This window comes from Rhinolophus sinicus, chromosome 14, assembly GCF_057876585.1.
Source record: "Rhinolophus sinicus isolate RSI-liver-muscle chromosome 14, RSI-T2T, whole genome shotgun sequence".
Lineage (NCBI taxonomy): Eukaryota > Metazoa > Chordata > Mammalia > Chiroptera > Rhinolophidae > Rhinolophus > Rhinolophus sinicus.
In genome coordinates this window covers 20,773,249-20,844,762 of record NC_142514.1, presented here as the reverse complement: position 1 = coordinate 20,844,762, position 71,514 = coordinate 20,773,249, and the positions used below count along the sequence as shown (strand labels likewise).

At 48.3% G+C, this 71,514-nt stretch overlaps 1 long non-coding RNA gene and 1 pseudogene across 2 annotated transcripts; both read left to right on the top strand.

Annotated features, from left to right (window-relative positions):
• The first annotated feature begins 30,666 nt into the window (after window positions 1-30,666).
• Window positions 30,667-32,069, top strand: LOC148755602 (CBY1-interacting BAR domain-containing protein 1-like; annotated as a pseudogene).
• Window positions 32,070-36,958: 4,889 nt separating this feature from the next.
• On the top strand, window positions 36,959-62,418 carry LOC148755601 (uncharacterized). Of its 2 annotated transcripts, none has more exons than XR_016018469.1 (5): window positions 36,959-37,142; window positions 52,438-52,506; window positions 59,279-59,447; window positions 60,533-60,573; window positions 61,279-62,418. It is a non-coding gene; the product is annotated as an uncharacterized LOC148755601 (long non-coding RNA). The 2 variants fall into 2 exon arrangements; XR_016018468.1 differs by lacking the exon at window positions 36,959-37,142 and adding an exon at window positions 47,924-48,319.
• Window positions 62,419-71,514: the final 9,096 nt, after the last annotated feature.

Here is a 71,514-nt window from a genome sequence, read left to right as displayed (position 1 = left end):
TTTTAGACCAAGAAAGAGCAAATCATTTTTAAAGGTTACCTTACCCTTAAAAATATTCCGGGTGAGCATCTTTCAAGCGCATGGTGAATGTGTGAATGTTAATGTTTTGTCACTTATATAATCCAGCCATCTTGTCTTTTCCCACTGTTTCGAAGACCCTGGCAAACAAGTTACCCCCTTACTGCGTCATTGGCGATTTGTCTTTGCAGCCTGAAGATTTGTCGTTTTTAACCCCCTTTGAGAGAGTGAACACAGCTACGGGGCCTCAGAGAGATGGGGGCAGGCGGCCAAGAGATCCCACCTCACATTTCTTGGTTCCTTCCATATACTCATCGTCATAGTTACCATCTCCTGAGGGCCTACTGTGTGCCAGGCACTGTGCTGAATACTTTTTAAAAATTCCTCATCTCTAACCATCATACTCTCACTCCGATTCCGTCCACCATGACCCACAGCCTCGATTATTCTGCCCGACCGTCTTCTCCCTGATTCCACTCTTGTCCCCTATGTATGGTCTGTTCTCCGCTGAGCACCAGGAAATAACCTTTAAAAATGCTGGTGTACTAGACTTCTCGGGGTATACCTTTCTTTGTAAGGTATATAACTATCTACTCACTGTGTTGTACACCTGAAACAAATATAATACTATGTCAACTGTAATTGAAAAACAAACAAAAAAATATTTTAAAAGTGCCAGTACAATCACTTCCCTGTTCACACCCTCCATGGCTCCCGTGTTTCTCAGGGTAGAGCCAGAGTCCTTCACCAGCCCCCAGGACCCCCGTGACTTCCCCTCCTCTAGCCCACCCCCCACTCTGCCCCAGCCACCTTGCCCTCCTCACTGACGCTCCAGCGCGCTGTGCACACTCACCTCTGCACTTGGGGTTCCTGTGGCTGGGGGTGTTCTTCCCAGGTCCACTCCTGGCTCACAGCCTTATGTCCATCCAGGCTGTGCTCACATGAGTGAGGCCCTTCCTGACCACCCATATAAAATTGTACTCCAACCTCTTGACACTTCTCCCCCTCCCCTTTCCTAATTATTCCCTTAGCACTTACCACTATGCACCATCTTCTGTATATTTTATTTATTTACTTTGCTGATTGTCTGTCTCCCCAGCGATAATGTAGGCTCTATGAAGAAAAAGGTGTTGGACAGTTTTGCTCACCGCTGAATCCCCAGCTCCCAGCACATAAATATTTATTGTAGGAATGAATAGAAGAATCTCGTTTAGTGTGTGCGGGGCCAGGGCATTCAGACAAGAAATAAGCAACAAATAAAAATATAAGTTCAGAACCATGTGGAAGAGAGTGACTAGGGGCTGCTTTAGGCTGAGGTCCAGGAGAGCCTCTTGGAGGAGGTGTCGTTTGAGCTGAGACCAGGATTTGACAGACCGGGCAACAGGCCCAGGGAAGGGACGACTTGCCCAGGGCTGTACAGGTGGTGAGTTGGGGAGCAGGTGTTGAGGCCATAGGGAAGGTGTGCCCAGGCTCCTGGGGTGCTCTCCCGGACACCTGAAATCCACAGAGTCCTGGGTCCTTTAGTGCGTGTGCTGACCTTGCGTCACAGCCTTTTGCCCACAGTGTTGTGGTCACTACTCCACATGTTCCCCTTCCCCACGGGGCTGAAAACTACTGGAATCTCAAGTAGGGCCTCAGGCATCCTTGTATCCCCAGGGCCACCCACAGCGCCAGCACACAGTGGGACCTCTGCAAGTGGGTTTTGAATAAATCTCAGGTGGGGCAAGAGAGGGCCTGTTGCAGAATGTAAGCTTCACGGACCATCAAGCTATGAGCATCCTGGAGAAAACGGAGTTCACTTTATTCCAGTAGAGGAATGGAGCCCCAGGGTAGGGAGGGTACGGGTGTGTCTGAGGTCCTAGATGAGCGAGTGTCAGCATTCAGACTGGAACTCCAGTCTCCTGTTCCTGGTCCTTCCCATACCACTGCCCTGCGAAAGGAACACCCCGGAAGCCTGGTCCCTGACACAGGAATCCAGGTGACTTGCAGAGTTAAGGCCTCCTGCACCTCTCGGGAGGGCGTCTGGGGAAGCACCGGCTGCAAATGAAATAAAAATGAAGCTCTGCCTGTGAAGTCCCCAAACCTTTACAAATGGAAAATGCCATGCCCTGGAGTCAATGGTGACTCGTGTCTCCTGAGGGTCAGAGCTGGAGGAGCCTTAGAGAGGATCGGGCCCAGGCAATTTACTGTAGAGGCGGGGAAACCAAGGCCAGAAAGGCTGAGTGACTGGCTGGAGGCTGTGGGGACAGCCCAGCCCAGATTGTCAAGGTGAGATGCTCTGAAGGGCCAAAACCACCGTGCATCCTCCTGCTGCCCTCTGAGCTCCTTACGTTAGTCCCTTCCATCATCTTGCAGCTGTTCTTTCAAAGCTCCTTGCTCTCGGGGGAATTTACTTTTTTCTGGAAAGATTCTCAACAAGACAGAGTGTACGTGGAACAGAGAGTGGAAGTGTCTTGATTCAGTGTGGAGTGTTGGTCCCCCTGTGTGATAAATCCAGAGGCTGTAATGGAGAGGCGCTCACGTCTGAATTTGTCACTGTCACAGTGAACATTGGGATTAGGTTGGGGAAGGGCTGGGACAGGGTTGGGCTAAGTTGAAAGTGAAGGTTCGATTACCATCAAGAATTCTCTGACCCTCTTGTCCTGTCCTGAATGCTGTGTGTGAATGACCCCATCTGACGTATCCTTGCAACTATGAAAGTATTACGAGGAGGTAGGTCATTACCCTCATTTGAAAGATGAGGTAATGGAGACTTAGTGAGGTGACATCCCTAGTTGGCAGCCACGCTGGTTGTCAAATCTAGCTATGTCTAATGACAAAGTCTATTTCTTAGGCTCAGGAGTCCAAGGTTGGTTTGGTTGAAACAGATTAGGGTCAGCTCAAGGGTAAAGTCAGGATCAGCCTCACGGAGAGGGGTGAGGCTAATCTTAGGTCAGTATTCTACGCTGGGGTTAGTGTAGGACAGAGGTAAGCGCTGAGTCAATGGACAGAGCAAACTGGAGGTTAAGATCAAGGTGACCTCTCATGAAGATGCTTCTTAGAGCAGGGCGAATACTCCTCCAGCGGCTCTAGAGGCAGAAACAGAAATGACCCTCCCCACAAATAAAACATTCTGAAGGCTGGTGGCGTATCTTAAGAATCTCTGTGAATTTTGCAGTCAACTCCATAACATAGTTGTATTCGTTTTAGTAAAAACATTGCCCTCCAAATCTTGAAGTAATTCTCACACCCTGGGAAGATGGTCAATGCCTGGCTCCCCACCACACTGAAAAGCAGAGATGTAGGAATGCACGACGGTTTGGTTGCAGTCTGGAGTTATAGTAGAGTGACCGATTGTCCTGGCTTGCCCGGGGATGAGGGACTTTTTGGGATGTGGGACCTGCTGTGCTGGAACCAAGAAAGTCTCCGACAAAGCAGACTCAGTTAGTAGTTACAGTTAGAGTAAAGGTGACTCTAGAGTTAGCAAAACAGGCTCCTTAAGAGAGGGTAGAAAATAGTGGCGAAGAATGTGAGTTTTGTTGTAAGCAAGACCCAGGTATTTTGTTCATCTCTCCCGCCAATTATTCCCAAGTCTCTTTGAGTCTTATGTTCTTCATCTTTATGGTAGAGCCAACAATGGTGTCTCTTTTCTGTGATTGTCACGAAAGTTACATGGCAAATGGTCAGCAGGCAGCATCATTGCTATTTGTACCCATCTTCAGGGTTCTCAGCTCAGTTTACATAACCAAAATGTTTCCCTACCACCTACAGACATGGCTATTGGCTGGAGGTCAAGAGTCAATCCCATTTCTGGTCCCAGCTCTGCCAGCAACACTCTCTGGGCCTCCATTTACCCATCTGGAAAATTAAGGGGATAGATGGCACAGTTGCCAAAGCCCTTCTAGCTGGAATATTCTCTGAGTCTTGGGGCTGTTTTTTTGACTTGGAGGTCTTCTCACTGTTTCACAGGGTCCCTTATTAATAAGCTTTTTAGGACATCTCTAATTAGTTTGGCATTGATGGGCACAGCTGCATTGATTAGTCATCTATCAAACTGCTGCTGTATAGGGCAGAAGGTGTAAAATGCTTGCAAAGCAAAAACACTGTATGTCATCAGTACATCCATAAGGCTGTTGGGGAACTTTTCCCCAAACAGGGTCAAGAGCTATTGTCTGCCTCTTGTGCATCACAACCATAAGATTTAGGGGTGCTGGTGCTCACGGAGAGAAAGTATTTTGCTCAAGGTCACGCAGCACACTCAAGGCTTGAGTTTCTAATCCAGTGACCTTTTTATCGAAACAAGTCACTACTTAATTCAATGCTCTTAGGACTTGTTTACTTGCAAAATGTAGAAACAAAATGTACTGTTGAACGGAAATGGCCTCTGAGGTTCCTTTCCATTGCGTTGGTCTCTGGAGTTGGGTAAGAGGGCTTCGTGGCTGCTGTCCAAGGTTCTGAAGGAGACAAAAGGCCACCCCTGCCACAGTGTATATGACCCCAAGGGGAAGAGGAGGCACTTTCTTTACCCCAGAAATCACTTCTTCTTCTGATTCACTTTCCCAGACCACCATATCCCTCCTCCCTATAGCCTTGAGGACCTCAGATGGCAGGTGCCTTTGCAAACAGGACCAAAGTACCACGATGCACTGGGGTTCTCAAACGGTGGTAAGGAAGCCTCATGGAATGTGTTTTCTTGGCTGTAGCTGCCCTGGGTTGGGGTTGTCTAGCATCAGAGATACCAAGCCAAGCTCTCTCATCTGCCTGAACATCCTTATGTGAGCTCTGGTCTCAGAAGGCAGTTGGCCTCTCAAATTGGTGGAGGGAACTGGATGTGACCTGCCCTCAGTAGGTGCTGGATAAGTGAGGAAGAGGTAACACCCGGGGGTCATGGTCAGGCTATCATCCAAGATCCTAGATGGGTTATAGACACTGTGACGGGCAGCCTGGAAGATGGGAGATTTGGGTCAGGAAGGGCAGAGAGCGTCCAACAGATCAGACTCACAGTTTGGAATGAGATTAAGTCAGAGAACAGAGCAGCAGCAGGGAAGATAGGTTTGAAGATGAAGGTAAAATACTAGTTGTGCTTGATGGTATCAAATCCTCCGCTTTTTAAATCCATTCTACATAGTCACTGAGCACTATGTCAGCCAGTTATACATGTGGTTTCATTGAATTATTTTGGCAGCCTAAGAAAGAAAATGTCATCACCATTTTAAATTTAGGTATGGAACATCAGAGGTTAAGGGACTTGCCAAAGCCTCTCAGCTGGCAAAGCCTCTTAAACTTGAGACTGGAAATCAGCTGTCTCTGCCTGTGACGTCTACACTCATTAACCACACCGTTCTCTCACCTACCAGCATGATAGAAACAGGGCCGGCCCTGCCACCAGAGTGGATTCTGGTCATTGAGCGAGTGGGGGTGGGCATAGAAGTGCACAGAGTCCCTCGTGCTGTCAGACCCTGGCCAGGGCCTGGCAGCCCATTCCCGTAAGGCAGGGTAGTGTGTGCTGACAGCAGCTCGAAGGGGCTGCAGGGGCAGAGATGTGGTGTCGCTGCTGGTCAAGCCAGCAAAGCAAATTGGCCTCAGGTCATCCTTGGTTTCGGGCCAGGACTCATGAACACTGGCTCACCCACTAGAAGTGTCTGGGACACTGACAGCACGTGATTCCTTGAATAAATAAGAGCCATTTGTTGAGCCTCTGGCTGCTCAATTCCAGGCATCCCCTCCACCCTAAATCATATGCTGGTATTAGTTTTTTATTTCCTCAGAGCTGGTAGAAAGGGAAAAACAGGTGGACAGAGGACATATCAGAGAGCCAGGCGGGGAACTTCTTCCTGTTTATTCCCATACAAAAAAAATAACCAGTTGAACTCAAATTAATTTGAGGCTCACAAAAATAAAAATGAGCCAGTTAGATTCATTTTCTTAGTTTGGGACTAATCTATTCATCAGCTTAGCTCACGGGGAGAAAATATACTTCTTGAATAGTTTTCAAACTGAAAATAAATGCCTCATTAAGTTAAACATATTAACCTGAGAGCAGTGTTGATGTCAGACAGACTAATGAATGTCATTGTAGAGAATGTGCAGTAGTCCTCTGAGGGAACCGAGCAGCCATTAGGAATTCTCCGCAAATGTGCTCAGCTATCGTACAAGGGATGGAGTCATCAGGGAGAGAAGGAGATGGGGGACAGAGGACAAAGGGAGACAGCGAGACAGGCAATGCTCCTGAAGCCTTGACTGTGCCTATGACTGACGTTGCCTGATTAATTCAGGCATTTTTGGCCACTTAAGAAAGGGCATATGAGTAAGAGAGGATCTTTGCGTCATCGTATTCCCTGTTGCTTCCAAGACCATAGAAGCTGGTTTTAGCCTTTAGACAAGAGGCAGGGCTGCAGGGGTTGGGACCAGGCATTTAGTCCCAGGTTCAGCCAACCTTTATTGAACCAACAACATGCTTTTACATATGTCATGGAACGTACATACATATGGAACATACCTATAGAACAGCGTACGTATGGAAGTTGTATGGACCTATCAGTCGGGTATTTTTGTCCAGTATCGAACACAAGGGAACTGAGAAGCATTAACAGATGCATGCAAGGTCACACAGTTTTAAGTGAGCCAACTGAGATTTGAATCTGGGTCGGTGTGACTTGGGGTGGAGAGACCCCTTCATAGCCCACACTGACCCCGTCTCGGGTGGGATGTCATCAAAGTCCCTCCCACTCTCACCCTCTAAGACTCTGTAGAACCATAGCTACAGCTGGGTGGTGAAGAGTCTCGATGTGACCACGCAAGAAGCAACAGTGTAGAGGACGTCGTGTGCACCTAGAAGCCGCCTGCCTGACTTCGGTACAGACCCTGGCTCAGGAACTTACCAGCCATGAGCCCTGGGCCAAGCTACTTTCTGAATCAGTCTCCTTAGCAACTAAACAGAAACGGATAATTCCCACCCCACAGGCTTGTTGTGGGGCATAAAGGAGCTAATAAAGAAAGGCCCCTGACATGCAGTAGGTGCTCAGGAAGCATTGTCCCTTCTACTCTGCATGGGGCTCCCGGTCCATCTAGTTGGGATATGGTCCTTGGCCAAGGGCCCCAGGGGGTGACCTGTGGAGGAGCACAGCTGCCCTCCTGACCTCTAGCCCTAAACCTCACGGGCCCCAGACATCCCCCAAGGGCCCACCATGACCCAGGTGCCGTGGGGGAACATAGGACAACATGCCCTCTGATACCTGGGTGTTCACAGCCTAGTGGGGAAGATGGGAAAATGGCACCAAAGAACACAGGCCCAAAGGTAGGGCAGGGAAGAGATGGAAGCATCTGGATATAAAGGTAGAACCACTGGAAATGGCACAGGAGAGAAGTGGCAGCTTGAGGAGGTGCCTTCTGTGTGTGCACTGGGCAAGTGAGCCTTCCCCTGGGCACTCTGGACAGCTAAGGCCTGGCCTAAGGTTAAGTAAGAGAAGAGGACGTGCATAATTACAATCTCCAACACCCCAACCTCTCTTGGTACCCACATACTCTGTCTTCTGCAAATTTATTAATGAGGGAGTAAACATTTGTTAGGCATGTGTCAAGACCCACATACGCTCCTTTACATTTATGATTCATTTGATTTTGGACCCCCCACCCCAAAACCCTGAGAATTGGTGATTATTATCTGCATGTGTCCAAGGAGGGATGGAGACTCACCGGTGCCGAGTAACCGGACTAGGGTCATATCACTCACAAGTGGCAGAGCCACGGCTCACCCCTGGGCATCTGGCTCTAATGGCCAAAGTTTCCCCACTCTCCATGGTGCCTCTTACATCAGTAGGTCTGCTGGGCAGTGTTTGTTCTCTCCGTGGGCCTCCTCTTCCTCCCTGGATTGGCTCCTAGTCAGGATGGGACCTGTGGGAGATCTATGAGGACTTGCTGAGCTCCTCCTGTCTTGCCAGCAGACGCTCCCTCCCCAACCCCCACCCCCACCCTCCACCACGTGTCAGCACTGTCCTGAGGACCTTGGCAAGGCCTGTGAGCGCCTCTTGTGATTCAGAGCTGATGTTCTCACCATGCAGGGCAGGCCAGCTCTTCATTTACAGGTGTCAGGTCCCATCTCTGCGATCACTTGCTCTCTCATAAGGTGCCCTCTGAGCATTGAGGTTGCAACTTAATTTCAGGCTGGCATACCTCATGCAAACCCAATGAAATGCGATTTCTTTCCAATGTTATTATTTCTGCAACTATTTCTTTAGTACCAGTATACCCTGCATGTCTAGAATGGCAAGGACCATGTACCCTGTACATATAGTGAACATACAATAAATATTTGTTGAATGACTGAATGAAGGAATGATTGAAGGCAAACACGGATTCTAGCAACTGAGTGACTATGTCTCTAGACATGGAAGAAATTCCTGTGATTTTTCAGGAGTAAAGATGGTGGTTGAGTGAGAATTTGGAAGAGACAAGGTACTGGACGTAACATTGAAAGATGGCTGAGTACAGTTGCTTTGAAATCAGAAAGTTATGGTGTATCAGTTAGCTATTGCTGCATATAACAAGCTATCTCAACACTTAATGGCTGAAAATAAGCATTTATTCAGTGTGGAAGTCTGTAGGTCTGCTGGGAAGTACTGCTGCTGGGGGCTGGGCTGGTCTTGGATGGGATTATTAATATCTCAGGGCATCTGCTGCGTTGGCTGGAGGCTGAGTGGTCTAGGATGGCCTCAGCTGGAGTGGCTTATCTCTGCTCTTCATGTTCACTCATCCTCCAGTGATGAGACAGTTTCTGCATAGTAAAGGCAGGTTACACAACAGAGAGTGGAAGTACACAAGGCCTCTTGCGTCTAGGCTGAGGAATGGCACCAAGTTTCTTTTGCAGCATTGTATTGGCCAAAGCAAGTTATGAGGCCAGCTCAGATTAAGAAAAGGGGAAGCAGACTTTACCTCTTGATGGGAAGAATTGCAAAGTCACGTAGCAAAGGGCCTGGACACAGGGGGTATGCTAATAGGAGTCAGAGGGGGGCACAGCAGGAGAGTGAAGTGCTTCAGCTTTGGCAACAGACAAACCTGTCTTTGATTTGCAACTTGGGTGCGTGAGTGCAAATGACTGGGACTCTGGGAGCCCCAGTTTCCTCACCTGTAAAATGGGGATAACATTACCTATGGCATTGGGTTATTGAGAGGTTTAAACGCTATAATACATGCTAAGCGTGTAAGGCCAGGCACATAGGAGCTCCCAGTGGCTGAGAGCTGAGGGCAATACTACAGTCCATGCTGTATTTTTTTGTTTTTACTTTTATGGAGGGCATTCTGGCATCCGATGAGGCCCTGGGCCTTTGTCCATTCCTGGAATTCAGGATCTTGGGAAATAATATCTCTATGAATAATTAGAATTAGGAGACTGTCTCCCCTGACCACACCGGCCCCCCAACCCGTAGCCCTCACTCGACCTCTAGAAACGGTCTCTGCTGGTTCAGACTCTCCACCTGGCCTCCTTTGCCTGACAGACTGTGGCACTCAGGGGGCATTTCAGGTATCCTTACTTCCCACCGCCCCGCACTTATAAGGACGCCCAATGCCCAAGCCAGGGAGGGGGGCAGCTGTGGGAGCCAGAGGGTTTGACGAACAGAGGCCTCTTTGGGAGGGACCTGAGAGGGGCTCCTCTGTCCACCACATGAGGCTGATTTGCTCTCTGATGAGTCTCCCTTAATCATAATGGACCCAGAAATGAAGTTTAATTTCAGCTGGAGGAAAAATAATTAAGACTCATAAAGCCTTGTTGTAAGTGGTGCTCTAGGGCTTCCAGCAGAGTGGCCCAGTCAGAGCTTTTATCATTTTCTTGGTCTTAGTCAAAGGCCCGCTCTTTGACTAAGCAAAGAGGTTGGCATGTGAGCCAACCAGAGATTGGTCACTTAGCATTTGTTAATGGCTTCAACTTAAACAGACTCTAGATCTCCCCATGAGAAGTGTGCTTTGGAGACATGAGATAACCATCAAAGAGCCTTAAGAAGAGAAAGCAATGCGCTTGAAACATACCTGCAAGGGAAATGAAAAGCTTTTCTGCTGGGAGGGCTAGGGGCCGGGGGTTTGGGGCAGAGAACATGTATGGTTGTTCGCTAGGGGATGGAAGAGAAGAAATCAACATTTATTGACCAGACTTTTATAGAAACATTTCGTAAGGGACTCCATTTCTCCCCCACCATTGCTCATGAGGTTGTGTCTCCATTAGGGTTGTTTGCTTGCATTCTGTATCCATTTATTAGCAGCAATAACTTTTCTTTGGGTCATCCCTTTCTCTACTTTCAGTCCATGGGTGAGGCAGCACCCACAGCTCAGAGGTGGGCCACATGACCTAGGTTTAAACCAATCCATTCAGACCATTCCTCTGTCTACAGTGATTGGTTCAGGGATGAGCCAACTAGAGCCATTGTTTTATAATGAGGCTTTTACTAGGGCTTCTCAGAAATAGACTCTTGCTCTTCCCACTGAACTTGAACATGGAAGTTCATAGTCTAGAACTGTTGCTACTATGTCACTGTAGCCTAAGAAAGAAGGCAACATATATGGAGGAGAAATAGAGAGTATTTTGGTCTCCACGACATCGTTGGAGGCCCCCCTCAAGTTATTCCTGACTTAACTCTACCCCTTTAAGTTCCCATTACACCAATTGTTGAATTAATTCTCTTTTTGCTTGAGCCAGAAAGTGAGACTAACTGGTTCACAAACCCACGCAAAGAAGTTCAAGTAGAAACAGGATTTAGGATAAGACTACAGGGATGCCTCAGGTCTCAACCCACCAGGCATCTTGGGACTTGAAAGTCACCTGGCAGAGACTCGCTCTGACTCTCCATGCCTCGCTCTTCCTTTTTCCCTGAGTCTGCAGGATGACTCCTATTTCCCTTCGCCCATCTTCATTTCCTCTGCAGACTGGATTCTTTGCTCACTCATGACCTGGCATGGTCACACCTAAGTGATAGCCTCTACCCCTGGGCTGATGTGATTGGTTTTAAAAACTATTTAACTTTGTCCCCATGTTCCAAAATGAAATTCCCGGGAAAGGATCTGATTTATCCAGCCTGGTTGAAATGTCCACTCCAGGTCTGTTAAACCAGGGATTTAGGAAGACCTTTACCAGACTTGTGTGCTGACAAGGAGAGATGTGCCAGGAAAAAAATAACTGGCATTTCTGCACAGATGGGAGTTAAACAGTCTCTGTTTTGCGGATAGGGAAACAGACTCAGAGAGGTAGAGTGACCTGCTCAGCCTCATAGCTGGCAAGTTGTAGATTCGGGATTCATGTCTTATGCTGCTGGACCCTGAACTCCATGGTCTTTCCACAGCTGCCTTCCCAGAGCTCTTCTGTGGCTTGCTGCCTGCTCACTTCTGCCAGGATGACCAGAGCAGGAAGCAAGAAAGCTGACTTGCCAAGAAGAGAGGTGACCACAGGGGCCCGTGAGGGGGCAGGCCCGTATTCACCCCACGCAGCCCCTGCACATTTGCAGTTTCCCATTTGGAGCAGGCAGGCCCTGGTTTCCCTTCCAGAGACAGGTCTGGGCCGTCAGTCCTCAATTATTTAACACAATTAAGAATTTCATTAAAATTTCATGGCAGTCGTTGTATTTTACCCAAACAGCTGATGGCCTTGCATGTTTGCCTGAGTGCAGCAGTCCCACCGTGGAGATCTTCCTCTGAAGCTTTTCAACCTCCACACATCAGTTTGGATAACAAGCCCTCTTGGGGTTGCCACGAAGTCCAAAGTGGGCCAGATTTGGGGGCCTGTCGGCTAAACAAGACCCTCTCGGGAGCAGGGCTAAGTGTCTGCCAGCCTTGTGGCGCCAGCCTAGGAGACGATCTCTGACATTTACTTAGCATTGAGTCAGGAAGGACTCAGGAAGGGGGTCGTAGTGCAGGCTGTACCCAAGTCATGCCCAGCAAGAGCATGACTGTACCCCAAGTCAGGGCCTGGGCCTGGAGCCTGCTGACATCCTCCATGCGCTTTTTGGTGGGACCTAGAGATGGGGCGAGGGTGTTCTGCCTGTGTTTACTGGTAGACCAGTTGCCACAGTTCTGCCAGCTCCAGGGGGAGGGATACAGGACCCACCTCTCAACAGGAGGAGTGTCAGGGAATGTGCAGGCGTGTTTTAAAACTGCCATGGACCACATCTATCATTCTCACGCAGAGTTCTCATGCGAAAAACTCATGTAGAGTTCTGAGTGTCTTCCTGTTTCTTGCCATTTCTACCAAGGATAGAGAACGAAATAATACTTGCTCTTTGGTGTCTTGAAGGAGATAAGAGAGCTATGAGTAGATGTGAACCCTGAGCTCCATTTCTAGCCCATGGTCAGGACCCCTGCTTTGGGAAGAGTTGTCCAAACTGGCTGGTAGAGGCTCACTTGAAGATAGCTGCCCAGGTACCTGCCCCGCCCTCCCAGACCCCAAAATCTGTGATGTGAGCGATTCTGGGATTCAGGCCAATCAGATAGATGGCAACTCCCCACTGCAGACTGAGGGCGGGGACTGGGGGGGAGGGGGAGGGCGGATAGCAATTGCATATTTTGGGCACTGCTTTTCCTAGGGAATAGAGGGACAGAGAAACTCTTTGGGCCAGCTTCTGTCTCTTGGTCTCCTGAATTTCTGTCTTATAATAAAAAATGATCAAAGTTTATCTGATCCTGAGAGGATGAAATATTTGTAATCTGCGCAATTCCTAAATAAACCCCTAAATATAATAGTGGGTATCCTGGAGGGGTGGGATGGGAGACATAGGAGGGAGTGGCTTTGTATGTCACTGTCTACTTTATTTAATATTTAACTACTTAATATTAATACCGGCGGTGCCAAAAAAATGTATACAAGTGGACACTTTGGTCAACGTTGCTCAAGCAGTAGTTCACCATCATCAGAAGTGTCTGGACGCTGATGGGAACCACTTTCAACACCTCTTGTCATTGCAGAAGTCAGACGTGATTTGTATTCATCTTTTGTTATCGGTATATATTGAGTATTACAATTTTAATAGTTTTTTTTCCTTTCTTCAAATGTATGTACACTTTTTTGGCACCCTCTGTATTTATATATTAATATTTTGTATTCAATATTAATATTAACGCATATGCATATGCAGACATATGTAAATTCACAGGACCCTGAGTGAGGGATATTTACTGTACAAAGGAATTCTACACTTCTGCACTTTACAAAAGGATTTGCCAAAGGCTTCCTTGAAGTGCTGGCTCTCCAGGGAGCAACAGGAAAGGCTTTGGATTTTCAAACAGTTTCTTTTCATCCTCCGATGCAACCTTAAAAAAGTGTGTTCAATTTCTGTTTCAATTTCTGTTTGATTCCACCAGTATTTTCCCAAGATCTTATTAAGTGCTGGGCCCTGTGCCGGGCACGGTGGGGGAAGAAAGATGAATAAGATCCATGTTCAAAGGGAGACGGACTCTGTAAATGCTTTCACAGAGGCGGCTTAGAGAATAATGTGCTTGGGAAGATGTTGTCAGGGGCAACTCTGCCAGACCCTCAGCATTGTTCATAGATCCAATTAACAGCCGAGGCTAGAGAGGTGCCCCTCGTGTCTCAGGCTGAGGCCAGGAAGGTCTGCGGGAGGAGGAGGGAGGAACGTCAGCTCCTCTCCTCCCTTCTCCCATCATCATCCGTGTTCCCATCATTAGAGAAAGCCTGCCACCAGTCTCAACCAAGTCCACCCTGAGGAGGCAGGTGAGGAGTGACAGCGCCTTGAGAGATTTGTGGTCCCCCAGCGAGCAGGCACATTCTTTGTGATGGATCTCATCTCCAGAGTCATCCATGTGGGAAGGTTGTGGATCCCTGGGGCAGGAGGCAGTTACTTCCTTTATTTTCTTTTTTTCCTTTTGGAGAATGAGTTGGAAGCAGTGAGCCTCAAGTGCAGCCAAGATGGGTGGAGGTGAGGACGTCAGGAGCAGTCCAATATGGAGTGAAACATGCTTTATTATTTGTATACCTTCTTTGGAGAAATGTTTATTCAACTCCTTTGCCCATGTTTATATCAAATTATTTGGTCTGTGTTGTTGAGTTGTAGGAGTTCTTTATATATCTAGATATTAATCCCTTATCAGATATATGATTTGCAAATATTTTCTCTGATTCTGTAGGTTACCTTTTCACTTTCGTTTGTTCCCTTTGAGATGCAGAAATTTTAAAGTTTGATGTATGTAGTCCCATTTGTTGAGTTTTGCTTTTGTTTCATATGCTTTTTGTATCATATTCAAGAAATCATTGCCAAATAAAATGTTATGAAGCTTTTCTTCTAGGAGTTTTATGGTTAGGTCTTTAATCCATTTTGAGTTAATTTTTATATATGATGTAAGATAAAGGTTTATTTTCACTCTTTTGCATGTGGCTATCCAGTTATCCCATCACCATTTATTGAGAGACTATCCTTTCCCCATTGTGTAGTCTTGGCACCCTTGTCAAAGATCATTTGACCATATAAGTGAAGGTTTATTTTTGGACGCTCTATTCTGTTCCATTGATGTATATGTCTGTCTTTATGCCAATACCATTCGGTTTTGATTATTGTATTTTGTAATACATTTTGAAATCAGGAAATGTGAGTCCTCAAACTTTGTTATTTTCATGATTGTTTTGGCTATCGGGGGTCCCTCGAGATTCCATATGACATTTAGGATGGGTTTTTCTATTTCTGTAAAAAATGTCATTGGGGTTTTGATAGGACATTAAACCTGTAGATTGTTTTGGGTAGTATGGAGAGTTTAACAATATTAAGTATTCTAATTCATAATAAATGGATGCCTGTCCATTTATTTGTGTCTTCTTTAATTTCCTTCAGCAATGTTTTATAGTTTTCAGTGTACAAGTCTTTTACTTCCTTAGTTAAATTTATTCCTAAGTACTTTATTCTTTTTGATGCTATTGTAGATGGGATTTTCTTAAATTCCTTTTCAGACTGTTCATTGTTAGTATATAGGACCATAACTGATTTTCTGCATGTTGATTTTGTATCATGCAACTTTGATTATTTTGCTACTTCGAACTTTTTTGTTTTGGTAGCATCTCTAGGATTTTTTTACATATAAGATTACGTTATCTGTGAACAGAGATAATTTTACTCCTTTTCCAATTTGGAAGTGAGGCACAGAGAGGGGGAGCGACTTGTCCAAGAACACAGAGTCAAGAAGTGGTCTCCCTAGATTTCCAGCTCAGACAGAGGAATCCACACACCTTTGCAGGAGAGTGGGAGAACAAATGCATGAAAGGAAGTTCTTGAACATTGTTCCACACAGCCCCTTGTCTATGTCCACAGTGGGGGAGACATGGCCAAGCAGTAGCACCTGTTTCTTTTATTCATTCATTCATTCATTCATTCATTCATTCATTCATTCATTCATAAGCCTATACTGAGTGCCTGTTACACGTCTGGCTCTTGGTGAGGCACTGGTGGGCCTGAGGTGAAGAAGACAAGAATTCTGTCTTCACAGAGCTCAGAGTCAAGCAAGGAAAACAGAACACTGGAGAAGTCATCATAGTAAAATGTAAAGATTTTCATGAAAGGGGTTATGGCAGGAGCTCTGAGAACATACACAGGGGGACTGAATTGGATCATAAAAGGCTGACCTCGGGAAATCTCTTCTCCCATCAAGAGGTAGAGTCTCTTCTCCACCCCTTGACTTCCTTTGGTCAATAGAATGCCGTGGAAACAGTGATGTGCCAGAGCCCACGTGCCCTCGTGCACGGTTTCCCTCTCTCAGAACCTTGCCTCCACTCTGAGAACAAGCCTGGGCTAGCCTGCGGGAGGCTGACAGAACTTGGTGCCCAGTTGTCCCAGCCTGCAGCCTGCCACCCCCAAGCCAACCTGCAGAAGGAGGCTGAGCCGCTACCAGCAAGTTTGGACAGCTCTTCCTGAAGCAGGAGTTCTCACCACGGGATAGAAGTGGGGCCCAGGGTCCACATCGACTCCCAGCTCTCTTACCTCCTTCAAGACACTGATCTGAGAAGGCTTCCCAGAGGGACTGACCCCTGAACTGCATGTTGAAGGAGAAGTTAGGAGGTGACCCTGAAGTAGAGGAGGCAGACCTGCTGCTTGGACAGGGGCAGCAGGAGCAGGGGCGGTGTGGTGCGGTAGCATCTGCCTTACTGCCCTCCCTCCCTGGTTTCTGGCGCAGGTCAGTGGTGCCGCTGAGCGTGTGGAAGCTGTGAATTGGCCCTGGTCACCAGCCAGCTCCGAGGTGGTGAAGGTGGCAGTGCCGAGGTGGGAGCCACGGGTGGCCTTTGATCTGAGGGGATGGCATAAAGACAGCCGAGTCCAGCAGTGAGGTTGAGCCGGGCATTCCAGAGCCCCTCTAGGACTGAGGACAGACAGCATTGGCCAATGGCCCTTACTGATCCCTGGGGAAGGAGCTCCTGGGACAGAATTCTTTCTGGACAGTAATGAGGAAGAATGACAGCCTGCTGCTCCCTGAACCCGTCATGGAAAAGAACCGCCGCTGCCCTCCCTGTCACCAGACCCTGTCTCCCTTTCCCCTCCCTCCCTGCAGACAGCAAGAGATGGATGGCTTACATGCCTAGTTCCCATCTGCTGTAGTGAGGGGGATGAGCCGGAAAATGATGCAAACCCAGAGGCACCTTCAGAGCCAGGTCATCAATCATCCACCAGCCCTCGCCCTGTACCCACTGCTTGTTCCACCAGCACAGGCCTGGTGGCCAAGAGAAATTCAGTGAGCATCTCCCATGCGTCCCCCCACCCTCCCCGCTGCAGAGTCAGGCCCTCCCCAGCTCCTGCCTAGACAATGCCCAGTTCTCCCCATTCCCCCCCACTGCCTCCAAGTGTGTTTCTAAAGTGCAGGCTGATGCTGTCAACCTCTGCTACATTTGATGGCTCTTCATTTCCTATTGGAGAAAGCCACTTCGCCTCACGGGTCTGGCTGCCATATTCAGGCCTGTGACAGCAGGAGGGTGGGGCAATACAGTGGTTAAGAGCCAAACTCTGGAGCCAAATCCCAATCTGGTCTCTGTCACCAGTACTAGCTGTGACCCTGGGCATGTTACTCATCCTCTCCAGGCCTTCATTTCCTTGTCTATTAACTGTAAACAATAATATCCACCTCATGGGATTGTTGTGAGGAGAAATGAGGTAATACATGTATCTTGGTTCGTGCTGACTCTTGTGCATGTTGTTTTTTTCTAGCCATCATATTTTCCTTTGGTCAAGCCTCCTCCCATTCTTGCCTGTCCTTGGACTGACCACTCAAATGAGCCCATGCATTTCCTTTTAAACTCAGCCAGGGTGAGCTGGCTTTTCTGTCACTTGCAACCAAAGATCCCTGACACACACAGGTCATGTCTGCCTCTGTAGCCATGCTCATTCCGTCCTGCTCTCTGAATTTTCTGCCCAGCCCCCTGACTGGCCCCTCAACATGCCCTGTTCCTAACTCTGTGCTTTGTTCCTGTCATTGTCTCTGTCTGGAATGGCCCCTCCCAAATCTTTGTTCTGCCCAAGTGCCGCGTGTCCTTCAGTGCCCCCGTAAGCTCACTGACCTTGAAGCTTAGATCAGGGTTTCTCAGACTCAGCACTATTAACATTTTGGGCTGTTAATGGGAGGTGGACTGTTCTTTATATTGTAAGATACTTGGCAGTATCCCTGGCCTCTAACCCTTAGATGCCAATAGCACCCCTGAGTCATGACAATTGAAAATACCTCCGGGAATTGCTAATTGTCCCTTGGGTGGGGAGGGGGGAATTCATCCCCTCCCCTCCCCCGGCTGAAAACCACTGCTATAGGGGAAAAATTAGACTTTGGCTTAGAGATGGCAGTTTTTGTCCCTGCTACGCCCTTACTTGCTGTGTGACCACAGACTTGCTCCTGAACTGCTCTGACCCTCTGCTTGTGCATCACGCACATGCAGATGGTAATATCAACCTCACAGGGCTCTGCAGTGGATTCCATTGGCCATTCATGAGAGGAGGCCTGGTGCACCCTAAGCGCTCAGTAAATATTGGGGGCTGTAATTGGCTCACAAAAGCCAGTGAGATTTCCCCAGGTCCATGCGTGCCCTTCACCTCCAGGAGGGCACGCATGGACCTGGGGAAATCTCACCCAGCAGCCTCGTCTAGAAAAGAGAAATAGAAAATATTCTGATTTCAAAGTTTAAATGTCAGAGGCTTGGGACGATGTATGAAAATAAACATTCTGCACAGAAGGGAAGAAAGAAAGATAGGAGAGAAAAGAGGGGGTAGACATGGAGGTCCAATGTTTAAAAATTGGGATATCACACATAAAAATCAGATTTCCTTTTGCCCTGAATAATCAGGAGATCTGACCACACTGGGTGTGGCCTGGACAGTCTCTGGAGCTGAGCAGCTTCTGCCCCCAGATGGCCTCACTTAGGTTCTCTGCTTAGACTTGGTCCCCACCACTCCTGATGGCCCCTTAGCTCTAAGGCTGAGAGCCAGAATCATGTTTGCCCTGCTGTGTTCCTGTCACCTGAACACGTCACCCCCAAACTCAGGAGGGTTCCAGGTAGTGACCCCCAGCCTACAAGATCAGCCCCAATATCCTATGACTGTCTCAGCTCAAAAGTCACCTCCTCCGAGAGGCCTTCCTTGACCACCTGAGACAAAATAGTCCCTACCTACCCACTTCATGCTTTATTCCTTTGCTCCACCGGGAAATGGCAGCAGTGGATGAGCTGGCTGGCCCTGGGCTGGCTTCACAGTGGCTGATGGAGGACTGTTCCCGCACTTGGATCGGAGAGGGATTCAGTCCCAGTCAAAGGCTGGATAGCGGCACAGAGCGCAGGATGCTGCTTCCTGCCTCTCCACAAGCTGGCAGGCAGTCCTTCACTTGTCCATTAAACACAACCCAGGATGCGTCCAGCACACAATAGGTCCTTACTATCACCTCATCATCATGGCAGCTGAAGAAGAGGGGTCAGCGGGCCTGGTTCTGGCTCTTTCTGATGGTCTGCCTGCCTGTGTGTCTGTCTGTCTCTTCCTTTTCCTTGTCGCTCTCCATAGGGAAGGTCAGGCACAGTGCTAACCGTTTCTGCGTGTTACCTCTTTTAAGCCTCCCCAGAATCCTGTCAGCAGGCTCTCAGATTAACCTCTTTTCCCAGGGAGGGACTGAAGCTTCAGGAAGCTCAGAGACTCCTGTCAGATGAAGGGGCCAGGAGGTGGCAGCTCTGGGATCTGAAACCAGGTCGCCCAATTCCCAAGGCCTTGTGATCCCAACACAACATGGTCCCTCATGTGACCTGGGACAAGGCACAGATAAAAGATAGTAAGAAAAAAAGTGGAGCGAAGGAAAAAGGTGGAGGGGAAGTGAGAGAAAAAGGAGGAGAGAAAAAGATGTCTTGTCTCCAAATTGTGGTGAGACCTTGAGAAAACCACGTCTCTTTGAGCCTAGTTTCCCCTCTGAAAAATGGGGGGAAGGAGGTGTGAACTAGATGGTTCTAAGCAGTAGGCTCTAGACCACTCCCTGTCCCAGGAAACCACACCTTCTCCGTTGTCCACAGGCAACTCAAGTGGAGGCCGTCTGCCTCCCAGTCCAACACAGCAGGAGCAGCAGTAACAGCACAGAATGTCCCTAAGTTCCTTCCTCAAGGCCCTGTGACAGGCATGTGGCTCTCCTCTGAGCATTCTTGGGAGGGCAGAGGGCCTGCCCCACCCAGGAGCTTTGGACCAGCTGAGCAGCACGTGGGCGGGGACATGCCTTCAAAGCCCCAGGGATGTTAATGCTGTGAACCTCTGAGGCCCCCTTGCAGTCTTGGCTGGTCCCTGGGTCCCTGGTTTCAGGCTCCTTGAAGTCCTTCCTCAGCGTCCTGTTTCCCAGAGGCCCCCAACCTGGCCCTATGTGACCGGGCTACCAGGCCCCTAGGGCTCTACTTCTGTCCCCTTCTCTGGATTCCCCGGTGACAGGGGGAATCCCCAGGTCCCTGTGCAACCTGGGAGCAAAAAGACCTCCTTGCTCCCAGCCAGGCCCCCCACTCCTCTGCAGCTGAGACTGACACTTGTCCCCTCCCTGGGATCTGGGTCCGGGGTGGGGTGGTGGCCCAGCCCTGGCTTCTGCCCTCAGAGGCCTCAGCGGACATCTGGGCGTTGGGAGCCAGCAGATGATGGTCCAGCTGTAAATCAGAGAGAGGCTTTGATTACACCCTGGGGACACAGGCTCCAGCAGGATGGGGGTGTGTGTGTGTCACAGAACTGGGAGGACTGACTGCCCCCGCATCACTCATCCATGGTTCAGTTACCTCCTGATGATGCTGGAAGGCTGCTCACCAGCTGGAACTCTGGAGGGGCCAGGGAAGCAAAGAGGAAACCACCGTCAGATACATGCCAGACCCCAGACACCAGGGGCTTTGCATGAGATATTCCATTTAATTGTTTCATTAGGACAGTTCTCTTTGGGCAAGCCATTGCCCTCCTCTGGTCCTCAGTTTCTCCTTCTGTGAAATGGGGTGGTAACAACACCCCCATCCCTGGGACTGTGAGGAAGCTGTGAGAAGTATTTGTTGGGGCAGGGGGTGGGGAGCGTCAGTCCAGAGCAGTTGGTGGTCTCACTCCACCCACCCCATCCCCATGACATTTGCTGCCACTTCCTGGGATACAGCTGAGCCATCACAGGTCTAAGCTTTTCAGCAGCATTTTATTTTTTTGTCCTTACCATGGTCTCTTTGAAATGCAAAACTTCTTGCTCCCCCGGCCGGTTAAAGCTCATCAGAGGCCCCTCTGCTCCTAAAGCAAAGACCCAACCTTAAGCTTGGCTTTCAAGGCCCTGTGAGTCCAGCTCCTGCCCTGCCCCTCCAGCCCCAGGCACATGACTCAGGTGTGGAAACGATGTGCTCAAGGCCACCCAGCCAGGAGATGGCAGAGCTAGATTCAAACCCAGGCCTGTTGAGATCAGTCCCAGACCCACTGCCTCCAGAGCTGGTGGTACATGCCCACCAGTGGGCCTTGTCACAGCTGGCAAAGACGCTTCTTCCCCGTGTCCGTGTTTCATGGTCATGGCAATAAAATCCTGCCCAGCCCAGAGCACTCATGGACCTGCGGCCCCTTGCCTCTCACCCCAGCCCCTGGCTCAGGCTGTGGCTCACCCAGTTTGCTTCCCCCCAACTTCTCCAGATCCTTCCACATAGAAAGGAGCTGTGGGAGTCTCTGATGGGTGGCACCATATTTGATGAAGACACAAGAGCCTTTGAGGGGATGAGTGACTCATAACGACAGTGGTTTAGTCCTGCCTTAGGCCCAGTGCCTCGGGTTCCTCATTAAAGAGTTACTAGGGTTGGTTTTGAAGGAGCCAAGGACAGCATAGTTGATGTGTCTGCCCTTCGTGCGGTCTTTAGAAGCAGCTAGATGTGGGCACAAAGAGACCAGTTAAAAGGCCTCTGCTATGATTCAGGTGCAGAGAGCAGGGCAGCCATGGTGGAGATGGCAGGAAGTCAGTGGATCCGAGTGTGGGGGGGGGTACTGAGAGGACTTGGGGCCAGTGAAGGGCCTGGCATTGATTGCAGTCCCAGAGCACAGGTGCTGTGGAAAAGCTGACTATGCTGGCCAAGCGCTCTGCAGGCCACCAGCAGGAAAGACAGACATGTTCTGGAAGGGCATTCTGCAAGGGATTAGTGTCATGGTGTGAGCAGCCCTTTACAGGCCTGGGGGCCACAAGTGACAGTGGTGGTGGTGTGAATGGAGGTGATAAAAACACCTGTGTGGGGTTTATAATGAGTCAGGCATTGTCTTTAGTGCTTTACATGGACATATGTTATAATCCTCACAACAGCTCCGAGAGATAAGTGCTATTTTCACCCCATTTTGCAGATGAGGCCCAGAGTGGTTTATTAACTTGCCCAAGGTCACACAGCAAGTTAATAGCAAAGCTGGGGCTTGAATTCAGGCAATAGTTCCTGAGTCCCTGCTCTTAACCATTATTTTGGGAAATAACTATAAAGTTAGTGCCGTCAGGGAGCTTCAAGGCCATAAAGTAAAACCCACAGGCAAACTGGATGAGAGATCATTTCCGGGGAGTAGGCATCAAAGAAGGCTTCCTTGAGGAGGCAGCATTTTAATGAAGTCCTAAAAGGTTGGGAATTTTTGATTAGTCTAAAGGGTAACCTATCAGACAGGGTTGTTATTTCACATAACACAAACGTACTCTGGTCAATTTAGCAGAAACGTTGTCAGGAACATTCTTTCCAAATTGTGGGCTGGAATGTCTCTCATTGGAGGAAACTGGTCACATGATTGCATCTAACCTGCGAAGGAGATTGGGAAAGAAAGCCTCTGGCATGTTTAGGTTCTAGCTCTCAAAACTGGGCATTCCATAAACAATTCTGTTGCTAGGTGACCACCAACAATGACAGATGCTCACTCCATATTATAATGGAGGCCATTTGAGCAGAGAGGTCACAAACACACGGGTGTAGTGTAGAAGAAAAAGCTCCAGACACACTGGAGCAGCCCCTCTGTTTGGTTAGAGCAGAAAGACGCCACAGGGTTCTTTCTATGTTGTGAAAACGAATGAAGGGAAACCTCACTAACATAGAGTCGGGAGGCCAGAAGGGGGAGCTCTCACACAGCACCAGTCCATGACAATTACAGAAGAATTGTATATTAGGGACCTCAACAGAGGAATCCTCAATGGGAAAGAATCATCGGTTATAGGCCCCAACAGGAAAGATGTACCTTTCTTCTCCTTCAAGAAATCGACGACCTTAGCAACTCCGCCAGTGAGAACACCCCTGCCTGCCCTGCTCCGGAGAAACTCACCTCCCTGAACTCTTACTTTTGTCCAATGGACTTGCCTTCAGAACAACCCCTCCCAACCACCTCCTTTTTCTCCATTAAAATAACGTTCCTGTTCTTTGTTTGTTAGACTTGACTATGGCTTTTGCTATAACTTACTTGTTCCAAATTGCAATTCCTTACTGTTCCCGAATAAACCTATTTTTGCTGGTAAAATAATTGACTGCTTAATTTTTAAGGTCAACGATCCTAACCAAAACCTGCATCATGGCTCCCTTTGAGTTGTTAGAAAAACAAAGGAAGCTGCGGCTGGGCAGGTAGATTCAATGTGTTTGTTAAAAAACGGTCAAAAAAAGTTTGGTGAGAAGATACATCCACGAGGGTCCTTGTTTTTGAGACAGCCTACAACGTCAGTTCATTGCTCTCATCTCCTCTTGTCTGACCACGGTGTGGACTAAAGGGTACACAAGCAGGCTGAAATGCGGTGGCTTCGCCACCCTCCAGGAAGGTTCCTACTTCCTCCATGTCTGATACTGCTGCTGTATCACTTTCTGCAAAAAGAAGGAAGGAAAAGGGAATATGGTTTGTGTGGGTTCAACTTCCAAATGGCAAAAAGAAACCAGATCATTCTTCAGGCTCTCCCATAAAAATTCAGAAAAAGAAATCGGATTCCTGAAGAGGCAGGGAGCAGTGGCCCAGGAAAAGCAACGAAGGTAGGTTTTAATTTTCTAGAATGTAAAGAAAGTATTTGCATGCTTGAAAACAAGGGATGCAGAGGATATTGAATCACTTCAAACTTTCTCTTCAAGTTGAAAAGAAAATCCAAGCCAAAGGTTTTTAAACCTTTTATTAAATTCCTTATGCCATATCCCAAATTTCAAACATCCACGAATGTGTTATTTTTTACCCATTTCGGTCCTTCACAGAGCACCAATTACCATTCAGACTACAAGTGCTCTATTATTAACCAAAAGTTTCCTGTCACTCTTCAAATTTTCGTTGTCAACTTTCCATAATCTTTTTAAAAAGCAATCTCTACTTTGATTTACTGTAGCTTGAATTCCACCAACCCTACTCCTCAGAAAGAACCCCAAACCCAAGCCAAACCCCAAAACTAATTCAACCTCTAGATCTAACCAGTGTAGAAAAGTTGGAAAATACAAAAATCTTTTCATCCAGAAAAAAGCAAGATGAACACCATGGTCTATTCTCTTTCTTTTATATAAATCCAGAAGAATAAAAACCAGATGAGGATAAAACTACACCCAGAGCTCAGTGCTCAGTCTTTTAAAGAAACTAATCATGTTTTTTAAAAAAGATCTTAATGACAGGAAAATGTTCATGACAAATGTTAAGCAAAACTTCTGTGTACAAAACCTCTATTGAGTGAAAGACATATATGTATGTACTATATAAAAACATACCAAATATCACTAGTGATTATCTCTGGATATAAACCTATTGTCATAGCCTGTACTACCAACTTGGAACAACAAACCTGCATTGCTTTTAAGGATAAGGAAATAAATACCGCCACGTGGAAGAAAGACCATGGAAACTTCAGATTTCTCAGTAATGGAGCCCAAGTACGCTAAACAAGTGTTTAGTTTCCAAAGCAAAGAATTGGGTAGGCGGCCAATGTGAGTGCCGTGTCATGGCATTGTGACACTCTGGCAGGTGAGCGCCATGTCACTGCTTTGTGACACGCTGGCATATAAGGCCCTTGTGATGATCACACCTTGCTACTTCACCTTCAGTCTCGTGGGGCTCACAGTCCTTCAGTCTCCAGAGCACCGAGCACAGAAAGAGCGGACATGGGAAGAGGGACGTTGATCAGGCTGCAGCTGGGTCTACTGCTTCTGGCACTGCTCATAACCCAGCAGGTTTATTCAGCCCCTACTCCCATGGCACGGGCAGATTCAACCCCGGGAGCCCCAGTGACGCCAGCTGCTACTGCTCCCAGCAGCATTGGTGCTCTGCGGTCTACAGTCGGCATCCTCGTGTTTGCCCTCTTTTCCCTCCTCCACCTCATCTATTGAGAGACTCGGGCCGAGAAACATTTTCACTTCCCAACTCATCTTTTACAACGCAGTCCAAATGGCTTCTGGATGTCCAGTGCACAGAGGAAAATATCAAGTCTCCTAATTCCACTCTGTATTTTATTGACACAGCATTGAGAACGTCACCTGGGACCCAGGGAAGGAAGAGCATCTGAAGGATTTGACCAGATATTAAATCTGCTGGAATCTGGTATACAAGGCTGAAAGGAGACCAAACGGCTAAAATTAGCAAACAATCTGGTGTCACTCACTAATCAAGGCTTAAAGAATATGGACTTTTAAAACTCCACCTGGAAAATAATAATCTATTTCACCTTGACCCGGAGAAAAAGGATGGACTCTGGAATGGAAATGTTTCATTTTGATTCACCAAATCTGTAAGGCCATTAAAACAATTCGGTAACACCGAAAGCTTCTGTGATTCTCTTTATGTGCATGGGAAGGGCGTCCAGGTGTTACTGTAAATCAGTACTAATTTATTGCTGATGTACCTTAAAGTTTTACATTGTTAAGCTTTCGCTGTTTTCTTGGGAATTGAACTCTTTCGTCTGAGGCTTTGGATTTAGCTTTGTATGAGTAATAGATACATGTCAGAGCAGTGATGGATTGAAATTACCCCAGATCCAAGCATAATGAGTGTATCTTGTTTACATCCTTGTAAAAGCAAACGGTAGGCTCTTCCCGCCACACATTCCTGTTTAATAAGTGTGCTGGATTTATTTAGCTGCCATACTTAACCTGGTTCCAAAGAGTGGAAGCGCATTGACTTCAACTAATCTGAAAATGCTGCTGTTTAAGGAACAGGTAGATGGCGGCCCTGCTTTCTCTGAGCCATGCCAACGAGACTTGCCCCCCGTTGGAGGTAGGTGGTAGTGGTGGTTTTCATTTCGCAAGAGAAATGACACTCCAAACGCCATCTTTAGTCACAAGGTTTGACCTGTAGCATTTGTTTTGCTGACCAAAGGCCTGGGTGGAGGTCCAGAGGGGTCACGAAGCAGGCACTGGGCAGTACTTGCTTTGGCCAGGTGGTTCCCCAGGTTTCAGCTGCAGGAGCAGCCAAGCATCCCAGAGTTCCCCAAAACATCAAAACAAAATTGTGGTTTCCCCCCCCCCCCCACAATTCATGAAGCTGTAACCTCAATGCTGCTCATAAGCCTTCTGTGTCCACATCACCAAATCCCCCAGTCTTTCAACAGGCCTTTTGTCGGGGCTTGGCTAAGTCCTAGGCCTTGGGTTGCATTTTCACACTTCTTATCTCAGGTCTTCTCAAAGGAACGAATGGTAGAATTTTAGGCACTATTCACCGATGGAGACAATCAGGGGGAGAAGTTAAGACCGTAGACTTATGAGCTGTGCAGACCTGGGTTCAAATTCTGGCTCCACTAAGCATCAGAAGATGACCCCGGGAAAGTCACTTTGTGTCTTTTGGCTCCAGTCCCATCCTGTGCAAGACCACAATAATAGAACCTGCCTCGTGGGACTGTTGATTAAATGAGACACTACACGTTAAATGCTTACCATCATCCTGACACAAAGTTGGTGCTCAGATAAATTGGTGAATTTGAATTACTCCTTAATCTCTCTCTTACAGTCTCTCAGAATTCCTCAGCCCCATGCCTGCCTTATCCACTCCAGGGACCCTCTCCCCTCCCCCCCACCCCCCCACACACACCCAAGTTCTGGGCGAGGGAAAGAGCACTCATGGAGATTCAACCCCCTACCTGACCCTGTGTGAAGCATTAACAAGCAAATTCTCTCTGTCAGGTATCGCAGGGAAGGGAGCTCTCCTTACCTCATTTTTCAGATCAGGAAGTGGAGGCTCAGGGAGGTGAAGAGACCTCCTCCCACCAACCTCTCACGGCTGGTAAGCGCCAGCCCCAGGACTGGAGCCCAGGTCTCTACGAAACCAAACTGCATGTGCTTTTTTCAGTACCTGACATTTCCAGGGGAGCTTAGAACTGGAAGGATCAGGGCCTCTACGCCCGGGTCAGGCACTTGCTGGATGTCAAGTCAGGCAGGAAGCAGATGGAGGAGAGTAAACCACCAGGAGCCAGCCAGGCAGCCTGGGCTCCAGCGTGTGGGGCTTCCTGCGCGCACGTGTCATTTGGGCCAGCCACGAGGCGCGCTGCCTGGATTGCAGCTCTGCAGCCATAGGACTTTGAACAGGTTACCTAACTTTTTTGTGCCTGTTTCCTCCCCTGTAAAGTGGAGATAACAATGATTTCTCCATGTCACGGTTGTTGTGCATAGTAAGTTACAGCCACTGGCCCTGTGCCCGGCACAAGATAAGTGTAGAATAGGAGTTAGTGTTAGAGCGTAGGGCCACCAGTTGGTGGGCTGAGTTGAGCATGGCTTTTCCTCGCAGTCACAGTCCTGAGACAGAGCCAGCTGCCCTGTGGGGACATAACTCATCACACAGAAGCCCAAGATCTTGCCTTTCACATGTTTTTAAAGAAGAAGGCTGTTGATCAAATGTCTGGGTCACAGTCTCATATGAATAATGGCCACACTTCTCTCCCTATGGGAGTTTCAGGAGGAGAGTAACAGTGTGGGTTTCGCTGTGGTGACAGAGGCCTCTGAGCAGAGGGACAGGCCTAGTTCTGCCTAGATGGGTTCAAATCCTGACTCCATCTAGGACTAACAATTTCCCTACCGCCTTTTGAACCCCTTCTTTGTACCAAGTCTGGCATTAGCAGGTGTTATTGTCCCCATGTACAGATGGGGAAACCGAGGCACAGAGCAATGAGCTGACCCACCCCTTGACACCCTGCAGTTAAGTGGTGGAGCTGGGATGAGGCCCTGGCTGGGTGACCCAGAAGTCCGCGATGCTTTGACGAAAAGCTTTGGTTGAACCACCTAATTGCTCTGAACCTCAGTTTCCTTGTCTGTAAAATAGGGTTCATTTTGCAGCAACTATTTGTGGAGCAGACACAGAGCTGGGCTTTGGGACTAATCATCCCTGTTCCTCGTATTAAAGATATTTCCAGTTATGGGCAAGTTACCTATTACGAGGGCCCTTGGCCTCGCCTTGTGAGTTAGCATCTATTTATTTGCAGGAGGGGAGTTTGTGGGAGGGTGAGTCCTGGGGGATTGTGCCAGTGTCAGTGGCCAAGGCAGTGGCAGAGGAGGGCCTGGGGCCCTGAGAATGAAAACACTGATACTAACCGCCCCCTCACCCCATGGGAGCTGAGCTTCCAGTGAGTGTTGGCTTGAACCCCATCCAAAGCCTCATCCAGGCAATATGGTCAGTGTCCCTATGGGGTCTACTCTGTGCCAGAGGGTGCCAAGTTCTGAAAGGGACACTGTTCCTTCCTCAGGGCAGTATGATCCAGTAGCATGTCTTCCGTCGCCCCTGGAGAGAGAGGGTGGTGAGATTCTAATCAGCAGTAAGTTAGTCTCTATGCCCTGGTGCCTGTCTCCTGAGCCCAGGGCTCTCCATACAGGTGGCCATATCTCTATGCTCAGGAGATTGGGTAAAGGACATGGGTCCTCCCCACCCTGCATCTTGTGTGCCAACACTCTAGGCTCTTGCCAGAAGGAAGCTTAGATATAATTTATTAAATGATTTTATATACATTTTTATAGTATTACTAAGGATCACCTCCCTTTTTTTCAAATGGAATATGACATGCATACCCTAGATCCCAAACTAATAGTAGCAGAGCTTCCCAGGTTGACATGGGGAGGAGCCAGCTTGGCCCTGCCCTTCCCCGCCTCTGTTCTGGCTCCTTAGGCATCTCAATGCCAAGGCCAGCACCTCAGTGTCAACCTCTAGCCTCTTTACCCTAGAGATTACAGTGTGCCCTCTCTTAGCCTGCCCCTCCCCTCCTGCCCCTGCCTGTCCGTCTCCGGCCCATACCCCTCGGAGCCCCTCCCACTTCCTTCTATCACATGCCTTTCACACCTCTGCACCTCTGCCCATGCTGTTCCCCTTGCCTAGACCACCCCCCACGTCCTGACGTCCACCCTCAGCTTTTCCACCTGGCAAATGCTGACAGTGGCATCCCACAGAGGATCTGATTCTGCAATTGTCCTATGCAGCTAAGACAGAGTTGAAGAAACCCAAACCCACTCAGGAGGCTTTGAGATCACGCATGCATGCAGAGGTGTGCAGGGCAAATTCCTGGGCTTCTTATATTTCTCTCTCTCTTGATGAGACACCCTGAACTTGCTTGTCTTTCAGGGTCTAAATCAAATGTCTCCTCCATGGCCTCCCTTGGAGGCAATGAATGACCTCCCCCACTGGGCTTTGTTCTCACTTCTATGTTATACACTTTCTTTTTTAAAAATAATTTAAAAAAATTTCAATGACAATTGACATATAATATTATATTAGTTTCAGGTGTACAACATAGTGAATGTATAACTTACCACGTGATCGCCCTGATGCGTCTTGTACACATGTGACACCATACATGGTTATCACAATATTATTGACAATAGGCCTTACACTGGACTTCACACTCCTGTGACCATTTGTAACAGCCAATTTGTTCTTCTTAATCCCTTTACCTTTCTCACCCATCCCCTCAACCCTCCTCCCATCTATTACACTGATAAACCCAGTACCCATCTGACACCATCCATAGTTCTTACAGTATTACTGACAATATTCTGTAGCTGTACTTGACACCCCCCGTGACTGTTCCATACACTTTCTTACATTTGCACCATGCGTCTTACACTGCATGACAAGGTACTCAAGAAAACCCACGGTATCTCATTCAGTTCTTACTTCTGTTGCCTAATATGGGCCTGGCCCGTTGTAGATACTCCACACAGATCTGTCCAATAAACGAAGGAAAGGGGAGGGAGTTCATTGCTCATTAAAAACAGTGGGATTGACGAGACTGCACAGGCAGTTGAGGGAACTGGTCCAGTGTTAAAGCAACCTTGCATTTCTGAGATAAACCTCACTTGGACACCATGTCATTTTTCATATTTCTGCATTTGATTTGCTGCTTTTTACAGGATTTCTGCATCAACAACATTTATGAGGAATATTAATCTGTCGTTGACTTTTCTTGAAATATCTTTGGTTTTGTTATCAAGGTAACCCTGCCTTCAAGGAAATGTGTTGAGGAATGTTCCCTCCCATGTTTTCCAAAAGAATTTTGTAAGATAGCTGTCAGTGTTTATGTAAATAATGGGTAGAATTTACCAGTGAACCAATCTGGGCCTAGAGTTTTCTTTGTGGGAAGGTTTTTAATTAGAAATTCAGTTTGTTTAATAGATACAGGATTATGAAGATTTTCTGTTTCTTCTTGTGTTCCTTTTGGTGGTCTGTGTCTTTCAAAGGATTTGACCATTTCACCTAAGTTGTCAAATTTATTGGTATGTTATTATTAACATTATTTTCTTATTATCCTTTGAATTTCGATAAATCTGTAGTAATGTCCCTTATTTCATTCTTGATATGTGATTCGAGAATTCTCTTCCTTTTTCTTGATCAGTCTACCTAAACACTGGTCAATTTTATTAATCTCAACGAACTGGTTTTTGGTTTTTATTAATGTTTCTCTATTTTTGTCTGTTAGCACAGAATTATTTCCACTCTGATATTTACTATTTCTTTCTCCTTATTTTGGATTTCATTCACTCTTTTTTTCCTTTTAATTTTTATCGTAAAAACTTAGGACATTAATTTTATTCCTTTCTTTTTTTCTAAGTAGTTCAAGGTGTAAATTTCCCTCTAAGTAGTGAATTTACAAATTTTGATATGTTGTGTTTTCATTGTTGTTCACTTCAAAATATGTTAAAAGTTTTACTTGTTGGGGCGGGCACTCTGGCTCCTGGGGCCACTGCTGACACCCCAGGGTATGCCAGGCGCCCCAGAGCCCTGTCTTTGGGCCCCAGCCCAGGGTCCCAGCGATGAGTGAGGCAAGATGCTGAGGTGCAGCTTGGAAAACCGGGACATTCAAATGAGACAACTGCAAGAGAATGTCACGATGTGCAGAAGCATTTTGGAGAGCTGTGCCAAGTCTTTGCTGCTCATGTGCAGAAAACTGCTGGACCGTGAGACAAAGCAGACCTGGTGAATGAAATCAACGTGTATGCCTCTACAGAGACCCCAAATTTAAAGCAGGACCTGGAAAACTTTGCTGATGAACTTGCCACAATTCAGTATTATTGACAAGCAGAGGTTTAAACACTTGAAGCCAGAGTAGCTGAACCACTGAAAGCTTGTAGAACCATTGTGAAAAAGCAACATTGACAACAAGGGAGCAGGAAGCTGAACAGTTAACTTAGTCAGCGAAACCCACCTGCCCGGCATGTTATTTCACAGGCAGAAACCAAATTACAGAGAGCTACAATAGATGCTACCCGAACAACTTGTCATCTGGAGGAAACTATTGACAATTTTGAAAAGCAGAAAATGGAGGCTATAAAGACTATACTTTCAGAATTTATGACTATTGAAATGGTATTTCATGGCAAAGCTTTAGAAGTCTACACTGCTGCCTACCAAAATATACAAAAGACTGAAGAAGATTTAGAGATTTTCTGAAATTCTCTGTATCCACCAGATTATTCATCTTGTTCAGATATTGTAAGAGCAGATACTGATGTAGGGATATTTCCCTGTGAGTCCCCAAATGATGTAGGTGATGTTGGATCTGCCGGCAGTTTCTGGGTGTGGGCTGGGATCGTGTCTCGTGAGATCGAAGAATGGAAACACAGACCCAGGAGAGGCAAAGAGTTTTAAAAAGAGGATAGTTTATTGAAAGCAAAGAGTCAGAGCTCCCGAGTGGGAGGGGGTCCCTAATGGGGGGTGCCCCGTGACTGAGGCAAAAGCTCTTACTTTTATACCTTCCCTTGCCTGTTTGGGGAAGGGGAGTTGTTTGAAGAAGGGAATTGTTTGAAGAAGGGAACTGGTATCTTCTAATGAAATTCGTCTACCAGGTTTGTTCTGCTTGCCCATCCTAAAGGAATTAGCAAAGTAACCCACTCTTATCTATCAGATCTGCTTCGTTTGTCAGGCCAAAAGGAATTTTATGATTAACCTCAAGGCCTTGTTACATTTTGTCCTGGAGCAAAGGAATGATTTCAAAACCTGGAGTTTTAGGATAAGGTTATCTTTGTTTATTCCACCAGGGACCTCCCTGTCTACCTAGGGACACGCTAGCTAACCTGTATCAATACTGAAGTCGCTCCTTCAGAGATCACTACAGCTAAGTGTGTATCTGGAACACGACGGGTATCCATTTGTTGACTAAGAAAAGATCAACAAGCAGAAGATGATGGTGAAGAGGATGAAGACTTAGATGTAACAGAAGAAGAAAATTAATTTTCTTAAGTAAAACTTCGCATTTCCATTTTTATCTTAAATGACTTGGCATCCAGAATTACTAAATTGTAAAACTTTCTACTGGCTTGATACATTCAACCTCAAAATGAAATCCTACTGGAAATGGAAAATAATTAAAGGCAATTTATGCTGACAAAATGAATGTTTTAAAAAATACTACACACTAGTCATTTGAACCTCCTGTCTAGCTGTATGTAATCTTTTTGTATAGGTTCCATTTTTTCAAGAAAAGATTATGTATTTCAAAAGTATTTCATATTAATGCACCATACCTATTTGAGGTCGTGATAGTAAGTAGATGACCAAAAAACACACAACAAAATATTTAACAATAAGTGGTTACTTCTTTTAGGTTAAGACAGTATGCTTTCATTACCAGAAAAGGGTCCTAGATAGTTGATTAAATACAAATACTATTTCATAAAGCCTTAAATCTAAAAGACAAGTCTTTTATCCCTTTACTTCCCCCCCCCACTTTTACTCTAACCTGAAGTTTCATCATTTAATACATAAACTTACTTTTCAACAAGAGTGTTAATAACTCTTGATTAAAGGTAATGGAAACCTAGGATATCAGTGTTTTACAACTATTCATAAAGCATACATTTTGGCTTTAAAAAGAAAGCCACACAAAACTGCTGTCATACTAAAGCAATACATGGTACTACAACTTTTGTAAAGTTGTAATTTGGTGGAATGTTGTCTAAGAAACCATCATGGAAAACCATAAATCATTAAAAATGCTATAAAAATTTTACCAAATTACCAGCTCATAAATGGGTATATAGTCACTCTTATTCCTGAAAATGTAAAAATTTAATCCGAGCCCTTCAGTATGTCTGATGCTTTTGTTTCTTTGGGTGGAGAATTGTACTTTATTTCATGGATCCCAGCCAGGCATATAAAAATTACAAAATTTATAAAATCACTTGGTAAACAACAAAAAACAATTATTCGTAAGAGTAAAATACTTTCTAGAAGACTTTTTTGACTTTGTTATTCATGGATTTACTCTTAACAAAGCACTGCTTCCTGAGAATAGTTCTAATTGATAAAATTACTTCAGTACTTTTTAAATAAAATATTTAAAACACTTAAAAATCCTAAATAAATTAAATTTTTTTTTTTTTTTTTTTAAATTTTATTGGGGAAGGACGGGGAACAGGACTTTATTGGGAAACAGTGTATACTCCCATGACTTTTTTCCAAGTCAAGTTGTTGTCCTTTCAGTCTTAGTTGTGGAGGGCACAGCTCAGCTCCAGGTCCAGTTGCCGTTGTTAGTTGCAGGGGGCACAGCCCACCGTCCCTTGTGGGAGTCGAACCGGCAACCTTGTGGTTGAGAGCCCACTGGCCCATGTGGGAATCGAACTGGCAGCCTTTGGAGTTAGGAGCATGAAGCTCCAACCGCCTGAGCCACCGGGCCAGCCTGATATTCTTAAGAAAGAAAAAAAAAATAAACATTTTACTTGTGATTTCTTTTTTGACCCGTGGGTTATTTAGATGTGCGTTCTCTTTCCAAATATTTAGGCATTGTATAGATAGTGATTACTTTGTGGTCAAAGTTCTTATCTGTAGAATTTTAATCCTTTTGAAAATGTTTTGAGACTTGTTTTGTTGTTCAGCATGTGGTGTGTCTTGGTGTATATGCCATGTACACTTGAAAAGAATATATATTCTGTTGATTGTAAGTATTCTATAAATATCAATTAGGTCAAGATGGTGTTTTTCAAGTTTTCTATATTCTTTCTGATTTAATTTGTGGACTTCTATATTTCTTCCTTTGGTTTTTCTCAGTTCTTGCTTTATGTACTTTGAAGCTCTATTATGTGGTGATTTGATGTGTACACATTTAGAAATGTTATATATTACTGATGAATTGGCATTTTTATCATGAAATGTCCTTCTTGATCTCTTTTACTATCCTTGTCTTAAAGTCTACTTTGCTGATATTAATATAACCACTCTAACTTTTTTTATGATTGGTGTTTACATGGTATATCTTTTCCTGTTCTTTTCTTTTAACCAATCTGTGTTTTTGGTACATAAAGTGAGTGTTTCTTACAGACAGCAGAGAGTTAAGTCTCTATTTTTTATACAGTCTGACGATGTCTGCTTTGTAATTTGAATGTTTAAACTATTTGCACTTGATATAATCAACAATATGGTTAGTCAATCAAACCTATCTATTAATTGCTACTTATTTTCTATTTGTTTCATTAGTTATTTTGTTCCCTTTTTCCTCTTTACTTGCCACATTTTGAATAGTGTGCGTTTTTCAGTATTCTGTTTTATCTTCTCTATTATTGTTTTATTAGTTATGCCTCTTTTTCGATTTTTTTTTTTAGAGGTTCCCCTATGGTTTACAGTAGGCAACTTGAACATAGCCCCCTTGAACATACATAAATAGTATTATATCACAACACATGTAATTTCAAAACCCTACAACAGCATACTTTTATTTCTCCCATCCCATCCTTTGTGTTATTGCTTTCATACTTTTTACTTCTACATGTTATAGATCCTGCAATACATTGTTATTATTTTGATGTTAAATAGTTACCTTTTAAAGAACTTCTAAAAATGTCTTTTATGTTTATTCACATAATTACCATTTTCAAACGCTCTTAGTTCATTTGGTGAATCTTAGTTTTTGTAGGTTACCATTTTTCTTTCACAGCTGCGTCCATTCTATTAATAAGCCCATTAAAGACATCCTTCATTTTGGTTACGGTGTTTTTGATCTCTAGTATTTCTTTTTGGTCCTTCCTTAGGCTTTCTGCCTCTCTGATAACATTGCCTATCTGTTCTTGCATGCATACTGTCTGCTTTATCGATTAGAGCCCTTAGCTTATTAATCATAGTTATTTTAAATTCCTGGTCTGATGATTCCAACATCTCTGCACTGTCTGGTTCTGATGTTTGTTCTGTCTCTTCAAATTGTGCTTTTAACACTTTGTATGTCTTGTACTTTTTTTTTTTTTGATAGTCCATCATGATATATTGGGTCAAAGGAACTGCTGTGAATAAGTGATTGGTAATGTGGAAGTGAGGTGTGAGGGGGTGGGGAATGTCTGATAGTCCTATGATACGTCTAATTCTTTTTGTAAGCCTATGCACCTGCACTGTGAACCTCAAAGTTTCTCTCAGTTTTTTTCTCCGGATTAGGTGAGACGGGATGGCTGTATTGGGCTGTATTTGGGTATTTCCATTCCCCTAGATCAGTTAGGCTCTGATAACACCCCAGAGGCTTAGAGTCTGGTTAACTAGTTCCTCTGGAAGGCGGGCCTTGTTAAGAACAGGGTGCTCTGGCATATTTCAAGACGGTACCTTTTCCCCTCTTTCTGCTGGAAGCATCATGGGATTTTTCTCTAATATTTGCTGTGAGAACCTGGTTGAGCGCCTGGAGGTAAAACTCAGAAAAGTGTGGAAGCCCTCCTATGACCAGGTTCCCTCGGAGTTTTTAATTCTCAGAACTGTTCACATTGAGCTTCCAACAATTCATCGATTACAGTTCAGAGTTTCCTCCCCAAGCTCTGGTTCCCATGGTGGTATCCACTTGTGAGACTCTGTTCTGGTAAGCCATGATGATTACATACATTTGCCTGTCTCTCCAACCTTGGGGGCAGCAGTTTTCCCTGTGTTCTCACATCTCTTATGGATCCAAGAAGAATTGTTGATTTTTCACTTATTAGGTTGGAGCGGGAACTTCCATGTTCCTTACATACGGAATCAGAAGTCCTATAGTTTTCTTAATCAGAAATCCTATTGTTTCTTTTTTAATCTATAGAAATATTGTTGAGTTTCCTGTAGTGTAGGTCTGGAAGTGAAAAATTGTTTAGCTTTTGTCTGTCTGGAAAAGTTTTTATTTTGCCTTCATGTTTGAAGGATATTTTCTCTGAGGATAGAATTTGTCACTGCAAAGATGTCATTCCAAGTTTTGTGTTTTTTTTTTTTTTTTTTAATTAAATTTATTGGGGTGACAATTGTTAGTAAAATTACATAGATTTCAGGTGTACAATTCTGTATTACATCATCTATAAATCCCATTGTGTGTTCACCACCCAGAGTCAGTTCTCCTTCCATCACCATATATTCGATCCCCCTTACCCTCATCTGTTTTTTTTTTTTTTTATTGCATTGTTTCTAACACAAAGTCTGTAGTCATTCTTATCTTAGTTCCCTGTATATAATGTCTGCTTAAAAGTTGTCTCTCTCACTGTTTATCTGTAATGTGGTTTAGTGTAATTTCTTAGTATTTATCCTGGTTGGGCGTTGTTGAGATCTTTGGATCTGTGTATTTATAATTTTCATAAAATCTGGACAAAATTCAGCCATTCAAATTTTTTTTTTCTACATCCCTCTTCTCTTCTTAGAACCCCAGTTTCACCTATGGCAGACCTCTTGATATTGTCCCACAGATTTAGATTCTGACTCTGCCAGGTACTTACTGTGTGACTGTGGGTATGTCACTCAACTTCTCTGAACTTGTATTTTTCTCATCTATAAAATGGTTGACACAGTCTCTGCCTCTCAGAGTTATTGCGGAGATGAAATGACATTGTATATATAAAGTTCATCACATACTGCCTGGCTCATAGTAGGTCTACTTTATATAAAAGTATTGTTATGAGTATGTGGTATAAGATACCACAGTAGCCAAAATCCTGGTACCAAAGATCCCCGAAGACTGGCATCTCTCTGCAGCCCCACCTGGCCTTTCAAGTGATTAACTGTACTTTTAAATATTTCAAGCAGCCTTAGCTGCTCTGCATTAAAAGTTAATGAGTTTCTATTGAGCTCTTGTCAGATGATTTTAACATCCTTCTGTTGGTCCATTCAAAGCACGGTGTCTTCTCAGGTGGCTCCAAGGGACCTGTGGGTGATTTCCAAGGTGTCAGGACAAAGGAGCTGTTACTGGAATCTCATGCCAAGCCATGACGGGACTCCACATTCTGCCCTCCAGGCCCTCGCTTCAAGTTTGCAGAAAATCAGAGCCTTGCGTTGGTAACTTGCTTCCCATCAGGATTAACGTGGGAACTGGACTTCTGAAAGGTAGGCCCTGGAGGATGCATGAATCGTCCCAGCATCGGGGCTCCCAGGGCACCTGTGAGGAGTGGGAAGGAGGAGCAGGAAGACAGGAATCAGGGGAGAGATGTGAAATGAGGTGAAGCCTCCAAGTGGGTCTGTTTACTCCCATTCACTCCAGGTTATCTTTAAACGGGATAAAAATATCCCCTAATCCTCTTTAGCTCAGTTCAGTGCTTCTAGAGAAGATAGTTGACATTTAATGTGGTAGGAAAAGGAAAAAAGTACAAATATGAGATATACATCCTTGTCAGCGGAAACTACAGAATGGAGAAATTTCAGGGAACTCACGGTAGGAGCCTCCCTCCTTTATGTCTCAAAAAATGAAACCAGGTGAGGAGAGAAGGTGAGACCAACACCTGGACCGCCTGTTGGGAAATGTTTTCAGGCTTCCTGACCTGCATTCCTGTTCTGATGAGAAGGCAGCAGTTTTGCCTTTATGGCCTCACACCTGGCGTCCCCCATTAAGCAATGGGGTTGCCACATCGCCTTATAAGCCTTTTTTGCCATTTCAGCCCTGCCAGCTTGTCCTTTTGTCATCAGCTGGCGTCCTGCAAAACAATCCTTTAGGCTGAATATATGTGCCTCCTCCCACCCCTCCCCTCCCCTTTCTTTCCTGTCTGAATGTTAATTTTCCACAAATAGTGAGAATGAACGATGCAGGGTGGTGAAAGGCTGGAGTTGAGCAAGGTGTTTAGGGCATCACATCACCCTGAGGCTGAACGCTGGGGGCGGAAGGTGGTGGGAGGTTGGGGCGCCAACAGCGCTGAGATCTGGGAGAAAGGTCATTGGTCCCAACCCTAAGAGAGACAAGATTCTTAGTATCTTGAAATGCTCTGTATCAGAGTAAGAGGCAAACTATGTCTGCAACTCCTGCATCAGTAGGCCAGGAGCAGATATCTATTGATTGGCAGAGATATATCATGCCTGGTCTGTGTCAAAAAAAATAGGTCTGTGTTCTTAGAAACAGTGACATTCATTTGAAATGTGTTGTCTCCTGCATCAAAAATAATCCAGCAACTTGATTATGATGTGATTTGGGATTATTTTCTTCATTTCTTGTGCTTTGCTTTGTTGAGATTCTTGGCTCTGTGGATTTATAGTTCTTTTCTTGTTGTTTTGTTTTTTAATCAACTTTGGAAAGGTGTTGATCAACATTTATTCAAATATTTTTTTCTCCCCAGTTCGCCTTTTTGGGGACCTACTGAGTCTGCTTAAGCTGTCTCAGAGAATACTGACGCAGTGTGCGGTCGTTCTTTTTGTCTCTTTTCTCTGTGTTTTATTTTCAATAATTGGTGTTGCTATGTCTTCAAGCTCACTAGCCTTTCTTCTGCAATTAATCCCATCCAGTATATAGTTCATGTCAGACAATGTATTTCTCTTCTCTAAAAGTTTTATTTGGCATTTAAAAATATCTTCCATGGCATATGTTTTCCTCTGCCTTCTTGAATATATGGAATATAATTAGAATATCATTTCAATCTGTCTCTCTACTAATTCTATCACCTGTGCCATTTCTGGGCCTGTTCCTAATGACTGATTTCTCTTCTCGCTATGGTTTGTATGATTCTGCTTTTTTGCATGTTTGGTAATTTTTGATTGGACACTGGACATTGTAAATTTTGCCTTGTTGAGTGCTAGATATTTTCCTATTCTTTTAAATATTCTTGATCTTTGTTCTGGGTTACAGTTAAATTACTTGAAAATAGTTTGATTCATTGAAACTCACCTTTAAGCTTTTTTTGGCAGGACTAGAGCAACCTTCAATCCAGGGCTAATTTTCCTCACTAGTAGGTAATGCTCTTCTGGCTTCTCAGCCTGATACCCATATGTTATGAGGTTGTATCAGTCTAGTTGGTTGGGAAATGAACTATTCAAGCCGTATTGTTCCACTTGCTCCGTTCTATTGCTTCGCCCCATCCTCGTCTTGGGAAGTTTACTCACAGGCATGTGCTCATCAGCTGAAAGCCCAAGGGGAATCCTTGGAAGTTCTCTGAAGTGCTCTCCTCTCTGGACAGTTTGCCCCTCTGTGTTATTAGTATTATTCCCTGTAAATTCTAGCCACCTTGACCTCCTGGAATCTTCAACTGGTTCCTCTATTCAGGGAGATTTCTGGGCTCTGCCTGCGTTTCCCTTCCTTTGTGGGGCCTGGAAACTCTTTCAAGGCAGTAAGCCAGGGAAACTGCCGTCATCACCTCGTTCACTTTCCGCTGCTGCCTATGATTCAATATCTGAAAACTGTTACATCACCTATTTTGTCTCATGTGTAAGTTATTTCAGACAGGAGGGTACATCGAGTCCTTGTTACTCTGCTGTAGCTGGGAGTGGAACTCTTCTGGCTTTATCTTGAGAGTGACAATGATGATATTGAGACTTACCATTTACTGAGTACATGAACCATGAACTAAAATATGTCACATGCAGAGTGTCCTTTAATTCTCACCACAGTTTCAGGGGGTGATTGATGGACCTGTGCTGTGTTTTTCTGCCGAGGACACTCCTGCTCTTCTTCCATATTCAGCGTCACCTCCATTCCTCTTGTCCCTTCCCCACTCACTGAGTTATTGGAGGGGCTTGTCCCCTGGCCACAGGGGTAAGCATGTGGCCTAGAAGTGGCTGCCATCCCAATCAGGGACCACTGTGATTTGTGAGTAGGCAGCACATCATGGCTGAAGTGTAGCCAATAAAAATTTGTCCCTGGGGTTTGGCAAATGGATGCAGGGCTGGGTAGGGCCTCCTTTCCCCTGGGATCACTGGCTGGGCTCAGGTAAGCCTGGCGCTGTCTTTGCATGCTCACTGCCCCCTCCCCGGTATAAGTCTTGGAAGAGTCCTGTCTATAATGGGTGAAGATAAGCTGGGTTTCTGTCCCTTGGAACCATAGGATTCCTGGCTAAAATGGACACCTGTGCCATATAACTATTTTATGGATAGGGAACACAATGCCTAGAAAGTTGAAGTAACCTGTCCAGTGTCATTCAAGAAATGGCAAAGCTGGAGTTCCAACCAGGTCTGTGTGACTTAAGAGCCCTGCTCTTCACTACTCATTTCACTGCTTCTCAGTGTGTGTGTGTGTGTGTGTGTGTGTGTGTGTGTGTGTGTGTGGTGAGCCTGGAAGAGACAGGGTCAAATGGTACCTGCAGGGTGGAGGGTGAACAGAGAGGAATCAGCCCAGAAGAGGGAGACTAGGGAGGGCTGAACTGTCCTCGTGTGAGATGGCAAGGACAGAGGAGTGAGAATGCTGAGCACTCTCTGTCCCCTGCCGGGAACATCATTTCCTAAGTTGTGGGGACCGATGGAGAGAAAACAGGGAGAAACCCCAGGGAGCTAGTCAAGGTCAGTCCAGTATCCGAGCAGGTGTGCAACAGAGGTGGCATCTTTCCCAGGCCTTAGTGCCCTGGGGTGCCTGGCTGTGGGTGGCTACGGTTCTGTTTCCCATGGTTTGGCTCTTATGTTTAGCCTAGCTGCTGATGCAACAGAATCAATTATTTGAAGCATTTTCACTGTGTTCTTTCCTCAAGCTCTGTAACTGTAGAGTTTGCGAAGCGGAAGACATACCGTTAACCAAGTTGTGAAGAGGTTTTATCACTCCCACCCCCTTCGGCAACTGCTTCTCAGTTTCCTCATCTGTAAAATGGGAGTTGGGGTCCTTGTCCTCTTCTTTTACGATCCATAACCTTCTTCTTTGTTTTATCTGTATCTCTGCCTCTCTAAGTCTTTCTCTTGAGTTAAAATTGACTGTGTGCATCTGAGCTGCCAAACACTGTGCTGTGTGCTGTCGTGCTCCCAATACGTGTCTAAATATGCCCCTCTTCTTGCCTGGCCTGCATGGACGTGTAATGGAAGGATTCGAGCCCAAGGCTTATGGCTAACTTGCTCAATGGCCTTTGGTTAGTTGTTTCCTCTCTCTGGGCCTCCATGTTTTCATCTGTGGAATGGTGACAGCCAGCAGTTGGTTATTCTTTAAAGGACCAACATAGTCATTGGTTCTGAACCCAGAGTTGAAGGCAGCTGAACCCTGAATAGCCCAAAGGATCCTGTCTCTGCTCTACGGGACACGTCCATGACTGTGGCCTCCTGCTATTGTCCCCAACTCTGCCTATAGTTCCACTCTCTGCCTGGGCCAAAGGGTTCTTCAGGGCAGGGCTATGCCTGCCTTCTGTGCTCTCCTCACTGCAGAGGCTGCTCCCTCTTGATGTACAAGGTTTGACAATTAAGTTCGCGAACTTGTTGCATCAATATCAACATCGATGGCAGCCACTTCTGGGCTACATGGTTACCCCTGTGGCCAGGGGACAACTTGTTGCAGTTGAGAGGGGTTATTCATTATGAATTTGTACCAACTGGACAAACAGTTAACCAAGTGTACTATTTGGAAGTGCTGAGAAGGTTGCGTGAAAAGGTTACATGATCTGAACTTTTCGCCAACAATTCACGGCTCTTGTATCACGACAATGTGCCAGCTCACAGGCACTGTCTGTGAGGGAGTTTTTAGCCAGTAAACAGATAACTGTATTGGAACACCCTCCCTACTCACCTGATCTGGCCCCAATGACTTCTTTCTTTACCTGAAGATAAAGGAAATATTGAAAGGAAGACATTTTGATGACATTCAGGACATCAAGGGTAATACGACGACAGCTCTGACGGCCATTCCAGAAAAAGAGTTCCAAAATTGCTTTGAAGGGTGGACTAGGCACTGGCGTCGGTGCATAGCTTCCCAAGGGGAGCACTTCAAAGGTGACCATAGTGATATTCAGCAGTGAGGTATGTAGCACTTTTTCTAGCTAGGATGAGATGACGAACTTAATTGTCCGAACCTTGTATGCAGGCTCCCAATGGGACAATCCTTCCGTCCCACCTAATGGCACCTTTCAGAACACACAAGGTTACCAAGAGGGGGGCCAAGTGTTTCTTCCCAACCCTTTCCTGACACACTCACTATTCTCAGCATGTTTAGCCGCTTGACTTGCCTCAGTGGCTAAGCCTGGGCTGCTGCCTCCTTCCTCCCCGTGGAACTCTCATTTCAGGGGACTGATTGCCTTTCTTACCACTGGGCCTCAGTCACAGTGACCTGGACCTTTTAAGATCTTTGAATCTCAGTGAATAGGAATTGATTGCTTGTTTATTCCCTCCCAGAAGGCCCTGGGCTACTTAGGAAAATTACCCACTCTAAATCCCGTCATCCTTCATGTCCAGGGTTCAATAGTTTTTTCTTACAGACAGAAAAACAAAAAACGAAAAACAGAAACAAGTCAAGTTCCAACCTGCTGGATACATTTCAGCATAAATAAATAGGTTTTCTAGTTCAAGATAACAATTGCAAATATTTGCTGAGTGATTTCCACGAGCCTGTGGCTGTACTCACGTTACATCATTCTTTCCTTACCATGTCACCGTGAGGGAGAGACCTGTATCAGTCTAGGTTCAATCAGGGGACAACCCACACAGTAATTTAAACAGGGGAAGTTTCATATAAAAATCATTTATTCCAACAGGGGAGTACTTATAAAGTGGAAAAGAGAACACTAAAGAATACACTAGGCTTGTTGGGAGAGTATTCAAGGAAGGAGACTCTTCAAAGGGGCCCCCTTTGTAAAGTTGGGCTGCAGACCTCATTGGAGAATGTGTGCTTGCAGCCACTGGCTGGCAGAGAAGTTCATTGGGTTGTTTTCTGCAGTTTCCAGGCAAGCAGGAAAAACCCTTGGGGCTTCAGGTAAAGGGAGGTTAGCGGGCAGGAACACAAAGGGTGTCCTATGCTGCTGTGAGCGTGGGGGCTGATTGCATGGTATCTGTGTAGAGGTTCAGCCTCACAATAATAGACACGTGGTCTGGATCTGGATTTGTCCTCCCTGCCCATAGCTCCTCTGCCAGCACCATCATCATCATCCATGAACTCCCAAAATGCCTCATCCACCATCATGGCCTTCCTTCCGGGGAACTCATGTCACAGCAAGGGAAGTGCAGCCATTGGCTCATGTCCATGGGATTAACTGGTCTTACCACATACCTGAGGTGGCTGGCCTAACTGAAAGGGGGAATGGTTGCTGAAAACTCAGTTGTGGAGTCAACTGGGAGACAACACCCTAAGAAGATGGGGTTCTCTCTTACAGCATGCAGGATGTTTTGATTCTGAGACCATTATCTGGTGTTGCTTCCCCGATAGTTGAGACACGTGGGTTCAGGAGACAAGGGATGGAAGTGGGAGAGGCTCTTGCCGCTGCTACATCTCATAACCCAGTCACAGAGTTTTTGCTTCCTGTCCTGGCAACTTTGAACTCTTCTGGTTTGAAGAGCTTAGTCCACCAGTGATGGAAAACAAAGGGAGAGCAAGGAGAGTGACAGTGGTTCTGTGGAATTAGAAGATGAAACTGCCACCTGGCCATTTTGGGCTCCTTGTGCCACGGAACCAACAGCCCACGAGAGACAGTTAACCTACTATCTGGGATGCTTTATTTTTCCAATTACCAAGGGGAATGTAGGCTGCTGCAACAAAGTGGAGGCAAAGAGATCTATGTCTAGAGCCCAGGAGGTTCTCTGGTTTGCCTTTTAATACTTCCATGTTCAATAGTGAAGGTTAATGGAAAACACAGCAACCAAAAAGGGTGGAAAGAATAAAGACTCAGGCCCTTCAGAAATTAAGGTTTGGGACACACTACCAGGTAGAAAACACTGACCACCTGAGATTCTGACTGAGGGCAATGGAAATACGGAATGAATAGTTGAAAAAGGAAGCTATGCATATCAACTCTGGCCCCATGGTCAGTTATAGAATATGGCACTGCCACAACTTTGCATATTCCCTCCTGGTTTGTTTTATGCAGGTGTTCATTTGCAATATTAAGCATTTTCTTCTTTGATCTCCTTCTTCCCAGTTTTATTTTAGATTCAAGTTGTTTAATGTTAACTTTACAACTTAGTCTTTAGGTCAGAGAATATTCATTCAGTGGAGTCATCACACAATTTCAGCAGCAATTAACATAGTTAGTGATGGATACAATAGTGTCAGGACTATATCACTTCCCATGGTGGAAAGGATGAGCCTTTGTTCTCTTAAAAACCAAGAGTGGCTGTATCTTGCCAGGTAACAATACAGAGCAGTCTGCTGTAGTGTGACACTCAAGTATGTGTAGAAACATATGGAAGCTAAGCAACCAAACAGGTGGGCTGTACCAGCATCAATCTGTTGCCTCTCACTTTGAAATTCATCCTTCAGTACCTGCTCTGTCACGATGACTGGACTCTTTACACATGCAGTCTTTACAGCGAGCACATTGTTAAGCTTCATCATTAGAGGGCACTGGAAGGACACTGAAGGAGGAAGGGGACTTCTCCTCCTGGTTCTGGCTGCTGTGTTCTTGCTCCAGCTGTGTAGGCCAACATCGGTGGTTCTGTATTCCCAGCCCATGGAGAAGAGGTCCAATGTAATCAACCTGCCATCAGGTAGCTGGCAGGTCCCTGAAGGGACTGGTTCCACATGGGGGTTTCAGTGTTTGTCTCTGCTATTGGCAGATTGGCTCTCAGCAATAGCACTGGCAAGACCAGCCTTGATAAGGGAAGGTGCATGTTGTTGAACCCAAGCATAACCCCCATCCCTGCCACCAGGCCACTTTGTTTATGAGTCCTTTTGCTCTTTTAAACCCATTCATTAGGGTACAGTTTGTTATGTGGCAGAAACTAACCCATGCATGTTGGAAAGAGCCAGGTTGTAGAATACCTTCTTTACTAGGAGAGGGGCGTTGGGAATTCTGGACTTTATAACAGTGCTTCAGTGCATGTCTGCAGCCAGAGGCCCAGAGTTCATCTCGGGTCTATCATCACCAACTACAGGGTATTGAATAAGTCACTTAATGCTCCTCACCCCCATTTCCTCTTCTGCTAATTGTGGACAATAATAGAATGTATGCTTCATGGGATATAGAGAGGATTAAATGAATAAATACATATAGAAATATTAAAATAGTGCCTGGCCCACTGTAAGTGCTCAGCAAACGCTGGCCACTGATTATTATCTCATGTTGTGGGTCCCCGTTGGCCTTCTCTGCAGACCTCTGGGTCTCTGGCCCCTGTCAGCTGACTTGTATCCCCAGGCCTGGCCAAGGAGTTTGTGACTCTACTGCTATGACATATGCCCCTGGCAGGCTACGCCCTGGGTCTAATGGATGTATCCTTGGCCCTAGCCTGCCCATTGTGGCACAATCTCCTCTCCCTTGTATAGCTGAGACCTCCTTGGTTTTAATAGAATCAACGATAGCATGCACAGGCTCTAGGGAGAGCATAATTCCACATGCACAGGAGGTAGGAGCCATATTGTTAGTTGTCTCTAAACAGCTGGAGCCTTTGGATAATGACTGCATTTAAAATGCTGTCAAAAGAATTAGAGATGACACCAATATTTCTTGGCTAGGCTGTTTGGCTTTACGATCAGTTAGTAGAACATTGAACCAACTCCAGTTATGGGGGCCTCTTCCTTTGCTCTGAGACAATGGCATGGAGACCCTTCACTTCTGGTTCCCTCCGCCCCAACCTCAGAACACGGGGATCTCAAAGATGGGGGCCTGAGGGCAGCATCCCTTGGGGGCCTAAGAAATGAGGACATGGGGGAAGTCAGTATCCCTAGGAGGGGCTGAGGTGTATGATGTAGAAATTAGGGGTGTGTGATGACCTCTTTTCATCCTTACAATGCAACTATAGGGAAAAGCGTATTATTCTCCTCATTTTATACATGAGGAAACTGAGGCGAAGATAAGTGAGACAACTGGTCTAAAGTCACAGGGCCAGGAGAAGGTCATTGCAGCATCTCTGACCAGGGTCATCTCTGCTCCAGGAACTTTCCCTATGGTCTCATTTAAACCTTCTCAACCCTATAGCATTGCTGTTGCCTCTCCTGCTTCATAGATGGGGCAACTGAGGCTCAGGAAGGACCCAGAATTTTAACCTCTCTAACGCAGATGGCCCTGTCCTTCAACATTTGTCATGACTTAATGAGGCCCACGGCAAAACCCGTTGTGGCAACAAAAAGGAAGTCTTGCCCCTTGAGGGCCCAAGACAGCCTTGAGGACAGAACAGGCTGCAGGACCCCTCTGGTCTGGACTGAATGGTAAGGCTCAGGAGGCTCAGCTGGGACCTGAGCCAGAGCATCAGAGAAGGTCTCAAGAGGAGCTTGAGGGGGTCCAGACACTCTCGCGTGGAGGCAGCTCCCTGGAGCTCATCTTGGGGGCAGTGTCCTGAGGAATCAAGTCTAGTCTGCTTCTGAGGATCACCACCGTCACACCACCATGGTAACCAGAGTAATAGCCACCTCTGTCACCGCTCCCAGGAGAGGAGTCAGCACGGAGCAGAGCCGCACTTCCCTCACCTTTTCCGGTCCTCAGGGACCATTGGGAAAATGACAGCGTGTGCACCGCTGCCTGTTGGCAGGGCTTCCAGCCCAGGATTCCTCCTGCTGGGCCTCATTGGCATCTCCAGGGGCTGACTCATATCCAACCAGCCCGTACAGCACAGGCTGGAGGTGCTGGGTGCAGGGAGAGGGCAGCTTTGGGGCAGTGTGGCTGAGTATGGACTCCCAGCTGCTTCTTGGCCTGGGGTGCATGCTCTGGGGGCAGTGTTCACCCTCGGGTCCTCAGACCTGGGCAAGAGGGGCAGGCAGGCTCCTCAAGGGGGCTCAGGGACATTTGGGCAAGAATCCCAGGGACCCCTAAGAGGGCCAACAGTCTCCCTTCCCTTGGCCTTGCAGAGTCCTTTGCCCCCATGGTGGAGCTCAGTGGAAGAGAGCCCAGCAGCAGGGGTGTTTTTGTGTGATCCTCTAAAGGCCTGGGGCTTCTCCTGACCTGGTTTAAGGGCGGTTCTGCCCTAAATGTTTGTCATCCCCCTTCCCCAATCTCTGCCCTAAGCTTGAAGACCCGAACAAGCCCACCTGGTGGGCGCCCCCTGCCAAAGCTGCCTGTCCTCCGTCCTCTCCTCCAGCTCAGCTCCCCCAGTCCACCCGCTCTGCCCGATGCCCATCCTGGCCCAGCCCACCCTTCGCTCAGCTCTGCTCAGATGGAACTTGATAGAAACCTCTAAAAATGAGTTTTCTCTGCATGTCAAGGCTTCATCTCTCACTCTGCGACTCCCTGAGCATTTTATAGCACAGAAAAAGGGAAAGAAAATGAAGCCCAGACTTATGTTTGTTGAGATAAATATTGAGAATCTGAGAGGCCAAAATGTTAAAAATGCTTGTGCCACTGGTGCTGCCAACACTGCGAATGCTGCCTGAGTCAGGTTTGCATTCTCTCTCCGGAAGAGTCTCCGTGCAGAGACAGGGGGCTTCACTCCCACCTCCCCAGCCTCCTGGCGTTCAGGCTGCAGGACAGTCTGTGACCCTTGTCCATCCTGAGGTGGCAGTGATTCCACACAAATCCACTAGGACCACCTCCAGAGTCTGCAGCTGGGTGCAATTCACTCGAGCCAGTCGATGAATTTTCCATCTTTGTCTAGTGTAGGACAAACAGTTACCCTTTGAGGGAGGAGGTGGAGTGAAGAGGGTCACTCGCTCATCCCTGGGTCTGTCCACCATCTACTGGGCATCTCTGTGCCCTGGACACTTTACTGTGCATGGGGAATGTGACAGTGACCCATATGCAGTCAGTCACTATACTTAGAAGCTGGCAGGGGGAGCATGTGATGACGAGAGGGAAACATAAAACCTAAGGGTCTGTACCAAACCCAGGCTGGCAGCCTTCTGGAGAGGATGCAGAGGAGTGGTGAGCTGACATTGCCGACGCAGAGCAGTTAGCCAGGTGAAGGCAGGTGGAAAGAGAGTTCCAGGCAGAGGGAACAGGATTTCAAAGGCCTAAAGGATCAGAAGAGCACAAGACACAGAAAATAGGTCAGAGCGGACATTTCCTAAGGTCACGTGACTGGCTAGAAAGGCAAAGCCTAGCTCCTAACCCAGGCTGAGCTCCTGCAAGCACAGGGCTCGCCAACACCCATTATGGTGGACAGGTCAGTCTCAGCAATTTGAGAAGAGAGGGGACTCCTTGAAGTCCGGGGTCCCTGGGGATGGTCAGGAAGCCAGTCAGAAGGGATGTGGCCCAGGACAGGCTCAGCTGGCGGCAGCCTCAGATCTCACTAAGCACCAGCCAGAAACCTAGAGCTTCCTTGCGGTGAGTAGGAGGGAGGCTGATGGGGGCTGGGCTCTGCTAACTCCCCCTCCCTGGAGGCTGCTGGGGGCCGGAGGTGGGGGAGCCCATCTGACCCTTGATGTCAGGATGCATTCGGTTGAGAGCAGAGCCTGTGGCCATCACATCTAGAAAAAGGGGGGGGGCACCCTACTTCCAAGGCTGCACCAATGAGGGGGTAATATTGCTTTTGTGGTTGTTAAACACTTCCAAATATTGAGCAGTGACCGTGTGCCAGGCTCTATGCTGAGAAATGGACACAGATTATGTCATTGCATCCTCACAGCAGCCCCATCAGAGGGACACATTGGTATTCCCTTGTCACAGATGAGAACGCCCCCAAATTGTCCCATTAACAGGGGAGGGGACTGTGGCTCCAGGGAGGGAGGTGGAGCGAAGGGGCCAAGTCACCCTGCCAGGAAGGGAACCCCTGGGATCAATCTGTCCTCATGGAGTAGGGGCGGGTCAGGGCCAGGAGGAAGAGGTTGGTGGCCTGGCTGAGCTGAGCACCAAGGTTATGGAATGGTCAGGAAGGCCCCTCTGACCCACAGGGATATGACACCAAGGGCTGCAGAAGATGCAGGGGGAGGAGGGCAGAAATGCAATCTGGGGCATGGGAAGCACATGGCAGTTGGCAGGATCTAGCCGTGTGTCCTTGGACAATATACCTGACTTCTTTCCTCATGTCTATGAAGGAGCAATTCTAGCCCTCAGGCAGGGGTGAGGAGTGCGGGAAAGGAGGTGAGTCAGCGTCTCTGAGACCTCAGGCCTCTGGCCTGTCTCTGCTGTTGTCCTTCACCCCACCGAGGTTTCCTGAGCTCCGACAGTGCTCAGGCCCTGTGTTCCCAGCCCTGCGTGGGTCACTGCGTCGGTCACCCTGACCCCCCACCCCACCCCGCCGCTATCTGGGATCGCCCACTAGAAGGGAACTTGTGGGCATTCACAAGGCTGGTGAGGAGAGAGCGGCGTTCAGACCCATGTTGGAGCCCCTGCTTGCTCCCAGGCCCGGGTGCCCGGGTTTCTCTCTGGCTCCTGGAATCTGGGACGTGTCCAGCTCAGTACAAAATGTGAGGAATGTGAGGAATGTTCTGCTCCAGAAACCTCTCAGATCCACCCAGGGTGCAGAGTAATTTCTTCCTGGTGAAGCAAAATGTCACAGGTCACCGTGTGACCACTTTTAATGTTGATTTTTTTCTGATTTCCTCACTCCCACGACCTCCTAATTTCCAATTTTCTTCTCTGCCTCCAGTTCTATTGGTGCCTCTGAAGCAAGGCCCTTTCATCACCCCCCTCCCCTTCGTCCTTCCACCCAGTGTTCTTGAGCTTCAGCTGGGAGTTCCGCAATGTTTTGGGCCAAGGAAGGATCCTAGAGCCTCCTGTGTGGAGGGAAGACCCCAGAAGATCAAGTCCTCGCCTGCCCGTCAGAGTCTGGCTCCCTCTTGGGGCGCTGGGGTTGGGGCAGCAGGGGAATCTGCGTTGATAATGCAAAGACTGCTGTCCCACTGCAGGGTCTCCCCAGGACAGGCAGACTCCAGGGGGCAGCAATCTGACTGGTGATGTCCCCTCAGAGTCCTCATCTAAATTGCATCAGTAACTGTCAAAGAAAGGTGGGCAGGAAGGCAAAGGGGATTTTAGATTTAGAAGAATCGGTAACTCAGCTCCGGGGTCTTCTGGAAAGCGGCTGGTGCAGAGAATGGGCATGTCTCCCACCCACGCAGGCATCTGGCTCCCCAATAGTCCCGGCTGATCCTGCCCCACCGCAAGTGAAGACCCCACAGAGCAGCTGAAATTGATGTGTATTTTCATGCCGCCTGGTGTTGTTTTGCTTCTGTGGGTTCATTATAGGAAAATGAGCTGTCAACACGGCTTCAGAGGAGAACAGGCAGGGAATCGGACTAATTTCCCTGGTTGTGGACATAATGGGGGATTCTTACCTTCGCAGGGTGCTGCAATGGGAATTTGCAGGGAAATTCCAGGGTCCAGGGTCGTGCAGTTCTTAGGCTGATGAGACACTTTGCAGGGATTGTGTCTGGTGGGCCGATTGGCTGATGGAATGTGGTTTAATGGCCTCATCAGACAGATGGTGAGACCATTGTCCCCTCACAGCAGACTTTCATCAAAAATCCCAGGGCTAAGTCTGAGGACCAATCTGTCATGTTGGTCTCATCCCTGAGCCCAACACTGTGGCTGGGGGAATGGGAGTCACTGCTTGGCTGGGCCTAGTTCATTTGCTGATGCCAGAGCCAGGTGTACGCTAAACCCTGGCGCAGTAACCTCGAAGAAGAGAGAAAGGTGGGAAGGTCCCTAAAGGAAAATCAGAGGAAAGAGGATGGAGGCAGTGAGGAAAAACAATAGCCATTCAGGGCCATTGCATTTTAAATATAAAGACACAAATAGGTTAAAATAAAAACCAATGGAATAAAAACCAGAAAGCCAATGGAGAAAATCAATAAAAGCAAGTGCTGTTTCTTTTTTTTTTTTTTTTGAGACAATAAAATGGATCAACTCTTGTTAGACTTGTTAGGGAAAAAAAGAGAAGACAAAATGACCAACATCAGGAATGAGAACAGAGCTGTCACTATAGATTCTCAGACATTAAAAGCTTAAAAAGGGAATATTATGAGCAACTTTATGCCATTAAATTCAATAGCTTAAATGAAATGGACAAATTCCTTGACAGACACAATCTGCTAAAGCTTACTGAAGAGGAAATAGATAGCCCTTATTTATTTAAAAAAATAAAAAATTGAAGTTGTAGTTGAAAACCTTCTCACAAGGAAAACTCTGAGCCCAGATGGCTTCACTGGTGAATTCTATCAAATACTTAAGAAAGAAATAATACTAATTTTAAATAAAATAACATTATAACAAACTCTTCCAGTTAATTGAAGGGAGAAGACTATCTTCAACTCATCCTATGACGCCAGCATCACTCTGATCCCAAAACCAGAAAAAGATTTTACAAATAAAGAAAGCTGCAGGCCAGTATCTATCATGAATACAAACGCAAAATTTCTACATAAAATTTTAGTAAACTGAATCAAAAAAAATATAAAAACGACATATTATCATTACGACCAAGTGTGGTTTATACAAGGAATGAGTGGTTATTTTAACATTTGAAAATTAGTTTTCAAAACAAACTGAAAAAGAAAAACCATATAATTGTCTCAACAGATGCAGAAGCATTCGCCAAAATCCAACATTCATTTCTGATAAAAACTTTCAGCAAAATAGGAATAGAAAGATATTTTCTCGTCTGATAAAAGGCATCTACAAAAAACCTACAACTAACATTATATTTAATAGTGAAAGATTCAATGTCTTCCACCTAAGATCAGGAATGTGAGACAAATATCTGTTCTCACAACCTCTATTCAGCATTGTAATGGAGATTCTAGCCAATGCAACGGGGCTGAAAAAGAAAATGTTTAGATTAGAAAAGAAGAGATAGAAGTTTCTTTATTCATAGACAGAATAATTACGTATTTGAAAATCTGATGGAATCTGCAAAAAGTTGTGATAACTAATTAATGAGTTTAGCAAGGTTGCAGGATATAAGATTGATATACAAAAAAATCAAATGTATTCCCATATACTAGCAGTGAACAATTGGAAATTGAAATTAAAATTACCATTTTCAAAAGCACAAAAATACGATATACTTAGGGAGAAGTCTGATAAAAGATGTAAAAGACTTGAACATTTAAAACTATAAAATGTTGCTGAGGAAAATCGAAGAACTAAACAAATGGAGAAAAATACCGTGTTCATGGGTTGGAACGCCATATTGTTAAAATTTAACTCCTTGAGTTAATCTACTGATTCAGTAAGATCCTGCTTTGTTTAGGCACTCCGCCTTCCATACTGGATGTTCCCATATAGGAATTTATGAATGTTGGGAGAAATGACACATGGGCACTAATGGATGTGAAATAAAGTTTATTACTCACACGGAGAATAGCCGAAGTGCTCCCCAAAGAGTAGGGTTTGCTTTGGAGTGAAATAAGATCAAGGTGCGTGTAGGGGGGACAGTGCGTGGGTTTGAGTAATTACATATCGTAGTCAGGCTGACATTTTTTTCCTCCTTTCTTACCTCCCAGAGAGAGAGGACCATCAATAGACCTGTCCCACTGGGCAAGACGTCACCATCAGAGTCGAGAGGGTGCTAGGTGAGCATATGGTCCACCCTGCTCACGAAGAGGGGAGCTCCAGGTAGAAGGAACTGCAGGAGCAGCTGGGGAAACCGAGGCCCAGAGTGGGGAGGCAACCTGCCCAAGGTCACGCAGTGAGTTGGTGACAGAACCGAGACCAGGATTTGAACCCCTGGTCCGTGGTTAATACTGTCAGCTCTGCCTTAGTGCCATGGATTCCAGGCCTGGGTTGTGGTCCAGAATCCCAAGCCTGGAACATAGGAGGGAGGGGTGAGTTTGGGCAGGAGGCAGGGACCTGGGAGGAGGATGATGAAATTAAGCCTATAGAGTAAATTCCTTCCACTGGGGCCCCTTGGGCTTTGGAGGCAACAGCAGAGAGTCTCCCAGTCCAGATTGGGGCCAATGGACAGACTTGAACCTGATGTCATGGCAGCCTGGGATAAAATTGTCGCAGGCTCACAGAGAAATGAGAAAAATCAGGCCCAAATCGACTGTCAGTATAAGGTTGCCAACTGTTAACACCTCCCAAATGAATGTCACCTGATCTCAGTTTGGGAAATGTCATGTGAAGGCATTTAAAAGTCAATGTGATTTAACAAGGAACTTTTACAGAATTGGCTGGACTTTCTTGAGAGTCTGAGCGTGGTGCTAGGTGGTGTGAGCTTGTGTCTGCTCTATTCCTCTGACATATGATGTAATAAGTCCTCCTGTCTCAGATGGAGCTTATACTCTGATGGGAAGGACACAGATAATGAATAAGCAATAGTTTTGGGCAGTGAAACGTTCTGTGGGGAAATCAAACAGGGTGGCGAAGCGGAAGTGAGGAAGGTGGTAGTGTATCAGCTAGAGTTGCAGCAGGACACAGGTGACATGACAGTCAAATCAAACATCTGAGGAGAGTTTGAAAGGGAAACTGTTTATGAAGGGTGGGCCGGGAGTAAGGAAACTCCAGAAAGGGGCTGTATTCCCTCGTCAGTATTGACAGGGCAAGGGAGGAGCAATGGCGAGAGCCTGAGATAGAGAGAGCTGGGTAGAGGGGCCATGTGGAGAGGGGTCACTTGACAGGAGCTGAAACCTCCAGTCTAGCGCAGAGCCAGCCCTGCAGGGTGGGACCCAAGGGTATACACACCCTGACCTTCCTTTCCTCCTTCCCGCATCTCCTGCTGGGCCTTCCCATGGACTGAACCCACCTGCAAGTCAGAAGCACACAGGCCAGGGGCCATTTGATATGGCCGGAATGGTCAGCTCCTCTGGACACAGAGCAAGGGAATAGGGGTGGAGCGAGGATCTGGAGGGGGACACGAGGGGCCCCCCGTCCCCTCCCCCTCCCCCCACCAGTGCAGGGAAGAAGTGTAATTTTAGCACTGTGCTTAGAACAGATAACTTGGAGGAGATGCCATTGGAGTTGACATCTGAGAACCAGAAGGAAGAAGCCAGGGGAAGGGACTTTCTGGTTGAGGGAACAGAGGGGGCAGAGGTATGGAGAAGCAGGCAGGAGCCATATCCGAAGGCCACGGGGTAGGGTCTGGAGTTTTATTTTAAGTTCAGTGAGAGGCACGGGGTGAGTTTTAAGCAGAGGAGTGATATGCTCCAACCCCGCTGTGCGGGTCTGGCTCGGCGCCAGGCAGGGGTGGGGGCAGCGGCCAGGTGGGCAGGGGGCCTGTAGCCCATGAGAGGCCTCGACCAGGGCAGTGGGCAGGAGAGAAAGAGCCATGGCCAGAGTGGGATGTAGTTTGGAGGGAGAACCCCAGAACTGGCTGATGGTCAGATGTGGGGGCAGAGGACAGGAGCAATTAAGGGGACCGGGTCAGTGGGGTCCGGTGGGGTGTGCACTGAGCTGGGTAAGCTAGAGGAGCCAGTAAAAGAGAGACAACAAGGGTCCTGTTTGGACATTCAGGTTGAAGATGTTCTTGAGTCCCCTCAGGGAAATTGCCAGGGTGGAGGGGGGGCCGTTTAAATCTGGAGGTGGCCATTTACAGGACAGGCGTTCACGTTGGAAAGGAGGGCTCCTTTCCTTTCTTGCTATTGCTATTAAGTTCATTTTAATAGAAGGATTTGTTCGTTTTTAATTATATATATATATATATATATATATATATATATATATATATATATATATATATATAGCAAACTTCTGCTCTGGGCACTGTCCTGGGAGCAGAGGCTGTGCTGGCTGCTGGTCAGAGGCGGCCCCAGGAGCCTGGGCTCAGGCAGGGAGAAGATATGGGTGAGCACACCCCTGCCCTGAGTACCCAGTGTCCTTTTGGGGAGACGGGGGCTGAGTATGGAGTGTGGAGAGTGGGTTCCTTTTGCCATCTCTGAGGCTATGTGCTGGGTGACCAGGTCTGGTGTCTGAACCCCTCTGGCCTCAGCCTGGAGTCAGGGCCACCCAACCCTCTTCTGCCCTCAGCACCTCTGAGCTGGAGGGTTTCCAGGGAGCCACCATTTGGTCTCTCCGGCTCTCACTCCACCCTGCATGGGCCCAGGCCCCACTGCAGTCATGCGACCCCCAGACACAGCGACGTAGTTGTGAGGAAGGCAGCGAGAGGACCCCAGGCTCACTGAGTTACGTGTCTGGGTCCACGACTTGGATGCTTGCTTAACTAAACGCGACGAATCCTACCATGGATGGGGCATGAAAGGTATTTGAGGCTGAGAGCAAGATGGGCCCCGAGCGGCCAGCTGGCCAAATTGCCGAGTAGAAGATCAGTTTGGGGAAAGTCAACAGTGAGCTTTTCATTCTCTGCCCAACTACAAGCAGAGGAAAGGGCTCAGGGGCCGAGGTCTCAATGTGTCAGGACAATCCCTACCTGGGACAGGCGAGGTACAGGCCTCAGGGCCTCTGCCGCCTTCACAATTGGCACTGTGTGACTTTCCAGGACACTTGACCTCTCTGTGCCTCAGTTTCCACATCTGGAAGATGGGATGAAGAATACTTCTCTTGCGCAGGTAGTTGTGTGGTGAGAGGGTGTGAGAGAGGCTCCCAGTGCAGTGCCAGCAAACTGTGCCCCACCAACACCCAGAACTGTCGTCATCATCATGAAGCTGGTAGTATTAGTGACAACAGCATTGCCATCAGTCGCCTTCCTCAGAGGCTCACAGAATTTTGAAGTCTTGAGACATCATCTGGTTAAATGACCTACATTCAAATGTGAAACACTGAGGCCCAGAGAGGCGGGGGCTCGTCCAGGGTCATGGCAGAGCCAGGGCCCTTTCTGGTTCCTCTCTGCCCGTGGGGCCCAGACCTACCCCCGCCTGGCACCATGGGGTTTGCATTTGACACACAGACCATGTTGATGTGGACAGTGGAGGGTCATATGGGTGACAGAGAAGGGAAAGGAGCAATGTTTAGGCCTAAGCTATCTATACTGGCTCCCTGGCCTGGCTGGTCTCTGAATAACTCTGATGGCTGTGCAGACAGACCTGAGTCTCCACAGTCCCACATGTATCTGTCGCTGGAGGTGGCACATCCTGCGAATCAGGAGACAGACACCATGTAGGCTCTATGCACCCTGGGGCAGAGGAAAGGGCACAGGGCAGGGAGGCAGGAGGGGACTCCGGCTCGAGAACTGTGAGGCTGTAGCAACTTCTTTCACTAATTTGGAGTTTCTAGGCCCCAGGATGCCGCTCCCGGGCCTGGTGGGAATTTCCAGGGACTGGCAGCTCTGCAAATAGGTCAGGTATGTGTTCTGGGCATGCCCAGGCCAGGCCGGCCAGTGTGGCCCAATACAAGGAGGGCTGGCAGGCAGCCACGGCAGGTGTCCAGCTAGCTTGGCCACTGGGGTAAAGAGGGTGGATTGGAGCCAGCAAGACGATTGGCTGGGGCTCTGGTGCAGGTGAGTGAGGAAGGTGGAGGCCTGAACCTGGCTGGGACAGACCCCGGGAGAGCATTAGAGGGGCAACGACCCAAAGTGTTCATGTGGCTGGTGCTTCTTTTCCCCATCTGGTCTCGCTCAGCCGGGTCACAGAGTCTTGGCCTGGGTCAAACTGCCCCCTTACTGACGACAATTAATTTCAACTTGTCTTAAAATGTTAACGGTTTGCTAATCGATACAGACCAGGCAGCCCACCGCTGGTGAGTCTTAAAGTGACGGGTAAAAGCACTGAAATGCTGCCTGCAGGGTAGTGTTGTAATGTGGTCCACGTTTACTGCCTGGTGTTTTGAGTCAATCACCTGGTGCCTGAATGTAACTCTTGTGAATCTAAGTAATGCACTTACGGTTCCCGCACAGTTAATTAACAGGACTAAAGGGCAGTGGTGTGGTTTGTGTGGCAGGAGGCCTGTCCCCACCCTCAGGGCTGGAGGAGGGAGTGACTGACGTGGTGGAGGAGGCACTTCACAGCCTCTGGAGAGCCCAGATTGCCCCCTGGTACCGGGGCCTGTGGCCTCAGGAAATGACAAAACCTCTGTGATTGGGAGTTTTTCTAAAATGGGGCAATAATGCCAACATCACTGGTTTGGTCTTCCCTCCCAGACTGTGAGTCTTAGACAGGCGGCAAACTCGCTGGATGTTGCCAGAAGGAAGAGACGAGTGCACAGAGAGGGCAGCAGGTCCCGAGGATGGACTCCTGCACCAGAGCTCACTTCATGCGATAAAGAGAGGCGCAGAGGGTGCAGGGACGGGTGGGGGCTGTCCACAGAGAGCCGAGGCCTGACCTGGGCCTTGACGCATGAGTAGGAGTTCCCTGGATAGACAGACGAGGCAGGGCAGGGTGTTCCCAGGAGAGAGCAGAGAGTGAGCAAAGTCCTGGAGGTGATGGAGGAATATTTTCCTTTGAGTCCCCAAATGATGTAGGTGATGTTGGATCTGCCGGCAGTTTCTGGGTGTGGGCCGGATCGTGTCTCGTGAGACCGAAGAATGAAAACACAGACCCAGGAGAGGCAAAGAGTTTTAAAAAGAGGATAGTTTATTGAAAGCAAAGAGTCAGAGCTCCAGAGCGGGAGGGGGTCCCGAATGGGGGTGGCCCGTGACTGAGGCAAAAGCTCTTACTTTTATACCTTTCCTTGCCTGTTTGAAGAAGGGAACTGGCCTCTTCTAATGAAATTCGTCTACCAGGTTTGTTCTGCTTGCCCATCCTAAAGGAATTAGCAAAGTAACCCACTTTTATCTATCAGATCTGCTCCGTTTGTCAGGCCAAAAGGAATTTTATGATTAACCTCAAGGCCTTGTTACATTTTGTCCTGGAGCAAAGGAGTGATTTCAATCCTGGAGTTTTAGGATATGGCTGTCTTTGTTTATTCCACCAGGGACCTCCCTGTCTACCTAGGGACATGCTAACTCTCCTGTCTCAGAGGCATCCACTGCATTTCACTACTGCCTGGTTATAACCCGTGCATCTGTCACAGCAGAAGAACAGGGTCAGATCCCAGGGTGTCAGTGCTGAAATGTGGCCCATTCCTGGGCACCCAGCTAGGAAAGGGGTTGGAAAAGCTTAAATGTATTTGACCCTGTTCACAGGTATTTAGAGCCGACTGTCTGATGTTGGGCAAGCTACTTACCCACCTGGTGCCTCAGTTTCCTCATCTGTGAAGTAGGGCAATGACAGTGCCCTTCCTGGGCTGGGTGAAGAGCAAACGTGGGTGAAGTGTTTCAAGGGGCGCCTTTCCCCTGCAGGCATTTTGGGAGCATTTGCTTACATTGATGCTCATTACGTGCCTGGGGCCTGTGGTGCGCTCTAATTCTCAGAACACCAGGTGGGTGGGGTGATAGGACCATCTGTCCCTTTGAAGAAACTGAATCCTGGGAGGTGAAGTGGCTTCTCTGAGGTCACATGGCTGAGCTGGTAAGTGGGGGCCAAGATCTGTCCCGTCTGTCTGAATTCAGAGACCACCCAGTGTCCAGCGCAGTGTCTGACCCAGGGTGGGGGCTGCCCTCCTCTTCCTCCCCTGTGGGGAGTCTCCCTAGAGCACCAGCCCCTATGAGCCCAGACCCAGGGGTTCACGAGACACCTCGCGGAGAAGAGACATCCATGTACACATGCCTCACACCCGCTGGGGGATGCTCTGCCCCCGCCCAGTCCCGCCTCGCAGCAGCCTTTGCACCCAAAGGACCTCCACCCTCAGTCCCTGCCACAGGAGACAGCGGCTCTCCTTCCTCCGCTGGGTGTGCTGCAGCCCATCACCACCCTGCCTTGCAGCGAGTGTGGCAATGGCGCCTGGCTTAAAATCCATGTCTGGAAGAGCCCCTGGCTGGAGGAATTAATGCGTGTACACACAGAAAATCTCCCGCAGACTTGTCTTCTAACATTTATTCTGGAAACTGGAACATGCAGATAAGGCAGCGCCTGACGCTGGAACCGCAGAATACATTTGCATTCTCTAAGCCACAAAGAGCTGCATTCACACAGCACTGCGGGAGGAGGGTAGGAAGAGGGAAACCTGCTCTCAGCCAAAGAAGGTTCCGGATGGGCCTTTTCTCCAGTAGCAAAAGCCCACACGTGAGAATGCTTGTACTTTAACACTCAAACGTCCTAAAAGCCTAGCCTTCGACCCCTCAACCTTAGAATTGTCACTTAACAGAATCTGAAAACCATAATATTTCAAGTCAGAATCACAGGATTTTAGGTTTTAATTGTTGTTTTGGCTGGACCCTTGACCAGCACCTGCGTACCCCCACCCTGTTCCAGTAAGTAGCCTCCAGGGTTATGATCCACACCAAAGGCCCTTCATGACTTCCCATCATCCTATTGAGAAGACATTTAGCAGGACCTGAGTGAGAAAAGGAGCAAGTCATTATACAAACAAAACAAAACAAAACAAAACAAAATCAAAACAAATGTTTCCAAACAGAGGGAAGAGCAACTGCAGACGTCCTGAGGCAGGAATGCGTGTGGTGTGTTTAAGGAACAGCCACACCTGGCTTGTAAATCTACAGTGGGTCCGGAAGAGCAGTGAAGCTGGAAGCTGGAGGACTCTGTGACTTGACTTCTCTCCCCCGGGGCCTCGCTGTGCACCTTGGGTGAGTCACTGCCCCTCCATGACCCTCCATGGACCCTTTAGGACGGAGGAAGTCACAATTCTGTGCCTTCAACCAAGGGGCGGGGCCTGATGAAGGCTGCAGGTCCCTACAAGACCAGGGATGTGTGAAATGCCCCAGGGCCCCTGAAAAGGCAGGCAGGATGGTCTTTCTCAGGCTGTACAGAGCAGTGCAGCAGCCCAGACTGATAGGCTGAGAGGGTACCCCATTTGGAGTAAGCGCAGGCTCTGTTTAAGGATGCCCAGAACATGTCAGCCCTGAACATGCTTATGGGAAAGTAATTGTAGCACCTGTTCTCTGCAGCTTTTAATTGCAAAACCAAAGAATTTTTAAATTGTGGCCCAGCTTGTGGCACAGGGAAGGGAAGGGAAGGGGAAAGGAAGGTAGAGCCCAGGTTGGCTTGGAGGAGTCTGCCCTTTGTAGTGGCCACCATGGGTGGTCACGGTGGGAAGCCTGTCTGCCCAGGTTGCTGTGTGAACTGGATGAGTAACTGGCCCTCCCTGGACACCGGTTCCTCAGTGGCACACTGATGGGGTTGGACTTAGACGGCCTCTGTCTTAGTAAGGATCTTCCCACACAGTTCTGGAAGCAAGGTTTTGAGTTGCCAGTGATTTATTGGGGAGGTGACCTCAGTACAGGACACATAGGTGAGGGAGTAGAAAGAGAGAGGGCCAGGGAGGGAGAAAGGTCAGATAAAGGTGTGTCAAGGACAGATAATGAGCAACGGGACCCACTCCTTCTGGGACCTTCAGAGGAACCATGTGGTTCATACCTCCACTGCACCTTCTGCCCCTTATTGGTTGAGGGTCACCTTTGTGAGCACGAAGGCCCCATCCCCCCGAGTCAGCCCTGCTCCTGGACTGAGCAAGCTCCCATGGGGCAGAGGAAGCCACCAGAGCCTGGAGCAGCGTGGTACTTGCAATGAGAAGCTGGGAGGGTGCTCAGAAACTGCTCACTGGTAGTCGGTGGGCTCAGATGTGGCCCAAGGGGCTCTGAGATGGGGCCTCAAGAGCTACATCCCCCAAACCCCCACGCGCTAACATTCTGGGGTTTTCACGTCTCCCCAGGCAACTCAACTCCAGGGTCCACCTCCAGAGCTGTCTCAAGGGTAAGAATTTGTGTCTGTTTTGTTTATTGCTGCATTTCTAGTACCTCGAATAGTGACTGTCAATACGTATCTTGTGGAATAAATTGCCTGCATAGTGAGCATCTTTCTTGAGCAGCCCCTGTGTTAGGCCCTGGGGACATGGCGTTGAGTCGGGCGTGGTCCCTGCCCTTAGACGCTTGCTGTGTGGGCGGGAGCTTCATAATTGTGGCCATTTCAACAGCAACGTGATCATCACCATTTATTGAGCCTTTACTCTGCACCCAGGGATTCACGTTTGTCACCTCATTTCAGCCTCCAACAATGTGTAGGACCCATATGGTCATGCATGTTTCACAAGCAAGAAACTCAAAGCTCAGAGGGGTGAAATGCCTTGTCCAAGCTCACACAGCTGGTGCAGAGTGGAGGTGGGGTTTGAACCAAGGGCTTTCCGCCCTAAGTGTACCTGAGACTGTGGACAGCCCTGCCCTGCCTCACGCTGATGGATTCTCCCTTCACTCTGTTGTCCTTGTAACAATTTCCTCAGCACATCCTGAGCCGGTGTGCAGCCAGGTCACATTTGTTCCCTAATGGGCACGTTGGACAAAGCTAGCCTGGGAGGACATGGTCTTCCATCCTCGCTGACACTTGCCTCCACAACTTTCTCTAAAAGGGACAGTCGCCATTTCCAGTCACCCTCAGAACATAGTCCGATTTCACATTTTACAGGTGAAGTGGTGTCAACTGGAAAATTGGGAGGTCTCAGGCAAAATGCCAGAACCAAGAGGAACCCAACTTGGGGACAGGCAAGTGACAGCTCCTTCCTGAGTTTTGATCCTCTCGGGATGCTTCCTTCCGGGGCGGTTGTGAGGATTTGGGGGCTAGAGAACGTGGAGTGCCTGGCACAATGATTCTCATCCCTGTTCTTCTCATACCAGCAGCAGCATCATTATGAGATGCCCGCGGGGCTGTTGGAGTCCCATCCGTCCCCTTTTCTCTGTAACTGTCCCTGAGTTACTGGTCTGACCACACCCAGGACGAGCGGCAGAGTCAGGACTAACATCAGAGAGAAAACGGATATGACTGACGCCCACACTCCCTCCGCTGTGTCCACCCCAATCAGCTTTTTGTGGGGCTACGGGGGCTCCAGAATATGCTCTGTGTTCTGACCACAGTCCAATTACATACCGTGTTTCCCTGAAAATAAGACCAAGTCTTATACCGTATTTCCCCCAAAATAAGACCGGGTCTTATATTAACTTTTGCTCCAAAAGATGCATTAAGGTGTATTTTCAGGGGATCTTATTTTTTTTCATGTACAACAATCTACATTTATTCAAATACAGTCATGTCATCTTCTTCTGGAACATCGTCATAACGTGCTAAATGTGTTCATCTGGCTGACGCTCTTAACTGGGGCTTATTTTGGGGGTAGGTCTTATTTTCGGGGAAATACGGTAGTCTCTGTCCAGGGAGGCCCCTTGCCAAGGGAGCAGAACAGAAGGACAGGTGGGCAGAGGCCCATTTGCCCGGGGACTGGGAGGCTCACAGGACAGGACGTTTGCTCTGCAGAGTCCGGGTCTGACGCCTGTAGGTTCAGGGGGTAAAACAGCTTCCCGACAAATCCACTTTGTCTTCAGGGAAGAAAAGGCAACAACAACGATGTGTGTGAGTGTGAGCGTGCGTATGCATGTGTGTGTTTCATTTGGGAACTGGGAAAGCAGAGTGCCAGGCCTGTAAAAGGGCTACAAGAGGAAGCCAGGTTGGCATTTCTCCCGGCACATCCCTGCGTTGCAGCCCCCCATGCCCAGGCACCCCCTTCTTCTTCCCGTTCATCATCACCCACTGAGCCCCTGCTGTAGACTGGGCTGGGGCGGCTGGCACAGGGTGGTGGACGAGCCCTCTGCAGCCAGGGACAGCGGTGATCCATCACGGTCCCAGGAAGCCTGGCTTAGATGGGGGTGGGCTTCACTGAGGAGGGAGGAGAGGGTAAAGGGGACCTTGAGAAGTGGAGGCGGAAACATGGAAAATGCCATCACGGCCCCTCCCTCTGGGCTGCCGAGGATGTACAGCAACAGCTGATTCTGTCTCCTTAACCGTTTTTGGTGATGGGCTCCGTGAACGCTCACCCTGAGATTTCATGGGGGAGTGAGTGCAGGTTCCAGACCCTTCTATGGCAGTGTGACCCTGTGCAAGTTTTAGAATGTCCTGGGGTAGAGTTGGGCTTTAAAAAATCTAGATACTTTAAGAAAACCTCGGTGGGGCCCAGGCCTCAGTATTGCTGAAAAGCCCCAGGAGATTCTGATGTAGAGTCAGGCTTGGGAATCACTAAGCCACACCAACCACCTCACTGTACAGATGGAGAAACTGAGGCCCGGGGGCCTGAGCTCTGCGGTGGGGCTGATCTCTGAGGCCCTGCCAGCTGATGGTCTGGGAGGGGCTGTGTGATATCTTGATTAGGATCTGGGGCTCTGGAGTCCCACAGCCCTAGGCTTCACTCCCTAGTCTGCCTCTCACCGGCTGTGTGACTTTGGGAAGGTGACTGCACCTCTCTGAGCTCCTCCTCTGTGGCATGAGGGTGGCCACGGGACCAGCTGCACAGGATGTGTAGAGGATGTACTGGGCCAAAGAGTCCAAAGTGCTCGCCCCAGAGCTGGGCACACAGTGGCCCAGGCGCTGTGCTGACTGTCCCTGGGACCCTGGTCATGTGGAGCAGCTGAGCCTGAGGTCCCATCCTGGGAGGCCGTGCTCTTCACCTTTCCAGGACCACAGGGTCTCTCCCTGTCTGGCCCTCCCACTCGCTGTTCCCACTTTGTCTCCTCCCGGGGGGTCTGCAGCGTCTCCATCTGCTCCTCCCCACCCCTCCTTTTTCGTCTTCTACTTAACAAACAGCTTCTCTTAAAAAACCATCTGGGAGGATGGATGGCACAAAGCACATTTTGTAGAATAAGTTTTCAGGGAGAGGACCCAAGAAATTAAAGACACAGCACTTATGGTTCCTGTCTTATTAGGCTCCATAATTCTGATGATTGGACCTTTTGCAACTGTGAAATGAGTCACCTCTGCTGGGAGCTCCCACAGCACCTTGACCCCACCCCCACCCCCACCGCACAGAGCTTGCCAATTCCTCGAAGGTGTGGGCAAGTCTTAATTAATCTCTTTATTTCCAGCCTCTAGGTACTGCCTGCTACCTAGAAGGCAAAAAATACTTGTTGAATTAATGAAAATAAGCCTGTGTTGAAGACATGACTTCTGTGAAGCTGTTTGCATTTTGACAAAGGACAGATTCTCAAGCCACAGGAATGAAGCTCCCATGGTAGAATTTCAGGCACCAGGAAACTGGGGACAGAATCTTCCTCTATTGTTCAGTGCCTGGAGGAACAATAGGTGGAATTTTCCATTCACAGCTTTCCAGGGCAAAAACAATCACATGGTCTCCAGGAAAATACAAATGTGTCAGGAAAACAAATGTGTTTCCCCTTTGACTTTCTGGTGGGAGGGAACTTCTCTCTAGTCCTGTCAGGTTTCTCTGGGCGGTTATGGCTGACAGAATGTTCTGTCTTCACTGCTGCCCCCGCCCCTTCCCCATGGCAATGCCCTGGCTAATCGTCCCTCTATCGCAGACTCTGACTCCACAGCCATGGAGGCCCACCTGTCAGGGCAGCTCCACCTGTGGGGAGAGATCCTAACGTTACCTGGGACTTGAATTAGCCTTCTTCTGCAGCTCATACATTTCTACATTGAGCCCGCTGTCCTGGCTGCTTCTCCTGAGCTGCCCTGGGGCCCGTCCTCACCCCCAGGCCCCTCCCTGGTCCTCCTGCCAAGCCCTTCTGGTGCCCCAGCTCTATGCACTGACAGCTTCTCTGCCCTAAGCCCATCCCCTCCAGCCCACCCTCCACTCTGCCCCAGAGGGATCCACTGCAGCACAAAGCCAGCTGGGTCCCTCCTGCTGGAAACTCTCAGGCTCAACAGTATCCTTGGGTCATAGTCTAAACTCCCCAGCCCTGCCATGCAGAGGCTCAGACATTAGCCAGGTACGCCAGGCAAGCGCCCACCCCTGCTTCTGCACCTACCCTTCCCTCCGTGGGAACGCCCTTCCCTCCCTGTCGGCCTAGGAGCTCTTACTCCTCAAGGCCCAGCCCCACCACCCCCTTCTCGGTGAAGCCCCCTGCTGAGCCTATTTCTGTCTCTGCCCACGGTCCCTCATTACCGATCCCCTGGTTGGTCTCCCCCACTAAACCATGAGCAGCTCTCAGTCAGAAGCCAAGTCTGATTGTCAGTGTCTCCAGCATCTGGGAGCAGAAGAGATGTCAGTGTGTGTGTGGAGGGAATGAATGAATGAATGGGCTTCCTGCTGTTAAGATAACAGCAACAATTATAGCTCTTATTTCCAGAGCATAGACTATGCGCCAGGCCCATAGATTAAGATTTTCATCTGAGTGAAAATATGAATGGAGCCATGAAGGCTGGGAGCAGAGCAGGGTGTGATGTCCTTTATCTTCTCAAAGGTTCTCTCTGGCCTCTGGGAGGAGACTGGTTGGGGAGGACCGGGCAGAGCGGAAGCTGAAGGCTGATTGAGAACCTGGACTTAGTGGTTTCTCTCCATAGGCCACAACCCCAATCCTTTATGTCTGGAGACCTGCCTCGTCCTGCCAACACGCCTCCCTGGATGCAGCCCCTGCTCCTGAGCCCAACCCGGGGCAAGGCTTCTATACCCCCCCACTCGTGAGTGACTATCCTGAATCTCGTGTCTCCAGTCTCCTCTCTGCCCAGTCCTCAGCTCTCCCTTCCTGGTCACTCCCTTCCCGAGGCTGTCACCAACACCTGGCTTTCTTTGCCTGATGGTCTGACAACCCCCACATCTGGCAACCAGATCTATCCCCAATCTCTGCCCCAGTCAGGTGGGGTGAATTAGCCCCTACAACAGCTTGTGAAGGGTAGAAAAAATCAGAGGGAGCTGGGTTTGAATCCTGGCTCTGCCACAAAGTAGCTGTGTGACATTAGTCAAGTATCTAAACCTCTCTGCACAGCAATTTCCTGTCTGTAGTAGGGAGATATGATTACTTCCTCCAGGAGATGTCCTGAGAATGCAGCATCACATGTGTGGACAGGTCCGGGACGCAGCAGTCTGCCTACTCATTTCAGGTTCCCATCTCCCCACCCCCTTCCTTAAAGATGAGCTGGTGAGGCCCCTTGCCTAAGGACACACAGGAAATCAAGGGATCCAGGTCTGTCACTGTTTCCTGGAGCAGTATTCTGGTCATGATACACTGCTCTGTACCTCAGTTTCCTAATCCATAAAATGGGGATAATAATTGTGCCCACCTCAAGCCGACAGTGTGGGGACTGACTAAATTGACCCACAGGGAGCACTTAGAACAGTGCCTGGCACACTAACCATCTGTGAGCTGTTGCTCTTGTGTGGCCCCTGCTCCCCTCTCCTTCACCATCCCCACTTGGTCCCTGAACATCCTGGAGGACTTAATGGCTCAAAGTGATGGATACTTTCCCCCTCTCCAAGCATCAAGTTCAACACCTGTGTTTTGCACATGGGCAAAATGAGGCCTAGGTGGGAAACGACCAGCCTAAGGTCATAAGTGGAGTAGGTGGCAAAGCGGGACTGGACTTCCTGTCCGCAGTCTCTTCTGTTGCCTACTTCGGGGCAACTGATGCTAAGAAAGCTCTGCTAAGAGGAGGGATCCGAGAATTGGAATTATTCTAATTATTGTTACCGTTATCTCTGTGCGGAAATGACAGTGGATCCAGCCAAGGGCCAAGTGGGGGAGGGGAAGCTTAAGCGTGGGAAGCGGGGGCAGCTGCCCCCACGTGGGGAGAATATCGTCCTCAGGCAGTGTCTCGCTGTCTCAACCTGATGCTCGTCCTTTGTGCGGGTTTATTAAGCAGCTTCTGCCCAGCCCTGGACTCCACACATGGGGTGGCCTCGGTCACGCTGCACTCTCTGCCAGGCTGGGGAAGTCCCAGATTCCAGCACCACAATCATTTGACTGAGCATGAAATGAAGGTGCCAGGCACGGCCAAGCCCCTCACCTACACCATCAACTATAGTTCTCACAATGACTCCATGAGGGATGCAGTGTGAGGACAACCCCATTTTATGGATGAAGCGACTGAGGCCCAGAGTGGTTGGGTTACCTGATGAAGCCCTGTGAAGTAGGGGGTCTCCCCGAGGAGGGAACTGAGGCTCAGAGAGGGTCAGGAGCTCACCCGAAGCTATACAGTATGGTTTCTACTGCCAGCCTCTACTCCCACCTCACCCAGTGGAGGCTGGACTTCTCCCACCCTCATCCCTCAGTCAGGGTTGCCTCTAAGGCAAGATGAGGCTGAATTTATAGGGAGCCTTTTAAAATGTAAATCAGATCATATCACCCTTTGGCTGAAGGTCTTCTGTGGCTGGTGAGGGGACTCTGGCTTTCCTTGCTGAGTCTGTCTCAGGGACTCCCAGCCAACAAGATGCCAGCACGGGGGCAGCTGCAGCTACAATGTAATTCTGAGGCCTCTGGAAGACAGTGATTTGCAGGCGGTGCTCAGGCTTCCCAGCCCCTTCAGTTCTCACAACGGCCCCTGTGGGTACACAGGGTTGCCCCAGTTCACGCAGGAGCAAGCTGCGTGAAACACCACAGGTGAAGTGTTTCTACCCAGGCTCACAGAGCTTGGAAACAGCGGGTCCAGGCCCAGGGCTGCCTGCCCTCCTTCAGTCAGCCCCTCTGAGGTCTCATTTCAGGAAGGCAGTGAGATGGATGCACAACTCTGCAGCCAGACCCTGCTCTTCCCAGCTCTCCGGACCTGACTGGCTCAGCCAGCAAATGTTTTATTACTTAAATCACACCCATAAGTATTACCCCTTTGGCTGGGCATGGAGAAATTGTTCAGCCACCAAGGTGGAAGGTGAAAGAGGAATTGTTAGAGAAGAGGAAAAAAGATTAGTTCACAGAGGCTGGGGCGAACCGGGAGGCAGAGAAATACCTGTGGCCAAGGAGGGCCGGCCGGGGGCCAGGGCAATAGGCTTCCAGCACAGCGATCCTGTCACCGGCCCGCAGTGACCCAGGCAGCCTGTCAGCCTCTCCGGGACTTGGCTCCCTCCTGGGTAAAACAGCTCTGGCTGTGCCCAGCCTTCAGGTGGTTCCATTCCTGGAATGTTCACTGACGCTGACTCTGCTGAACCCTCTCACCTCCTCTCTCCTCCCAGCCTTTGCATGGCTGGTGGCTCCGCTGGGAGCCGCTTCCCCGCCCGTGGCCTGCCTACCCCTGGTTCTCCTCCTGATCCTGGCGGAAACACCACTCCCTCCAGGATTCCCCTGACCCCCCGCTCCCCCGCTGGACTGTCCACCCTGCTCCGCCCACAGCCGGTGCTCCCTTCCCAGGGTGTTGAATCTGTCCTGCTCAGCACTGCTTCCCCAGTGCCGAGGACAGGTCTGGCACATAGTAGGTGCTTAGTAAATGGAGGACGTGTATTTACTCAACAAGTATGTGCTGAGCACCAACTGCCTGCGAGTCCCTACATGGGGGCTGGGAAGCCTGTGGACGAGGGGGAGCAGGACACTTGGAGGCTCTGGTCGGCGCCATCCCTTCTCCCTCTACCCGCAGGCTGTCTGGGCCTCTGTGTGCATCATCCACACCCCACACCCCACATCCCCTGGGCCCCGCCACCCCTTCTCCCACAGGATTGTCCGTCACAGGACAAGAGCAGACCTGGCCATCTATGACTGGGCATGTGGTCCCGGTCTGCAGAGTCTCTGTGGAGGCTGCCCCGGCCATGCTGTGGGTGGTCTGGGTTGAGGCGCCTGGCTGGGTGGTTCCGGGGCTCAGTAAGAGGTCAGGAGCCTCTGTTGATAGCAGAGGGTGGGGGGCAGGCAATACAAAACAGACGTGACTCAACATACAAATGGATTCCACAAATTGGACTCCAGTGGGCTGGGGGAGTTGTGCAAAGCCATGACCTTGGAGGGGCTTCTTGCTTCTGGGGAAGTCCCACCCTGCCCTTCCAGTCATAGCTGCCCCTGCAGGTGCTACTTCTCTCTGCTCCCCAAGAGGCTCTGGGCCCCGCACGTCCTGGCTGTGCGTCCCCTCTCTGAGTCTATCTCCTCATTGTGGGCTGGGGAGGTGATATCCACTGACAAGACTGTAGTCTGCCTCTCAATCAGGTGCTCGATATGTGCTGAACTAATGAAGACAGGTGGACAAACAACAGTGCTTGCTCTGTAAGAGCTCACTTTGTACCGGAAATATTACTAGGCATCCAAGTAATGAATAAGAAGCTGCCTTTGGAGGGAGCCAGAGGGTGGAGATGCATGTGCTGACCTGGGCGTGTGCTTTCACTTCTCTGAGCCCCTGCGTCATCACCTGGTTGTGAGGAATAAATAAGAGGAGGACAGAGCCCTACAAACCCAGCTATGAGGCTCTGTCACACTCCTGCAGGACCCCGCTTTCCCCCAGAAAATTGAATGGGCTGGTCCCACAGGCAGAGCATGGTGGCAGCTGGGGTGAGGGCTCGCCCTCCCCTCCTCACAGGCCTTGGCTCACTGGTGACAATGTTAGGCTGTCGCTGCCTGACCTTGGCTGTCACTGTCTGACCCTGGGCCAAGCACATTATCCATGCGTAGCAGATACTCCAGGCCGTTCGGACATTGGTTGTACCCAGGACAGGAACACAATCAGATGCCCATATATATATATGAATATCTAAAAATTATAACTTGTTGATAGATAAGATATATGCTATCCTGTGACCTTGATTAATATACTCTTAGAAGTCCCTAAGAAGCCAGATTTGATTTCAAAGCTTCAAACACTTCAAAGTTCCTCACCAGGATACGGAGGCATGAGTAGAACCAATCTCGGCTCCTCCCATCACCACGAGAAGCCTCACACACACACACACACCACCCTCTGCCAGCTGCTGCCCCTTGGGCCCCTTGGGCCCAGGTGCTCACAAGGGAACCCAGTCCACGCTCAGGAGCACAAACCTAAGGGGGTGTAAGAGCCCCCATTCCCACTGGACTCAGGAAGTGGGCCCCAGGCCATTTAAGCAGGGAACTGCAGGGTCCCCGGCACCCAAAGCATGGTCTGGAATGATGGAGCTGAAATCATGGGCGGGCAGAGCTCTTTAGCCACGTAGCCTCCTTGTCCCTGGTGAGTAGTGCGGAAGGAGGAAGGCCAGAGCAGGGGTCTCCGAAGGGCAGGCCCCAGGGTGGGGCCCTCTTGCCCAGGTCTGAGGATGGTATGAAATCCAGTTTCACTCCACTCGCCATGCCGTCTGCCTGATTCTGCAGTGGGAGGGACCCAAGAGGCTGGAGCAAACCATTAGGGAGAGTGAGACTCACAGATCCAGTGCCAAGGCCCCAGCAAAGTCCAGAGACAGGAACGTACTTTGGGCCTGGAGCCCCAAGGAACAGGTTAAACAAATCATCTTAGTCCCCCTGACTTGTCCAGAATGCCCTTAGTCCTTGATAATTCGCGACAGTTGGTCCCTAGTCTAAGGACAGCATTGGCCAGAAAGGAGTTTGCACACAAGCAGATGGGAATTAGGGAGGAGCATTCAGAACTGAAGCCTCCGTCAGACTCCCACCTGTACAAGTAAAAGAGTTCAGGTGGACCTGTTTACCTGGCTACCTTGCAGGGCCAAGGCAGGGCTGACAGGTCCATGTGGAGTATCCATATGACACCACTTCCTGGAGTTTCCCAGCTTGAAGCAGAAGCTTCAGCACCAGTTAGGAGCAGGTACTTGCAGACAGACCTACAATTCATTTAAAGCAAAACAATTCAACCCTCCATGCCAGGACCTCCATGTTTTATACACTCGCACTCATTCTGCAAATAAATACATTTCAAAGAGTCGTATCTTCTCAGGAGTTCATGACTTTTCTAGATTCATCTCCCTTAATGGATCTTCCACAAGAATGAACAAGAGGTATTCTCATTTAAAAGAAAACAAAGAGGAAAAGGTTATCAGCTGGTAGAGAGGAAATTCTGATTTTAACATAATGTGGCATAGAAGGAAGTGCTGCATTTTGCCCAATAGCTGGCGATGAGCTTTGTATCACTATCTGTTCACAAAAACAAAAGGAAAGAATGCTGAACATGGATGTCCATCATTAACCAGGTGGAGGAGACACCTGGTTATGCTTTCAGTGAGATTCTCAAGAAATGGACAGTTTCATGAGCACAGAGAATTCATTTCTGAAGACTGAGTTCAGGCCAGACCTGCCCTGTCAAAGCTGGACAGACAGACAAGAGATGACAGGGGGCAGGAAAGGGACAGCCCCAGACCTCAAGTGGGATTCTGGAAGAGACACCTGGAGTGAGAAATGGTGTGGGAGTGGGGACAGAGCCCCAGAAAGTAGTTTACAGGCTCTCGGCCTCACGTGGAAGGGTGCTGGCTCGGGTGGTGAATGGCCGTCGGCTGTGGCCGGTTAGCCAATTGGCTGCTGGTATAACTGCTGCGGCTATGAAGGATTGCCGAGCAGAGCCGAGCAGAGCCGAAGAGAGCGGAAGAGGAGAGCCAAGAGAGAGGAACAGAGGAGAGAGTGGAGAAGAGTCGTCGGTCGGTCGGTTGGCGGAAAGGCGGACGGCAGTTCGGCGTCCGGTGGGCCCAGCCTCCAGTGAGACCGTGGTGGTATGACTCCCCTACCTATGGCTCCGTGGGTGTTCCTTTTCGGCCTCACTATATCCTGTGTTCTTGTGTGGGGAGCGGGAGCAGAGACCCCGCAGGCCGCCCCACCTGAAAGATGGCGCGGCGAGAAGGCCTCCACGCACGACAAATGGCGCATCGAGCAGGGTCTCCCGCACGACAGGGAGTAACAGCCCTCCTGTGGGTCCAGGGCTTCCCCATCTAAAAGGCCCCTGCTGAGCCCCGTCTCAGGGTGATGACCACTGCCTCTGACCCAGTGCCTTTTCTGGGCCAGGCCCTGTGCCAGACCTTTTATGAGGATTATCTCACTGTGTCCT